The sequence below is a fragment of the Aethalodelphis obliquidens genome, unplaced genomic scaffold (genome assembly GCF_003676395.1).
Source record: "Aethalodelphis obliquidens isolate GAN/ISIS:26980383/991018 unplaced genomic scaffold, ASM367639v1 scaffold110, whole genome shotgun sequence".
Classification (NCBI taxonomy): Eukaryota; Metazoa; Chordata; class Mammalia; order Artiodactyla; family Delphinidae; genus Aethalodelphis; species Aethalodelphis obliquidens.
Window position 1 is genome coordinate 2,413,691 of NW_020838054.1, and position 72,089 is coordinate 2,485,779.

A 72,089-nucleotide genomic window follows, 5' to 3' on the forward strand; every position below is an offset into this window, starting at 1 on the left:
TGCATCCCCTCCCTTCCCTGATTAGCAACTGTTTGAACCTGCCCTTTGGAACACAGTGAGGGTCATGGAGGCTGAAGGCTATTCCCTACAAACAAGAAATGGGGACACAGAGGCTTTCACGCCCAGGAGTCCCACAGGGTCCTGCTCAGCTTCAGTGATAGCAACAAATGCCTGGGAAGGAAAGTGGGGCCTCAGTAAGTTACTTAACCCCCCTCAGACTCAATTACTTTGGTTTTTCTTTTTGCAGAATCTCTCCAAACTTTATTGAAATGTCCCAAAGGTCTTGGTTAGGGTTATTTTAAAAATTATGAATTTGGAAACTGCTTACTAACAAATGAAAGCAATTGAGATAAAATATTATAGCAATAATGATCATATAAACACTAAATTGTTTTATAGGTTGAATCACAAATTGGATTATTATTTCATTTTTTAAGTCAGTGTAAAGTAAAATTGACTCTGGGGGTGTAGAGTTCTGTGAATCTTAACACACGTGTGAATTCATGTAACTACCACCACAATCAGGATACAGAACAATTCTATCGCTCCGTAAAATCCACCCCATCCCTGCTATCCCTTTATAATGACACTCTCCCCCCACCCTAGCCCCTGGCAAACACTAATCCGTTCTCTACTACTACAGTTTTATCTTTTCAAGACTGTCATATAAGTGGAATCACACAGTATATAACCTTTTGAGATTGGCTTCCCTCACTCAGCATGCCCTTGCCATTCATCCAAGTCGTGTATATCAATAGATCTTCCCTTTTTATGGCTTTGTGATATTCCACTGTATAAATGTACCACAGTTTTGTCAAGTACCCACTGAAGGACATTTGGGTTGTTTCCAGTTTATGTTTCCAGTTGACTACTCAGGTGATTATAAACAGACTCAAACATTCATGTGCAGGTTTTTGCATGAACATAACTTTTCATTTCTCTAGGAAAGGGTGACTGCTGAATCATATGGAAAGTATATGCTTAACTTCATAAGAAATTGCCTGTTTTGCAGAGTTGACTCTACAATTTTGCATTCCCACCGGCAATGCCTAAGAGTTCCAGTGGCTCTGCATTCTCGTCAGCATTTCATATTGTCAATATTTTTTATTTTAGCCGTTTAATAGGTTTGTCATGGAATTTCATCATTGTTTACATTTTACTAATGTCTGCTGATGTTGATCATATTTTCATGTTCTTATTTTCTATCTGTATGTCTTCACTGATGACGTGTCTGCTGAAGTATTTTGCCCACTTTTTGTTTTCAGTTGGGTTGTTTCCTTAATGTTGAGTTTTGAGAATTCAATATGTATTCTGCATACAAATCCTTAGTCAGATATGTGGTTTAAAAATATTTTCTCCCAGTCTGTGATTGCCTCTTTATTATCTTGACAGTGGCTTTGGCAATGTTTAATTTTAATGAAGTCTGATTTATCTTTTTTTTTCTTTTATGGATCATGTCTTTGGTGTCGTGTCTAAGAATTCTTTGCCTAAACTCGGTTCAATTTTTCTTTGTTTTCAAAGGTTTTGCTGTTTTAGGTTTTACATTTAGATCTAGGATACATTTCAGTTAATTTTTGTATAAAGTAGAAAGTTTAGGTCAAAGTTTATTGTTTTACCCATGGATGTGCAATTGCTCCAGCACCATTTGTCAAAAAGGCTGCCCTTCCTCCATTTAATTGTTTTGCACCTTTGTCAAAAATAAATTGGCAACATCATCTCTTGCCTAGACTGGAGATCAACAAACTATGGCCTATGGACCAAATCTGGCCCACCACCTATTTCTGTATATACAGTTGTATTGGAACACAGACAGTCATTTGTTTATGTGCTGTATTGTTTACATATTGTTGATGGCTACTTTCATGCTGCAAGAGCAGAATTATATAGTTGTGACAGAGGCCATATGGCTTACAAAGCCAAAACTCTTTTCTATTTTGCCCTTTAAAGAAAAAATTTGCCAACCCCTGGTCTAGGCCACTGTGGTAGCCCCCGCAGTGCAATGAGCAGGATTATCAAACTATGACCTTAATAGTTCGTTCTGGGTTGCCAGGAGAATGAGCCAGCTGGGGCTGAGGGCTCCCCCTTCTCCTAGCAGGGAAGGGGCTGTACCTGAACTAGGTTCCCATGAGACTGGTATCTTCTTCACTCCAGCAGTGGAGATCGTAACATTCCTCGGGCAGCAGGCAGTCCCAGACAACCCCTGTAAGCCACTGGCACCCCAAATCTAGTCTGCCTGTTGCTCGGAGGCTTGTGTAGTCTCCCGTTGACAAGACTGTTCCTCCACGCCTGCCCTATAAAAAGGGGGACTGTCCGGGGGTACGTTCTCCTTGCTGAGACCCAGTAGTGCTCTGGCCTTTAGCTCACTTCTCCACGGGATGACAGGAGAATGGAGGGTCTGTGCCTTTTTTGTTTCGTTCTGGCTCTCTCGGCCCTGTAAATTTCAATGACCTTCAATAAAGCCCATTCCCTAATTTACACTATGCGGTTTTGTGAAATTTACCCCGAAGGCTGGTGCATCATAGCTGTCAACCCTGACTAGACTCATCTTGCTCGCCAGTGGGGACCCCAAAGGCACCCACCTAGCACAGTGGCCTCCTCACTGACCTCCCGTATCTACATTGACTCTCCTCCAATTTATTTTTCACACTGCGCCTGGGTCTTTCTAAACAAACCTATTGTTTCACCCACCTTCCCTCCACAGCCCAATTTAAAACACTGCAGTGACTTCTTATTGGTCTTAAAGTAGACCGAAATCTTTAACAAGGCTTAATACAACACAACGCCATCTAGCCCCGGCCTTTCTTCCAGCCTAATCTCCTATTATTCTTCTTCCCTCTCTGAACTCCAGCCGAAGAAACCAGAATTTAGTCTATCTCTGTGAATGTTCCAGATGCACTTGGAAAGAATATTTATGCTGCCACTGTTGACTGGAGTATTCCATAAATGTCAGTGAAGTCCTCTTGGTTGATGGGGTTATTCAGTTTTTCTATATCCTACATTGTTTTTGTCTATTAATTCTATACATTACTGAGAGAGAAGTGTAGAAATCTCCAAGTATACTGTGGGTTTGTCTACTTTTCTGTTCTGTCAGGTTTTGCCTCGTATATTATAAATATCTGCTGTTGGTGCATGCACATTTTATTTGATTTTTTAAATTGAAGTATAGTTAATTTACAATGTTGTGTTCATTTCAAGTGTACAACAAAGTGATTCAGTTATACATGTGTGTGTGTGTATATATGTATATATGTATTCTTTTTCAGATTCTTTTCCCTTATAGGTTATTATAGGATACTGAACGTAGTTCCCCGTGCTACACAGTAGGTCCTTGTTGGTTATATCTATTTTATACATAGTAGTGTGTGTATCTGTTAATCCCAAACTCCTAATTTTTCCCTCCATCCCCTTTCTTCTTTGGTAACCATAAGTTTGTTTTCTCTGTTTGTGAGTCTTTTTCTGTTTTGGAAATAAGTCCATTTGTTTTGTTTTGTGTTTTAGATTCCACATGGAAGTGATATCATATGATATTTGTCTTTCTCTGGCTTACTTCATTTAGTATGATAATCTCTAGGTCCATCCGTGTTGCTGCAAATGGCATGATTTCATTCTTTTTTATGGCTGAGTAGTATTCCATTGTGTGTATATACCACATCTTCTTTATCCATTCACCTGTCGATGGACATTTAGGTTGTAATTGTGTTATGTATTATATTTTGGTACACCAAAACCCAATCAGACAATGTAATAACTTCTGATTTCAAGTCTCAAATATATTTTAAGAACTCAAGACGGGATGAATCGTCTATTATACTTACCCATTTATGTTGCTCTTCTTCCATTTCCTGATGTTCCAAGCTTCCTTCTGGCATCATATCCCCCACTAAGTGGAGAACTACCTTTAGCAAATCTTCAGAGAAATTATATTGGCAATGAACTCTCTTAGTTTTCCTTCATCTGAGAATGTCTTTATTTTACCTTCCTTCCTGAAGGATATTTCTAGCCAGAATTCTTGGTTGACAGTTCTTTTCTTTTAGCACTTTAAAAATGTTTTGCATTTTCTTTCTGGCCTCAATAATCTCTGATGAGCGTCAAGCACTCACTGAACAGCAGTATGGTACAGCTGCTAGGTTGGCACACCACACTTCCATAGGTTTGGCTGGTAAGGAGACAGCAAATCCAGATGGAGTAAGACAGTTGATTACTTAGAGTAAGCAAGATCAGCATAGTGTCAGCTCTCTGTATCCCTAGCCCTACAGAATGGCACTGAACCTGATGAACCAAATGATTAATGGCACGAGCAGACGTCACTCATGGAAGAGCCAGTTCTGGACTGTAGCTAAATAGCTTTATTGCCTGCAGTTTTTTCTTAAGGGGAGGAGGCAAGGTGGACAGTCCAGGAAGGTAGATGAGGACCTGGCTTGTGGCAGCCTCTTACAAGATAGGGAGGCAAGTGATACCTCCTTACAAGTTTGCCTATTTCACCATGTTTTGGGAGAATCACAGGATGGTCTTCCAAGGCTTATGTCAAATTATGGTTTAGCTTTGCCTACGTGGTCTATGTGCATACAAGCAAGGTGGCCAGATCGCCATGATGGAGCTGTTCTACTACCATGAAAACTCATCATTCAAGTCATTGATTATAAGTAATGTGTTGTTAATTTTCTGGCTGCATTCAAGACTTTAGTTTTAGTAGTTTTATTATGATGTGTCTGGGCATGGATTTCTTTGGGTTTAACCTGTTTGGATTTCACTAAACTTCTCAGATCTAGAGGCTTATGTCTTTTGCCAAATTTGGGGATATTTCAGTCGTTGTCTCTTCAAATTTTACCTGCACTTAATTCTTTCTCCACCATCTGTGGGACTCCTATGACCCCAGCCCCCCTGATCGAAGAAGAAGGTCCCCCTTTCTCAGAGTTTTAGGCTCTAGGAGCCCTGCTGCCTTCATTGCTGTTGTCACCACCACAGCCCCTATGGTATGGTCTGGGGTTGAGATGAAAAAGAATGTTGGAAAGAAAAAAGGTAAAATTGGAGATTTCTCCTGCTCTCTTTGAAGTGTCAGTTATCCACTTTCCTGCTTCTCGAGCCAGAACTTGAAGTTTTCTCCTGGAGCTCTCTTTGGGTTCCAGGCTACCTGGGGCCCAGGACTGGAGATCCAGGAGGAAAAAATGGGAAACTCACCACCAGTTTGGTAGTACTTAAAATTCTGGTTTTCCTCCTCAATCTGTCCTCTACTATTTACTTTAAAGCCCTCAAAGAGCTGCTCCATGCATTCTGTCTAAATTTCATAGCTACAGTCAATAGGAGAGACAGGGTGGAGTGTGGTGACTCTGTCTTACCTGAAACCAGAACTCTCAGCCTCAATTCTGTCACTGGAGAACTGAAGCTACCTACAGGCACACAGCTTAACTGGATTAAGGACACGATAGTACTTCCCATGAAATTCTTATCCAGGAAAATGAAATTAAACATAACTTTTTGATTGTTTCAGGGACTGAAACTTCATTTATTTGAACAAATGAATAGTCAAGTAATCCTCAACGGAGTAATAATTCCCTTCTCAAAATGATAGATCATTCAATGGGTTTTTTTTTTTTTTCTTCTGCGGTGTGTGGGCCTCTCACTGTTGTGGCCTCTCCCGTTGCGGAGCACAGGCTCCGGACACGCAGGCTCAGCGGCCATGGCTCACGGGCCCAGCCGCTCCGCAGCATGTGGGATCTTCCTGGACCGGGGCACGAACCCGTGTCCCCTGCATCGGCAGGCGGACTCTCAACCACTGCGCCACCAGGGAAGCCCTCAATGGGCTTTTGATATGATTGTTATTCTTCAAGACTTGCTTCAAAACCCACACCTCACTGTGTCCACCAATTCCAAACTATTAATATATCACAAACTATGTCCAATCTAAATCATGCCCCGACACTGAGTTATCTACCTTAAATCAGACTGCTTGATCAACAGATTATTATGGTGGTGGGTTTTTAATTTTGTTTGTTTTTTTGAGGTTGGTGGTTGACAGACGTTACCCAAAAATAGTCTCAAGGAACCAAAGTAGCAATGAAAAACCCTTAACAATGCTTTCTACTTTCACGAAAATAAAGCAGTTAAGACAGATCACTAAATATAAATATCTCAACAAGAGTTTATACATCACAAATGAGAGACATGAAAACCGCCCAACTCATTTACACATACCAACCTTTACTAACTAGAATGTTCCCTGGATCTCACTCTCCCAGCATTGCCAATGAGAGTTTTCTACATTTGTTTTGCTTTGTTACACGTGATATGGAGAAGAAGACAATTTTAGTTTTTATATGTCCGGTTCTCCATTCAAGAACTTTCCTATATTAAAGTCATGTGGTTTACTTTCACCGCTTGGGTCTCTCCCAAGCTCCCAGACACCCACCTCAAAGCACATGTTAACTTCTGTTCCCTTTCTCATAAAACCAATGTTCCTTGTTTTTATGTGTGCGAACCCATCACCTGTTTTGTAGCGAACCAAGCCATAATTATTTTATGCTTGCGTTGTAAATGCCACACACTAGTGTTTTAACATAGGCATGTGTGTAATTAAATACATGTGTCTAAGCTAAAGGAAGGAAAATAACCCATTCAAACCTTACTCCAGTTTATTTATAGGTAATTGTGCTCGTCTGTCCTGCTTATTTTGCCTAATTCCCCAGAGGTTCTTTTCTTCCCTTTCTGCTTTTTATTTTAAAGATGACAAACACTTTAGAAAAATGATCATGTAAATATCACATTAGGCATGGTGTCCTCAAGATGTGAGGTGTTGTGACTTTGAAATCTTCGTCTTTAAAATTTTGCTTCACGTTTTAGAGACGTTTGCCCTAGTTTTAACTGTCCTGTTGCAGAGTTTCCTTCCACTCTCCAGTTTCACTTCCCTACCCCAAAGTCTCCACTCCTGCTCTACTCCCCTCTCATTCCCCACCTCTATCAGGAACGACTCACATCTACTCACGTGGAGATTTGTTTCTGGGTAAGTATACAGAGATAAAGCTAGGTACAGTAGAATTTTGCTTGAAGGGAACTCACAGTGGGGAAAGGATTTATATAATTCCCTTTTTTTTGGGGGGGGACTTTGTTCTCTGGGCTTCTTATCAAACAAATTCACAGGACTCTTCTGTATAATATTCTCATTCCCCTGTTTAAAAATCACTTCGATATGCATTTGATCCTCACGAAGACTGCCTGAGACAGGGAACATCATTGCTCTTCTTGAACAAATTAGGACACTGAGACTCACCCAAGAAAGAGGGCTCCATGAGCTATGTGCTAAACAGGCAGCTTGCTCATCATTGCTTTTGAATTTATTCACACATTTATTCATTCGCCAGATATTTTCTACACTCTGAGAATGTGCTAGTTTCTGAGCTAGGTGGGAGGCCCAGCTCCTGTGTTGCTCCCAGACTCCTGAAGCAGACAGATGAGACACCTCCCTTTATAATTTGGGCAACAAGACTCTTTAGCTTAACTGACTTTTTCTTTCCAGATCAAGCCCAGCCCAAGTTGAATTGGAAATTAATGAAAGGAGGCAGAAATAGCAAATTGGGGCTCAAGAGCTATTATGTACTAAATCTGACTCAGCCTTTAACTTTTTTTGAATAGATCTTTATTGGAGTATAATTGCTTCACAATACTGTGTTGCACAACTAAGCAACTCAGCCATATGCATACACATGTCCCCACATCCCCTCCCTCTTGAGCCTCCCTCCCACCCTCCCTATCCCACCCCTCTAGGTCATCGCAAAGCACCGATCTGATCTCCCTGTGCTATGCTGCTGCTTCCCACCAGCCAACTATTTTACATTCGGTAGTGTCTATATGTCGATGCTACTCTCGCTTCGCCCCAGCTTCACCCTCCCGCCCCATGTCCTCAAGTCCATTCTCTATGTCTACCTCTTTCCTGCCCTGCAACTAGGTTCATCAGTCTGACCTTAGACAATACCATTGCCCTCTCTGGGCCTCAGTTTCTCCATCTTTAAAGAGAAATATTAGACTAAGGGTATTGATAACTCTAAGAATCTGTCTTTAAAGATTCCTGTTAATTGGCTCTTATGATCTAGTCAAAGATACACTAGGTCAGTGACTCTCAGTGGGGAGTAGGGGCTACATCCCCCGAGGTGAGGGTGTGTCAGAATCTGGGAGTCGCGGAATTTGAAAAGGCACTCTAAATATTATAACTGAATATTTTTAAAAAGCAGGGGAAAGGGGGAACCTATGGGTTTTATATTGCGAACGGCAGAATGCAGAGTTAACGGCGCGTCCTGGACTGATGAGAACATATATGCAACTTTAGAGCTGATATGGGGGTGGGAGGGACAGCAGACTATCTGTTGACCTAAAGCGTCCTGGGTTTTAAAAAGCAGAAGATGCTCTGCTTGACTGCAGACCCCTTGACCATCCCTTTACCTCCCGGAGCCCCTGGTGGGGAGTGTGCTGGGGGTGACCCCCTCCTCCTTCCTCGAAGTCCCTGCCTGTCACGTGGGGGGAGGGGGAGGGATTTCTCCCGTAGCTGTCTCCCTGCCTCAGCCTTCCCTCCCCATTGAATTCCTGCCTGCTGCATGCCTAGCGCCTGATGACTTAACGACCATTTACCTTGTTCTGCTGTCTTCCTTTATAGACAATTTAATTTCGGTTTTGATCTCCATATTGTGCTTTTTCCTTTTGGTTCTCCCAACTTGTTGATTTCAGCGCGCACACCCTCGCTGCCCAATCCACTCTTTATTTCATCTCTCATTTCGTTTAATCCACTCACCCTCACCGTTTTTCATCTCCTCTTGGCCAACGATCACTTTGGTTCACACCCAGTCGCCCAGCCTCATCCACAGCTTTTGTCTATCTAGCACTCATCCGTCCATAGCTTTCTGTCATATTCGCCAGACCTGAAGCATCGATTTTCCCCCTTTTTGCCTGAGAAAATAGTTAGTAGCTAAATGATGGTGCTTTTCAAGACTCCCCTGTGAGAAGCCCACAAATGATCATTGATCAAGGATTTTCATTAAGGGCATCATTAAGCAAACACTATTCTTTAACACACCCGAAATCCGTCTTTCCCAGAAGGAGCGGGGGTGACGACCAGGGCGATTCTGGTGCTAAGTTCTTCATCCGAATGCGGCGTGAAGAGCAGCCCTTCATCTCTATGGGGTCCGCTCTGGTTTCCACACGAGCACATCACCGGCAGTGACATAAATCAATTTTTTACGGATTAACACAGGCTTCCGCGCAGAAGACAGGCAGGGCTCCTGGTGACTCGTGTCTGAAGAATGCTCCCGATTTCTTTTATTGCCCCCTTTAACATGAAATAAATGCCGAAGCTTGGAGTTGAAAGTCTCCCGAATGCTGCCCAAGCTCTGTTGAACGGAGCAACTCGCCACGCACTGCTGAACTCTCCTTGGTCCCAGAAATGCCCCTCGAGCCACCTTCGAAACCTCCGCCTCAGTGGCACCCCTTTGAAAAACCATTGTTTCTATTTCAACAGCTCAATATGCCCACTGACTCCTCATTTACCCCTTTGAAGCTCAGCAAAAAGGGGACGTTGGAGGGAGGAAAGCACCTGGGAAAAGCCGCCCAACAGCAAACATCAAACTGTCAGCACCCTGCCTGGGTTGAAAAAAAATCAGGGAAGCCCAGGGGCAGCCAATAGCGTGGGTTTCTTATTCCTGAAACTCCAGCAGGCTTCACTCTGCCCAGACCAACTTTTGAAATGGAAAGGAGAGAAAAGAAAGGGGGCATGATTAACAAAGAAGAAAAGCCATGCTTAGATGATGATTTCATCTCCCAGATCCGCCTTTCCTGCCTCATTAATATACCTCTGGAGTGGATGAAAGTACTTGGCATCCAAAGCAGGTAGTAATGGTCCATCAAGAGATCCCATGTCAGTTTCCTAATGCCTTATCAAAGGTTTATTGAAGAATACAGTCATCTTGCTACTCTCGCTGGTTTTAAAGAGTTACATGAAGACAAATGAAATGCCCCTGTCCTTCATGCATTTTTCCCCAACGTTTTCTGACAATATCTTTCATGTATAAATCATACTTCTCTGATAGCATTTGGCTGGGTCTATCACACTAACAGTGGAACTGAGACAAGGCCAGAGGTCTGAGGAAAAGCGTTAAGTTCGTTTAAAGATGCAGAAGCGTCGTCACAGCACATTAACCCCCAGAGAGCAGCGGCCTGTGTGCCTGCTACAGTGTTACTGGTGCTGGAGCTTGGGATTTGCAGAGTGGTAAATATATTATTGGGAACTGTCTCCATAGATGGAGTTGCGACTATGTTATTAGCAACAATAGAATGGAGAAGCTATGCTTACAGAGGTTTTCTTCAACCCCAGCTTGAGTGACCTTTTGCCTCTATGTTCCTATTGCAGTAGCAGAAGCAGTTTCACCCGGGTGCCCAGAGTGGGAGGCTCAGTGCTCCAGACACTAGCAGTGGGTCTAAAGTCTCCTGTGTACTAAAGACCACCCCACCACCCTGTCTGTTCCCCCGGCCCTAGGCACTGAGCCATCTTTGGCGCCTTCCTATTCTTTGTTCTCTGCTTCTCATCCATTGCTATGGCTTATTGTTTCTATGTCTTACAGACCCTTCTCGCTGCTCCATCCTCTGTGGCTACACCACCCAGCATCACCTCTTGTTGGGATACTGTACACACCTCCCTGAGGGTCTCCGCACCCCCGCCCTTCTACACAATGAATGCCTCTGGGCCGTCACCCACCACTGTGGCTGAGTGCCTATCCTGAAACACAGTTCTAATCACAGACCTCCTTACTCACCGCTTCCACGGTAAAACCTTGAAAGGTTTCAATTAGTTTGCAATTTAAAAAATCCTACTGCCTTGTCCTGGCATTCAAAATCATCCTCCAGGGACTTCCGTGGTGGTCCGGTGGTTAAGACTTTGCCTTCCAATGCAGGGCGTGCGGGTTCGATCCGTGGTCGGGGAACTAAGATCCCACATGCCTCGCGGCCAAAAAAGCAAAACATGAAACAGAAGGAATATTGTAACAAATTCAATAAAGACTTTAAAAATGGTCCACATCAAAAAAAATCTTTAAAAACCCCCCAAAACAAAAAAACCCAAATCATCTTCCATGGGAGTCCAGATGACTCACGAATACCACCTTTCTGTATTAATACTTTGCTACTACCCACCCCCTCATGTATCATCTCTTCCATGCAAACTCAGCTACGTGCTGTTCCCCATACACGTAACGGGGTTTCCAAGCCTTGGCTGGCTGCTTAAGGTAGTCCTTCCCTCTTTCACATTGTGCCTCACCCCACGCCTGCATATTCACATCTCTCTCATCCTTCAAGACTCAGTTCAAAGGGCGATTTCCCCATGCAGTCTTCTGCGTCCCACAGCCAGAGGTGATTGCTCCCTCTTCTGACCCCCCCCAAATATTTGTTCTTTGCCCCTCTTGTGTTCTGTCACTGCTTAGCTTATATGCGAATGATTCCTCCTTACACATGCAACAGCATTTGTTTTTCAAAAACTGTCTTACGTCTCAGTTCATATGATCTTCTTAACAACGCTGTGACATAGGTAGGCTTTACTATCCCTATTTTACAGATAAAGAAACTGAGGCTTAAAATGATAAAAGGACTTATCCAAGGTTCCACAGTGTGTGGCAAAGTCAGGAGCCGAATCCAGGTTTGCTCCTCCATTTCCAAGTCTTTATAACTCCTGCTTGTCAATATGAAAAACACAATGGGGTTGAAGTTTCTTTTTGACAAGAGAGACAGATTTTTTTCTTTTTCTTTTTTTTTAAATTGAAGTATAGTTGATTGACAATGTTGTGTTAATTCCTGCTGTACAACAAAGTGATTCTGTTACACATATATATATTCTTTTCCATTATGGTTTATCACAGGATATTGAATATAGTTCCCTGTGCTACACAGTAGGTCCTAGTTGGTTATCTATTTTATATATAGTAATGTGTATATGTTAACCCCAAACTCCTAATTTATCCCACCCCCCATCCTCTTTGGTAACCATAAGTTTGTTTTCTCTGTCTGTGAGTCTGCTTCTGTTTTGTACATAGATTCATCTGCATTATTTTTTTAGATTCCACATATAGATGATATCATACAGTATTTGTCTTGCTCTTTCTGACTTACTTCACTCAGTATGATAATCTCTAGGTCCATCATGTTACTGCAAATTGCATTATTTCATTCTTTCTAATGGCTGAGCAGTATTCCATTGTAGACATATACCACATCTTTATCCATTCATCTGTTGATGGACATTTAGGTTGTTTCCACGTCTTGGCTATTTTGAATACTGCTGCAATGAACATAGGGGTGCATGTATCTTTTTTTTTAATAAATCTTTATTGGAGTATAATTGCTTCACAATACTGTGTGAGTTTCTGTTGCACAACAAAGTGAATGAGCCATATGCATACACATGTCCCCATATCCCCTCCCTCTTGAGCTTCCCTCCCACCCTCCCTATCCTACCCCTCTAGGTCATCACAAAGCAGCGAGCTGATCTCCCTGTGCTATACTGTTGCTTCCAACTAGCTATTTTACATTCGGTAGTGTATATATGTTGATGCTACTCTCACTTTGCCCCAGCTTCTCCCTCCCTCCCTGTGTCTTAAGTCCATTCTCTATGTCTACATTTTTTTTCCTGCCCTGCCACTAGGTTCATCAGTACCATTTTTTTTCTTTTTGGATTCCATACATATGTGTTAGCATATGGTATTTGTCTTTCTCTTTCTGACTTACTTCACTCTGTATGATAGACTCTAGGTCCATCCATCTCACTACAAATAGCTCAATTTCATTTCTTTTTATAGCTGAGTAATATTCCATTGTATATATGTGCCACATCTTCTTTATCCATTCATCTGTCGATGGACACTTAGGTTGCTTCCATGTCCTGGCTATTGTAAATAGTGCTGCAATGAACATTTGGGTACATGTCTTTTTTGAATTATGGTTTTCTCAGGATATATGACCAGTAATGGGATTGCTGGGTCATATGGTAGTTCTATTTTTAGTTTTTTAAGGAATCTTCATACTGTTCTCCGTAGTGGTTGTATCAGTTTACATTCCCGCCAACAGTGCAAGAGGGTTCCTTTTTCACCACACCCTTTGCAGCATTTGCTGTTTCTAGATTTTTTGATGACGACCATTCTGACCATTGTGAAGTGATACCTCACTGCAGTTTTGATTGGCATTTCTCTAATGACTAGTGATGTTGAGCATCTTTTCCTGTGCCTCTTGGTCATCGGTTTGTCTTCTTTGGTGAAATGTCTATTTAGGTCTTCCACCCAGTTTTTTTTTTTTTTTTTTTTTTGCGGTACGCAGGCCTCTCACTGCTCTGGCCCCTCCTGCCGCGGAGCACAGGCTCCAGACGCGCAGGCTCAACGGCCATGGCTCATGGACCCAGACGCTCCGCGGCATGTGGGATCCTCCCGGACCGGGGCACGAACCCGCGTCCCCTGCATCAGCAGGCAGACTCCCAACCACTGCGCAACCAGGGAAGCCCCACCCAGTTTTTTAATTAAATTGTTGTTTTTTTTTTATATTGTGCTCCATGAGCTGTTTGTATATTTTGGAGATTAATCCTTTGTCTGTTGTTTAATTTGCAAATATTTTCTCCTGTTCTGAGGGTTGTCTTGTCATCTTGTTTATGGCTTCCTTTGCTGTGCAAGAGCCTTGAGGTTTAATTAGGTCCCATTTGTTTATTTTTGTTTTTATTTCCATTACTCTAGGGGGTGGGTCAAAAAAGATCTTGCTGTGGTTTATGTCAAAGTGTGTTTTTCCTATGTTTTCCTCTAACAGTTTTATAGTGTTTCATCTTACATTTAGGTCTTTAATCCATTTGGAATTTCCTTTTGTGTATGGTGTTACGTAGCGTTCTAATTTCATTCTTTTACAGGTAGCTGTCCAGTTTCCCCAGCACCACTTATTGAAGAGGCTGTCTTTTCTCCATTGTATATTCTTGCCTCCTTTATCAAAGATAAGGTGACCATATGTGCATGGGTTTATCTCTGGGCTTTCTATCCTGTACCATTGATCTATCTTTCTGTTTTTGTGCCAGTACCATACTGTCTTGATTACTGTAACTTTGTAGTACAGTTCGAAATCAAGGAGCCTGATTCCTCCAGCTCCATTTTTCTTTCTCAAGATTGCTTTGGCTATTCGGGGTCTTTTGTGCTTCCATAAAATTGTAAAATTTTTTGTTCTAATTCTGTGAAGAATGCCATTGGTAGTTTGATAGGGATTGCATTGAATCTGTAGATTGCTCTGGGTAGTATAGGCATTTTCACAATATTGATTCTTCCAATCCAAGAACATGGTATATTTCTCCATCTGTTTATGTCATCTTTGATTTCTTTCATCAGTGATTTATAGTTTTCTGAGTACAAGTCTTTCACCTCCTTAGGTAGGTTTATTCCTAGGTATTTTATTCTTTTTGTTGCGATGGTAAATGGGATTGTTTCCTTAATTTCTTTTCCTGGTTTTTCGTTGTTAGTGTATAGGAATGTCAGAGATTTCTCTGCATTAATTCTGTACCCTGCAACTGTACCAAATTCATTGATTAGTTCTCATAGTTTTCTGGTGGCATCTTTAGGATTCTCTACGTGTAGTATCATGTGATCTGCAAACAGTTACAGTTTTACTTCTTCTTTTCCAATTTGGATTCCTTTTATTTCTTTTTCTTCTCTGATTGCTGTGGCTAGGACTTCCAAAACTATGTTGAATAAGAGTGGTGAGAGTGGACATCCTTGTTCCTGATCTTAGTGGAAATGCTTTCAGTTTTTCACCATTGAGGACGATGTTGGCTGTGGGTTTGTCATATATGGCCTTTATTATGTTGAGGTAGGTTCCCTCTATGCCTGCTTTCTGGAGAGTTTTTATCATAAATGGGTGTTGAATTTTGTCAAAAGCTTTTTCTGCATCTATTGAGATGACCATAAGTTTTTTATTCCCTAATTTGTTGATATGGTGTATCACATTGATTGATTTGTGTATATTGAAGAATCCTTGCATTCCTGGGATAAATCCCACTTGATCATGGTGTATGATCCTTTTAATATGTTGTTGGATTCTGTTTGCTAGTTTTTTGTTGAGGATTTTTGCCTCTATGTTCACCAGTGATATTAGCCTGTAGTCTTCTTTCTTTGTGACATCTTTGTCTGGTTTTGGTATCAGGGTGATGGTGGCCTCGTAGAATGAGTTTGGGAGTGTTTCTCCCTCTGCTATATTTGGAAGAGTTTGAGAAGGATCAGTGTTAGCTCTTCTCTACATGTTTGATAGAATTTGCCTGTGAATCCATCTGGTCGTGGGCTTTTGTCTGTTGGAAGATTTTTAATTACAGTTTCAATTTCATTACTTGTGATAGGTCTATTCATATTTTCTAATTCTTTCCATCTTGGAAAATTGTGCCTTTCCAAGAATTTGTCCATTTCTTCGTGGTTTTCCATTTTATTGGCATATAGTTTTTTGTAGTAGTCTCTTATAATCCTTTGTATTTCTGTGGGGTCAGTTGTGATTTCTTCTTTTTCATTTCAAATTTTATTGATTTGTGTCCTCTCCTTTTTTTTCTTGATGAGTCTGGCTAAGGGTTTATCAATTTTGTTTATCTTCTCAAAGAACCAGCTTTTAGTTTTATTGATCTTTGCTACTGTTTTCTTCGTTTCTATTTCATTTATTTCTGCTCTGATCTCTATGATTTCTTTCCTTCTACTGACTTTGGGTTTTCTTTGTTGTTCTTTCTCTAGTTGCTTTAGGTGTAGGGTTAGATAGTTTACTTGAGATTTTTCTTGTTTATTGAGGTGAGATTGAATTGATATAAACTTCCCTCTTAAAACAGCTTTTGCTGCATCCCATAGGTTTTGGGTCGTTGTGTTTTCATTGTCATTTGTTTCTATGTATTTTTTTAATGTCTTCTTTGATTTCTTCACTGATCTCTTGGTTATTTAGTAACATGCTGTTTAGCCTCCATGTATTTGTGGTTTTTACAGTTTTTTTTTCCCGTAATTGATTTCCAATCTCATAACGTTGTGGTCAGAAAAGATGCTTGATATGATTTCAATTTTCTTAAATTTTCCGAGGCTTGATATGTGACCCAAGATGTGTTCTATCCTAGAGAATGTTCTGTGTGCACTTGAGAAGAAAGTGTATTCTGCCACGTTCAGGTGGAATGTTCTATAAATATCAATTAAATCTCTGGTCTATTAGGCCATTGAAAGCTTGTGTTTCCTTATTTATTTTCTGTTTGGATGATCTGTCCATTGGTGTAAGTGGGGTGTAAAAGTCCCCTACTATGAATGTGTTACTGTCGATTTCCCCTTTCATGGTTGTTAGCATTTGCCTTATGTATTGAGGTGCTCCTATGTTGGGTGCATAAACATTTATAATGCTTATATCTTCTTCTTGGATTGATCCCTTGGCCATTATGTAGTGTCCTTCCTTATCTCTTGTAAAGTCTGTTTTATCTGATATGAGTATTGCTACTCCAGCTTTCTTTTGATTTCCATTTGCATGGAATAGCTTTTTCCATCCCTTCACTTTCAGTCTGTTTGTATCCCTAGGTCTGAAGTGGGTCTCTTGTAGACAGCATATATATGGGTCTTGTTTTTGTATCCATTCAGCCACTCTGTGTCTTTTGCTTGGGGCATTTAATCCATTTACATTCAAGGTTATTATCTATATGTATGTTCCTATTACCATTTTCTGAATTGTTTTGGGTTTGTTTTTGTGGGTCTTTTTCTTCTCTTGTGTTTCCTGCCTAGGGAAGTTTCTTTAGCATTTGTTGTAAAGCTGGTTTGGTGGTGCTGAATTCTCTTAGCTTTCGCTTGTCTGAAAAGCTTTTGATTTCTCTGTCGAATCTGAGTGAGATCCTTGCTGCATAATCTTGGTTGTAGGTTTTTCTCTTTCATCACTTTAAGTATATCCTGCCACTCCCTTCTGGCCTGCAGAGTTTCTGCTGAAATCAGCTGATAACCTTATGGGGATTCCTTTGTATGTTATTTTTTGTTTTTCCTTTGCTACTTTTAATATTTTTTCTTTGAATTTAATTTTTGTTAGTTTGATTAATGTGTCTTGGTGTGTTTTTCCTAGGATTTATCCTGTATGGGACTCTCTGTGTTTCCTGGTCTTGGGTGACTATTTCTTTTCCCATGTTAGGGAAGTTTTCCACTAGAATCTCTTCAAATATTTTCTCAAACACTTTCTTTTTCTGTTCTTCTTCTGGGATCCCTATAATTCGAATGTTGGTGTGATTAGTGTGGTCCCAGAGGTCTCTGAGATTGTCTTCAATTCTTTTCATTCTTTTTTCTTTATTCTCCTCAGTAGTTATTTCCACCATTTTATCTTCCAGGTCACTTATCCGTTCTTCTGCCTCAGTTATTCTGCTATTGATTCCTTCTAGTGTATTTTTCATTTCAGTTATTGTATTGTTCATCTTTGTTTGTTTGCTCTTTAGTTCTTCTAGATCTTTGTTAAACATTTCTTGTATTTTCTCAACCCGTGCCTCCATTCTATTTCTGAGATTCTGGATCATCTTTACTATCATTACTCTGAATTCTTTTTTAGGAGGATTGCCTATTTCCTCTTCATTTATTTGGTCTTATAAGTTTTTACCTTGCTCCTTCATTGGTGACATATTTTTTTGCTGTCTCATTTTTTTTTTCCTTTTTTTTAATGATTGGGATTGTGTTTTTGTGTTACTGGCTGTTTGGCCTGAGGCTTCCAACACTGCAGTTTGTAGCGTGTTGGGTAGAGCTGGGTCTTGGTGCTGAGATGAGGACCTCTGGGAGACCTCACTCCAATGAATATTCCCTGGGGTCTGCGGTTCTCTGTTAGTCCGGTGGTTCGGACTTGGAACTCCCACTGCAGGAGCTTTGGCCTGACCCCTGGCTTGTGAACCAAGATCCTGCAAGCTGCCTGAGGCAGCAAAAAAAAAAAAAAAAAAAAGGAGAATAACAAAGTAAAAAATAAAATTAGACTAGGAAACTAACAGCTATGTTAGAAAAAAATAAAAATATAGATGAAACAATAACCAGAGGGTAAAACAGAACCACAATAGTAAAAAAGAGGAGAAAAAAAAAAAAAAGATGGAAAAGGTCTTGGCTGTGGAGGGCGGGGCCTAAGCAGGGGTAAGGTTTGGGTAGTGGGCGGGGCCTATGCTTAGTACCCACAGAGCTGGAATGGGGAGGGTGGGGGGCGCTTAGGCTCAACAGAACAGAAGTGGCCCTGGCGTTCCTCCTGCTCTGGTCTCAGAGGTTGGAGGGCCCCACTTGGGAGCCCAGCAGGCTTCCTGGGCTTGAGTGGGCAGGGCAAACGCCCTCCACTCCTCTCCTGCTCCTCCCATCCTGGAGGAACCCTCCTGCCTGCCTCTCCTGATCTCCCCGGCCTCCCTTCTACACCCACAGCACCAACCCAACCCAGAGGGGACCTCTGAGGGCATAGGACCTGGCCCAAGAGCTGGGCAGACTTCCCTGGCCTACTGGGCAGGGGAAACGCTGGGCCTACTCCCCCCTGATCTGAGCCCCTGAGGGTCCCTCCAGGCTTGGGAACCCCTTCCTCCTCTCAGCCACCCCTCAGGGGCACCAGTCCTGTCTGGCTTCCACTTCTCTCTCCTCAGTTCCTCCATGTCCTACCGGTTTGCATGGGGGTTCTTTCCATCTCCTTGGGCATCGGGGTCCCCCATCAGCATCTGGCAGGTGCCCTAGTTGTGGGGAGACGCGAACTCTGTGTCTTCCCACACCACCATCTTGACTCCTCCCCTCGCATGTATCTTTTTGAATTGTAGTTTTGTCCAGATATATGCCCAGGAGCAGGATTGCTGGGTCATATTGTAGCTCTATTTTTAGATTTTTTAGGAACTTCATACTGTTTTCCATAGTGGCTGCACTAACTTATGTTCCCACCAACAATGTAGGAGGGTTCCCTTTTCTCCACACCCTCTCCAGTATTTGTTATTTGTAGACTTTTTAGTGATGGCCATTCTGACTGGTGTGAGGTGGTACCTCACTGTAATCTTGATTTGCATTGAGAGACAAATTTTAATTTGGATGGTAATTTCTTATTTGACTCAATTCATCTACCTAGCTCCTCCCTCTAAGTGATTGGGTGAGTAATACTATAGGGTAAATTTTAAACTATGTTCTGCCACTTTCAACTTATATGTTCTTGGCAAACTACTTTCTTGCTCTGGTCTTCACTTTCCTGACCTGTGAAATGGACATAACTGTGCTAACTTAGTCAGGACCAAGAGGAGAATATATTTGCTATGCACATATGTGGTATTCACAAACATCAGTCACTACCATACTTTTGATTATGTGCCCTGGGTGTTCCCTAGGGCCAGAAGAATTCATTGCAGTGCTTCATCCCCTTTGGGAAATGGGGAGTGAGGAGAGAAACACCCTTCCCCCTGCCACCAACTTTTACCTGACTTCTGGCCTGGGGTAAATCAATGAAACAGATTGCTTTCTGACCTTTTCTAAATGAGATGTGCTCAGAAGTATCATGAAGAGCCAATTTTCTTTTTTAGAAGCAACTTCGTGCAAATGATAAGGCTTTGCTCCTAGGTCTGACCAGAGCACACCCAGAGTTGGGAGCCAATCATTTGTATTTGATGCAAAAGACCAATCTGTGATAGGGCCACGCTGTGGGCACTGGCTAATTTATCTCAACCATCTAAAGAGCACAGTGCTCAAGAGAACCAGGGTTCCAGATTGATCTACGTGTGGGCTGCTTGGCCATGTAACATGCTATCCTCTTAATCCTATCCAGTCTCCTGCTACTTTGTCATAGGACCTTTCTCTTGGCCGGTTAGCAGGACACTGAATGATTGATTCAAAATGAGAATAAATGATAAAGACAGAGATCAGGGGAAAATAAGGTAGAATTTTTTAAAGTACAGTATACATACAAAAATATAAGAAACAATGAATTTTCAAAGCGAACATACCCACAGAACTCCGTCCAGGTCAAGAAATAGAATACTACCTGGATTCCTAAAGTCTTCCTCATGTCCCCTTTTAACCACTACTCTCTCCTCTAGGGAGGATTAATTTTGCAAAAAGCCACATCAGGAAGGGGTGAAACGTCTAGAAGGCCATCAGTATAGAAGGCAAGACGCAAAGCAGTGAGTAGGATGTGAACATATGGTTCTTAACTGTTAGGCCAGTCTCTCTCTAGTCACACACAGTGACAAGAACACAAGTCAATGGCAGCCTGGGATAGTGCAGTGAGACCTGGACCCGCTGGCAGTGTGACTGCAAACAAGTTACTTCCCTTTTCTCATTTCCCCCCTTTGTAAAAAGGAAAAATAGAATGTCTACCTTGAAGGCTGCTGAGACAATTAAGTAAAATCATGCATTTATATTTCACAATATAAACTTAGTAGGTGCTCAGTGAATAGGAACTGCTGTTTTGCCATCATTATTATTGGTGAGTTACATTATACAGCATCATCCCCAACCCAAGACCTGTGTGTGCTGCTGGAGGCATCACCTCTGGTTCCCTTCATCTACTACAAAGAGCATGTTATTTGAGCAACGTATTTTTTTTTACAGTTTATTTAAACCCTATCAAGTGTCTTAAGTGGAGAGTGCCAAGTTCAATTCGGAAGTTGATGCTGCACTCTACCAACTGGTTTGTATATTTTATTTAGCAAGCAATTATCCTTATTAATTGTCGGGAAAAAAAGTTTTCATTCCATTTCACAAACATTGTTATTTGAGGACCATGTCTTCGGGGTGACACCTGTAAAAACAGCCAGTGACCCTTCTACACACTTGGGCTTGTTTGACATCTTGGAGATTACCTCCCTTTATTTCAACAGGCCTCAGCCCCAACTCCTGAGAGTCCCCTTCACTAGAGCTTTAATTGCCACCCCAGCTTTAATCTATGTCATTAGCACGGACTGCAAGAGGTGAAGCCTTGTGTCTGTGCTCACCGACAGATACAAGGCTGATTCCTACAAACATCCCTGAGGACCAGGCTACGGATACCCAAGAGTTAATTCGACCTGTTTCATCAAATAACCGAATTGTTTCTGGGCAATCAAGGCCCAATCTCAGCTCTGCCACTAGCAATTAGTTAGGACTGCTGACAAACAATGAGCAGAGATCGATGGCTATTCCCCATGGGGAGGGCTGCACGAGCCCGGCAGGAGTGTCGGGAAAAGAGAACACAGAGGGTCCAAGAGCTATGATAGGTAAACTGAAAAAAGTAGGGTGTCGTGTTTAGAATGTCTTCCTCAAACCATTTTTGTGAGTTGTTCAAATCTTGTTATGGCCACTCTTTTTAGTCATATGTATTGTGGTGGGTTGAGAAACGTGTTCCCTATTCTGTTCTTCTAAAAGACACAGAAGCAGGTGAGGGTAGTGATTGGTTCAACTTCTTCTTAACAATTAATGACAATTTTCATGGCCTCATTTTTCAACAAATGGTGCTGGGAAAACTGACTATCCACATGCAGAAGAATGAGATTGGACCCTTACCTAAAACATATACAAAAATTAACTCAAAATGGACGAGGACCTAAATATGACCTAAAACAATAAAACTCTTAGAAGAAAACTGGACGAAACCTTCACAACATTGGCTTTGGCAATGGTTTCTTGGATATGATACCAAAAGCACAGGTGACAACCACAAAAACAACAAAATAGACAAATTGGACTTCGTGAAAATTTTTATGCATCAAAAAACATTATCCACAGAGTAAAGAGGCCACCCACAGAATAGGGGAGAGTATTTTCAAATCATATATATTATAAAAGACTAGTATCCAGGCTATGTAGAGAACTCCTAAAACTCAACAACAAAAAACCAAACAACCTGATTCAAAAATGGACAAAGGACTGGAATAGACATTTCTCCTAAGAAGATACCCAAATAGCCAATAACGTGAAAAGCTGCTCAACATCACTCATCATCAGGGAAATGAAAATCAAAACTACAGTGAGCTACCACCTCATACCCATTAGGACGGCTACTATCAAAAAAGCATAAAACGACATGTTGGCGACGATGTGGAGAAATTAGAACCCCTGTGCACTGTTGGTGGGAATGTAAGATGGTGCAACTGCTATGGAAAACAGTATAGTGGTTCCTCAAAATATTAAAAATAGAATTACCATATGATCCAGCTATTCCACTTTGGGGTATATACTCAAAAGAATCGAAAATAGTCTTGAGAAGATGTTCGTACAACCAGGCTCATAGCAGTATCATTCACAATAGCTAAAATGTGGAAGTAACCTGTGTCCATTGACCAATGAATGGATAAGCAAAATGTGGTCTATCCATACAATGGAATATTATTCAGCCTTAAAAAGGAAGGAAATTCTGATACATGCTACAAGACAGACAAACCTTGAGGACATCATGCTAGGTGAAATAAGCCAGTCCCAAAAGACAAATACTGTATGATCCCACTTGTATGAGCTACTTAGAGTAGTCAAAATCCTAAAGAAAGCAGAATGGTGGTTGCCAGGGGCTTGGGGTAGGAGAGAATTGGGAATTATTGTTTAATGGGTATAGAGTTTCAATTTTACAAGATGAAAAGAGTTACAGGGATAGATGGTGGTGATGGTTGCACAACAATGTGAATGAATTGAATACCACCAAACTGTACATTTCAAATAGTTAAGATGGCAAATTTTATGTTATGTGTATTTTACCACAACGAGAAAAAAATTTTTAAACAACCATGGCTTCCATGATCCCTTGCTCTAAGCCTTCAGAAAGCATTTGGTAATACCTGGTCAGATGCTTCTTGCCCTCAGAAGAAAGAAAAGATATATTATTTGCTCTCTTGCTTCCTTTTTACAATGCCCATCCTCTCCTCCCCATCCAATTCCATCTCGTCTTGGGGCTCATCCCACCTCGAGGCTCCTACAGGTGGCAGCCCCCATCCTCCCCCTACTACCTACGGTCCTGACTCTGCAGGGCCGGACATGCTGCGCTTTTCAGCCAGGGCTGCTTGAAGTCTTCTCTTTGTAAACACTGGGATCCCTGGCAAACCTTTGCTTTTCAGAGACAAGATCCAGCTCGTGCTTCTGCCCCTGTGAGAAGCTTTCCGGACCTACGTGAGAAAACTTGATCTCTGCCCTCCTTGCTGCCACCTTTACAGGACGTGGAGCCCAGCACTGACCCATCTGCATGGGAATGGATTGTTCGTGTTTTGGTCTCACACTCTGTGACCCCCTGAAGGCTCTGAGCTCAGTGCCTGGCACATACCAGGCACATGAGCATCCCCTAGACTGACGGATGGATGAGTCTCTGTGCTGACCCTTCACCATAAAAAATGTCAGTTACCTGCTTCTTTTGTCTAAATTTTTCTCTACTGAACATATATCTGAGTAAAACAGTAATTGGAAAAGATACATGTACCCCAATGTTCACAGCAGTGCTGTTTACAATAGCCAACATATGGAAACAACCTAAATGTCCATCAACTGAGGGATTGTAGTACATATATACAACGAAATATTACTCAGCCATAAAAAGCCCCAAAATAATGCCATCTGCAGCAACATGGGTGGACCTAGAGATTATCATATTAAGTGAAGTCAGTCAGACAGAGAAAGGCAAATATCTTATGATATCACTTATATGTGGAATCTAAAATATGACACAAATGGAGTTATTTACAAAACAGAAATAGACTCACAGACATAGAAAACAAATGTATAGTTACCAAAGGGGAAAGGGGGGTAGGATAAATTAGGAGGTTGGGATTAACATATACACACCACTATATATAAAATAGGTAACCAGTAAGGACCTACTGTATAGCACAGGGAACTATACTCAGTAGTTTGTAATAACCTAGAAGGGAAAAGAATCGGAAAAAGAATATATATATAATCACTTTGCTATACACCTGAAACTAATGCAACATTGTAAATTGACCTACTTCAATAAACAAAAAATCCCAAACCAAGTTACATTTCCAGTAGCCCCCCTGCCAGCCTCCCTTCTCTCTTGGCAACCTTACTTCCCTCTTCCCTTCCAGCTCCCCCGATGGAAAACCTAGGGCCTAGTCTTCTAGGCCCATCACACTCCTTGACTTTGGGTTTGACTATTCGACTGTATGCTTGTGGGGATGGAATAGTAACGTTCAACTCTCACGTTAGCTGGGCATTCAACATTGTCCTACAACTGGCCCCCAAACTACTTATCCAGCCTCATAGCACAGCACCCTCTTTTATTACATATATCATCAATTTTCATGCCTTCATACTTTTGTTCAAACTGGTAACTCCTGTAACTTCCATCCCTGTCCTTTTGGCATCCTGCCATCTTATCCAGGTTCATACCAACCTTTAATGTTACCTCCATTGTCAAATGAGCTGCCTCCTTCTCTATGCGCCCCTAACACTTTGCATACACTTCCTGGATTGCATGTACCCTTTGTATCTTACAACACTGCTATTCGTGTGCCCGCCTGCTGCCTGCGCTAGTCTCCATAATTCTGTCTTCTCCATGTCAGCATCTCTAGTACTGGTCCCGAGTGGGCACCCAGTAAATGCTTGCTAAACCAAAAAGACCCATAATTTGTCCTCCAAATGTCATTTTATTTAACATAGATTTTAGGAAACTTAAGATGTGCTTAGATAAAATCAACAGAGTGTAATTTTGAAAGGATTTCTCTATTAACTTTTTGTGACAACAGTTTTACTTATCAAGAGAAAGCAAGCCCATCGTCATTAGCTGGGAATTCTTTTGTAAGATTTTTTCAAATTAGTAAAGATGTCACTAGCTGAATCACACAGCCCTCATTACTTGATCATATGTGATGATGATTCAACTGTCATTAAATAAGAATTAAAATATTCTTCTGATGACCTTGATTTTAACATGCATTTTAATATGTATTGATGGTGCTCTAATGAGTTACCACAGATTAGAAATCATTTTTTCCCTAATGCCAATTATTAAGGGTCAATTGACATTTTCATCTTGTGATTTTCAGGTACAAATGGCCCAGAGATGCCAGTTGAATGTGAAATACTTGATTCTGTAATGCAAGTCACAGAAACCGTGCCGTTTTGGGAGATTAAAAATTGTTGCTTTCTTTGGGCTCTGCCATGAAAGGAAATAGCCACGTATGGAATGCCTTTGCTTTGGAGGAATTGCTTTGTTTTTTAGTAGGTAAACCGGATTTATCTTCAGAAATGAAACGCTTCTCTGGATAATGTCTGATGGACGCACTGTGATTGAAACTTGCCCCTTCGGCAATCAGTTTGCCCTTTCACAGCACGCCACGCTCACTCACAACCTTCCCATAAACCAAGTACTGTGACCAGGAGTCTCTTGCCAGTAAGAAGAGATGGAGAATGTACTGATGACTTCTCCCGACAAGGTCTCTGGTTCAGAAACTCCCCCACCCAAGTCGAGGGGAAAGCCTGTTTGAGGTTCCTGAGCTGTTTGCTATCCATTTAGGTCACTTACCACCTTATCAAGCCAAGTCATTGAGAGAGCATTAAAATTAATGTCCAAGAACATTAAATGTAAGTGAACATATCCGGGAGATTTAATCACTCTGTCTAATCAACCCAAACGCTCTAAAAGCTAGACAAGCAGAGTCCATGCCAGGAGTTCCAGCAGAAAGATCAACGGATGCCAACATCCCTAACACCAGATCGCAAGCTTCAAAGCAAGGGCCAGTCAAAAGTGACAGACTCCAACCGTGATGATGTATGGAGACCTTCTCGGGTGACCTGAGGTGGCAACCCGCAATGTAATGACTCATCAGTGAGGAAGAAACAGTGGAGAGGGATCAGGAAAACAGTAATCTGGTTCTGACATGTAATGCATGCCTAGAAACGAGTGTCAATTTCACCAAGACGGCCTTTTTAGCCTTGAAAAATTGGATCAACACAAATGAATGGAGTTCTGAAAGTTCAAAAGGTTTTCTTTGAGGGAAAAAAAAAAAAGGAAAAAGAAAGAAGAAAAGATTGCTTCCTTAAAATCAAGCAATCACTCAGGAGGCCTACAATGCTATTTCTTCCAAATGTCTCTCATTACCACTCCGAATATTTTTGTCTCAGATTTATAGCAGTTTCGGTTTGTTTTCCCTCAAATCTTTTTTTATCCAAAGAACCCCCTTTTAATTTGCAACTCGGAAAAAAATAAATTCCCCACAGACACTCAAAGGCAGCTGGTACCTAGTGTTGCAAATTTTACTTTCAAATGGATTCAATTTTTGCTCATTTTCAACCTGAATCCTTTTGTTCTGTGCAGCAGAAACATGTACTCCTATTTCCACTGCCTTTTGTACTTCTCTTGTTAAGACTTCTAGGCCCTGACTAAGAAATTCAAGCTTTTGAATGCAGATTAATAAAAATTAGAAACAAGAACAGATTTCTGTTCTCAAGAACACACACAGCTATACTGAAGTCACTGGGAGCACTGGGTATCAGAGACTGGAGTCTGACTTGGCAGACAAATGTATTTATTGCATCTACATCTTAGTCACTTGGATCGAAGAGGCAAACTCACTTAACGATTCACTTATCGCACCAAAACCCCAAGGCTTGTTTCATCTTGGAAGATGTTCATGTGCCTTCTAGATGCCGACAACATGAGTAACCATGAAGCTTGTTGTATGTCTGGGGGTTGGGGAGTGTGGGAGGTAGCAGAGGGTGTCCCTCAGGAAATTCCTCATTGGAGTGGCTTTCGCGTGGCAGTGATGTCCTCTTTGTGTTGGTTGGAAGGCTTTTAAAATGCAGAGTTTGCAGAGAGAAGATGATAAGACAGAGTGGCCCCAGCCCATCCACTGTGTAATTAGCTTCTGGTGAAATTAAAGGCTCTTCAGTGATACGTTATCTTGTTGTCAACTTGAACACAATTGCGAGAGATTTAACGCAAATCGCACCATCCCCCCGACATCCGCTCACACCTCACCCCCAACACACACACACACACACACAAAGGATCTGCAGTTTGCATTTAGACTAGGGCTGCCCTTCCTCCATCCTGCAGAGTAACATTTGCTACTTTTCCAAGGTGGATTGTCCTTAGATCAATCCAGATGAAAGCCATACACCGAAGAAGCCCACACGGAAAATTTTCCTTTGAGTTGTAACTAATGTTATTCTCTGTATATTTAGGTCTAGCTCCAAGCCAGTTTGAGCTAGCTCAGTTTTTAGGAGTATTAGAAATATCCCACTTTTTTTGGTGGGGGAAGGGTTATGGTACTTTAGTTACACTTAGGATCTGAGACTTTGAAATGATTCCCTGGGTTCATTTCCAGGTTGGGCGTGGGGTGAGGTGGAGATGGGAGATCACAGGCTGCTTTCCAATCCAGTCCTGTTTGCAAGAGCAACCTGATCTCACATACACAGGGCTCCACAGAACAGACCTTTGCTCTTCGAGGTAGGGGTCTCCAATTTCAATTATTTTTGAAAAGGGAAAACCTGGACTCAATCCATCTAAGTGAAGGGCAGGTTTTTTAGTTTATTTAACTCTCAAAGGAAAAAAATCCCCCTTAGACACATCTCTTTGGTTACAAATCTATTTTAACCTTTTCCAGGCACGACATATTTCCCTTCCCAGTTTCCAATCTGTAAACCTAAGGGGTGCACAGGAACAGCCCTTCCAGATTGTTAAAGCATAAAGTTAGTTGTTCCTCTATCACGTGTTGACCAAGAAGGCATCCTCACCACACGCGCGTGCGCACACACACACACACACACAGTGCTAACTCCTAATGGATTGCTGTCCTTGAACGTAACCACCTGACTCGTCTGTGGGATTATTTGCCGCTCCTTAGGGCATATATTACTCGAATTCTCAAGAATTAAGTGTCCAGACAGAAGGGAACCTTCCACAAAGCAAAGGGAAAATGAATTAGCAGAAAATCAACAAGCAGCGAAGGTAAATCTAAATTGCATTCCATAGATATATGTGTACTTGGCTGAAACATGGCAAAATGGAGCCAAAACATGGAATGTTTTTCATCTAAATACTGCATCAATCCATTAGTTTAATATAATACCTCACTCCTTATAAATATGGTTAAAAGTGATGAGCACAACCCTGAAAAAATGATCACAGCCAACAATGAATGCCTAAGAAATGGGCTGCTGGGTTTAAGGCACTGAGTCCGTCAGGCAGGAAGGAGAAAGCTCCTCTGGGAGAAGAGAGACCGTTACATCATTTGTAAATTGGTCCTGCTCAATTTATGAGGTGTATGACAGAGTTAAAAAATCGTTTCTGCACAAATGTGTGGTCCATACATCAACAGACAGAGGTATCATATCATGTCTAAAGGACAGTGCAACACAGATTCAATGAATTTTCCTTACTAATAATATTAACTTCAGAAATTGTTTCCATCCATTCCAGATTTTTTTTTTCATTCCAGATTTTTATGAGGAGGATTTACAGCCAGATCTACATAATACTTCATGCAAGACGTCTTCGCTGGAGGGAACACTGCATCGGGCCAGAGTGCGTTGTCTCAGATCTGACTCGGTGTCTTGACTTCTTGGAATCAGCTAATAGAACACCAGGGTGAGCACCTCCAAGCCATGCCCCAAGAGACTCTGGAATCAAGGTCAGTGATCCACACGCAGGCTTCAAGACATTTTAAAAGATCAAGTGGAGAAAGGGCACCAAAAGTTATCTGACATGGAGGTAGCGTGATAGAGCGGTCCACATGTGGACCTTGGAATCCAACTGCCTGGGTTCAAATCCTGGCTCTACTACCACTAGCCATGTGAACGTGGACAACTTAATGCCCCCGAGCTCCAGTGTTCTCATCTGTAAACTGGAGAGCACCATAGAGCCTGCCTCAGAGGGTTGTTGTAAAGATAAAATGAGGTTATACATATAAAGCACTTCTGGCATCCATATAAGAGCAGGAAAGGATGTAAATCAACTATACTTCAATAAAATAAATTTTAAAAAAGAAAAAAAAAGACTACTTCCATGTTATAAAGCAGAAACCAACACAACGTTGTAAAGCAATTATACTCCAGTAATGATGTTAAAAAAAAAGAAATCAATTGACCATTTTTAAAAAGGAGCAGGAAAGGAGAAGCGTGAAGGCATAACTGATGCTTTCTTGCTGAGCATCAACTGCTTTTTAATATATATAGATAGATAGATAGATAGATAGATAGATATAGATATACATATATCCCCATATCCCCTCCCTCTTGCGTCTCCCTCCCACCCTCCCTATCCCACCCCTCTAGGTGGTCACAAAGCACCGAGCTGATCTCCCTGTGCTATGCAGTTGCTTCCCACTAGCTATCTATTTTACGTTTGGTAGTGTATATATGTCCATGCCACTCTCTCACTTCATCCCAGCTTACCCTTCCCCCTCTCCACATCCTCAAGTCCATTCTCTAGTAGGTCTGTGTCTCCATTCCCGTCTTACCCCTAGGTTCTTCATGACCTTTTTTTCCCCTTAGATTCCATATATATGTGTTAGCATATGGTATTTGTTTTTCTCTTTCTGACTTACTTCACTCTGTATAACAGACTCTAGGTCCGTCCACCTCACTACAAAGAACTCAATTTCATTTCTTTTTATGGCTCAGTAATATTCCATTGTATATATGTGCCACATCTTCTTTATCCATTCATCTGTCGATGGACATTTAGGTTGCTTCCATGTCCTGGCTATTGTTAATAGAGCTGCAATGAACATTTTGGTACATGACTCTTTTTGAATTTTGGTTTTCTCAGGGTATATGCCCAGTAGTGGGATTGCTGGGTAATATGGTAGTTCTGTTTTTAGTTTTTTAAGGAACCTCCATACTGTTCTCCATAGTGACTGTATCAATTTACATTCCCACCAACAGTGTATATTAGTCCATGCCATTCTCGAAGGAACAACTGCTTTTTTCCATTCATTTACTGAGCAACAGACATGGCTCAAGGACAAGTAATAGACCAATGAAACAAATAGATGTCGTCCCTTGACGGGTGAGTCTTATAGTCTACCTCTTCCTCCCACTTGTAGGCCTGAGGAATCTGAACTAATCTGCCATGCAGAGATCACCACAGTCCTCCTTGGAGCCCCTGTGGTTTAGGACACAAGCCCCCAAACTGTCTGTGGTATAACACATGAATAGTCACTTTCAGAATTTCAGGGGTTTGTGGTAAATACTGGTATGAAAATGAACAGGTAATATCTTGATAATTTCTACGCTGTTTAGTCATGTTTATGTATTTGTTCTTTTTAACCTGCTTAGTTCTCCAAAGGTCGTGAGCCAACATAAATTGTATCCTCTACAATAAGACAAAAATTAAGTGGAGGCTTGGCTCAAGATAGCAGATTAAGAACATACATCTTCAACCCTTTCTGCCTAACATCATTAGAAAATACATAAGAATATGTTTTATAGGAAAGCAATAAGTGAAAAGCAGTGCTGATAAACAAGAAAGATTCCCATCAGGAGACAAGAAATGTTCAGGAATCTCTGGAAGATAGAAAACAGATTGGACTGAAATTAAAGCCAATATACACACAAGACATCACTCCAGGCTCACAGACAATAGAGAGAAGTAGCTGGAGAGGCTCCAGGATAACTCTAGGGGTAACTAACTGGGCAACTGTATCCAAAAAGATTCCTAGAAAAAGAGATGACAGAGGGAAAAGAATAAAGAAATAATAGAAGAAATTTTCGCAGAGCGAAAGAAAGACATGACACTTCAGTGATGCAAGGGACTACCAAGTGTCAAAGAGAATGAAAGAAAAAGACAGATGCGTCCTGGTGAAATTTCAGAACGCCAAAGATAAAGGAAAAACCCTAAAAGCTGTCAGAAAGTACATACAAAAGAACAAGAATCAGATTCACATCAGACTTCTCATCAATAATGCTGGCTATTAAAGGATAATGAGATACTGAAAAAGAAAATGATTTTGAATCTTGAATCCTATCCCTAGCTAAATAAGCTTTGATGCAGAAAGGTAAAATAATTTTCAGGCATATTTGGACTCAAAAAGATTACAATCCACAGTCACTTTTGAAATTCTTGATGCTGTAGTTCAGCAAAATAAATAATACAGCATAAGGAATGTAGTCAATAATACTGAAATAATTTTGTGTGGTGACAGATGGTTTCTAGATTTATCCGGGTGATCGTTTCATAACATATCTAAATGGCGAATCACTATTGTATACCTCCAACTAACATAACATTGTATGTCAACTATACTTTGATTTAAAATATAAATAAATGACTATAATAATAAATAATAAAATAAATAATAAATACTAGAACAAAAGATGATATGGGATGCAAGAAAGAGAAGTGAACAAAGGAATCTGTGAAAGTTAGATTTGAGTCCAAGAAATGGTTAATGGATAATATTTTTAGAAAGAAAAAGAAGAATAACAGTAAGAAATTAAATATCAAATGACTTAAAAATGGAAGAAGGGAAGGGCAGTCAGTGAATACACGTTAAAATTCTTGTTATGGTCCAAAGGTCATCAATACAAAATCAATCACTACAGAGAAGCAGGAGCATGGTGGCGGTGTAGAACCTGGGGTGCAGAATCAGACTGGCTGAGTCAAATCCTTAACCTCTGTTATTTGCTCACCGTATGACTTTGGGAAATTTACTTTCTTCTTTTTGCCTCAGATTTTTTTATCCGTAAAATGGAGCTAATAATTCAAACTACCTCACTGAAGTGCTGTGAAACTGAATTTAGTTAATATTTGTAGAGCACTCAGAAAAGTGTCTGGCACCCAATAAACATCAGCTATTATTATAATCACTGTTAGCATTAACTTGAGACGTTGACTTTAGAACTATAAGATGAAATATGTGGAAAGAATTTAAGGGTTAGCACAACATGAATAGAAGTAGGGATGCATAACTTCCAAACCACTACAGGAAAAAAACCCCAAAAAACATAGAAGTAGGAAAACGAGAGCCAGACAAGAAAAGGCCAGAGAGAGAAACAAGAACAACAATAACAAAACAAATTAAGATAGCATGAACCAGGAGCCATAATAATTGTGAAGAAATCCCTTTATTAAAGACAGAAATGCCTTCAGGAATTCCCTGGCGGTCCAGTGGTTAAGACTTCACGCTTCAGCTGCAGGCGCCTGGGTTCAATCCCTGGTCAGGGAACTAAGATCCTGCAAACAGTGCAGCAGGGCCAAAAATAAAAAATTTTAAAAATAAAAGAGAAATGCCCAGATTGGGTGTAAAAAATCTAATTACATCCCGTTTCTAAGAGATGCACAAAACAAAATGACACGCAAAGGTAGAAAATGAAAAAACAGAAAAGATATTCCATGCAAATGTTCACAAGAACAAAACGTACGTGGTGGTATTAATATTGGACAAGACAGAATTCAATATGAAAAACAATAAAAGTGAGAAAATGCATATTTTGTACTGACAAAAGGAGTGATACTCAATAAAGACACAAAGATGAATTTCCCACACACTTCACAACATACCTTTGAAATATATAGTATAAAAATTATTATAAATGGGAAGAGAAACTGAAAATTTGTCATCCACAATCATAGTGGGAGACTTTAACTTAGCTGTCTAAGAAATCAATAGACTGAGTCAACAAAAATATAATTAATCATCTATTAAACCACACATACACACAAAATCTCAACAAATTCTCAAAATAGAGACTGCATAGGTCACATTCTTTAACTTATTTCAATAAAATTAGAAATCGATCACCAAAGGGTGGACAAAAATACTTTAATGCTTTTCTAAATAATTGTTGGATTAAAGCAAAACATGATGACTAAAATTTATAAACTGTTTAGAAATAAACAATAATGAGAACACTATATACCAAAACCTGTGGGATGCATCCAATGTAGAATTCAGAGGGAAATAAATGTCTTCTATCACTTATTAGAAAACAGGAAATAATCAAAATAAATAGCCCAAGTTTTTCACAAGATCATAGAAAAAGCACAGCAAACATAATGTCAGAGAAAGTGATACAAGTAATTAAGACTAAGCACACATTAATAAAATATAAAAGTTAGGCTTGGTCAATAAAACTAAAAGCTGGTTCTTTGAAAACATACATAAAAGAGACAAATCTTTACAACTGTGTCAAGGAAAGAAGAAAGAAGACACATCTAAACAAATTAGGAATGAGGAAGCACATATAAGTACAGTTATTGAGGAGATTTTGTACACTGCAAGAGAATAGACAGGCTTATTCCAATAATTCTGAACATCAAAAAGTTCCCACGTGATGCGGTTTCCAAGCCACATAAGATGGACAGTTTACTTTCGTGTTCTACAAGGCTACATTACCTTAATATCCATAAAAGACAAGTTTAGCATGAAAGGACAAACTCTAGCCAATTTCACCTTGGAAATAGATCTAAAATTATCCATCTCCTCTTCTTCCTTTGTAATAGAATCTTGATTTCATTTGGTGGGGAATGTGCTCAGCTGAAAATGTTTTAAAAAAACAAAAACCAGAAACTGAAACAGAAAAACAACTACACTGCCCAATCTCACCTACAGATGGATGGGGTCATGTAACTCAGTACTGTGAAGGAGAAGGAGGTGTATGTGGAATTTCTGGGTGGGGATTCCACAGAAGCCCTTCAAGTGGGGCCAGCTGGCCCCATCCCCCTCATCCTCCCCCTCCCTCGTGCTGTCTATTCTGCATCTGTTCCTCCAGAGCTGCTCTCCACCTTTCTCTCTCTGCTCTGGGTCCAGGAGGCTGACCTGTATGGAACCCATCAGCAAGTACCCTTGCCCTCTGAATTTCAGCAAGAGATGGAGCCTGGAAGGGCAGAGAAATCAAAATTTTTTCTCTGGGCTCCCTCTCTGTCAGGCCACACGTGGACAGTGGCTGCTTCCCTCTGTCAAAGGCCACAGCTCTAGTCAGGCAGACATCTCTGACCACTACAGCTGCAGCTCACGCTGGATTCCTGCAACTATTCCCTGCCCTTACCCCGTCACACTTAGGAGTGGTAATGCCTCCCTGCTGTTGCTAACCCCTGGGTTCCTTATAATTCCTTGTTCATTTCCCTTCACCTTACCCACACCTTTGTGAAGAATCCATCTGTTAAAATCAACCAGTTACTCCATCTGTTTCTTGCCAGGACCCGGACTGATACACTCATCCTGTCTCTTGTCTGGAATACACATGTGTTAGCTGGAGTACCTGCAGCCCTCTCAGATACTGAGGCAAACTGGAGAATGGAACAGCAAGCTAAGGATGGAGAGGAAGAAGACGGGAGTCTGGGTCCTTGATAACTTCCTATAGCTCCAGATTAGCTCTGGACTACCTTTATGTGAGAGAATTAACTCCTAATTTATTTAAGCCACTCTTATATTTATCCTGAGCAGCCACAAGTAGTTCCTAATTAATACATAGGATTTATCTAAAGAATGAAATATTAGTTTAACATTAAGAAATGTATTAATCCAGTGATCCCACTACTGGACATATACCCAGAGAAAACCATAATTCAAAAAGAGTCATGTACCACAATGTTCATTGCAGCTCTATTTACAATAACCAGGACATGGAAGCAACCTAAATGTCCACCGACAGATGAATGGATAAAGAAGATGTGGCACATACATATAATGGAATATTACTCAGCCATAAAAAGAAATGAAATTGAGTTATTTGTGGTGAGGTGGATGGACCTAGAGACTGTCATACAGAGTGAAGTAAGTCAGAAAGAGAAAACAAATACCATATGCTAACACATATATATGGAATCTAAAAAAAAAACAAAACAAGGTTCTGAAGAACCTAGGGGCAGGACAGGAATAAAGATGCAGACGTAGAGAATGGACTTGAGGACACAGGGAGGGGGAAGGTTAAGCTGGGATGAAATGAAAGAGTGGCACTGACATATATACACTACCAAATGTAAAATAGATAGCTAGTGGGAAGCAGCTGCATAGCACAGGGAGATCAACTCAGTGCTTTGCGTCCACCTAGAGCGGTGGGATAGGGTGGGTGGGAGGGAGACGCAAGAGGGAGGGAATATGGGAATATATGTATATGTATAGCTGATTCATTTTGTTAAACAGCAGAAACTAACACAACATTGTAAAGCAATTATACTCCAATAAAGATGTTAAAAAAATAATCCATGTGAAAGATGACAGTAGCTTATACTGGGGTACAGTAGTGGAGGTGAAGATGAATGGTAAGTTGATGGATATATTTTGCAAGTAGAGCCCATAGGATTTGTTGATGGACTAGATATAGGAAAGAGAGAGGAGTCAGGAAGGACTCCAAGATTTTTTGGGCAGAGCAACTGGAAGATTGAAATTGACATCTATTGAGATAAGGAAGATTGCAAGTATTATAAGGACTGAGATTGACTATTGCATATGATAATATGGAAGTCATGTGTGACTGTGAAAGAGCAATTTCAGTGTAGTGGGGTCAAAGCCTGCCTGAAGTGGGTGCAAGAGAGAATAGGAGGGGAACAGTGGAGACAGTGAAAGAAGACAGCTCTTTGTAGGAGTTTTGCATAAAGGGAAATGGAGAAATGGGACAGAAGTTTTACAGAAATGTGAGGTCAAGGAAACCAAGGTCTTAGTTCTTTTGGGCTGCTGTAACAAAATACCACAGACCAGGTAGCTTATAAAAAACAGACATCTATTTCTCACAGTTTTGGAGGCTAGAAGTCTAAGATCAGCATGGTCAGATGAGGGCCCTCTTCTGGGTTGCAGGCTGCCAACCTCTTGCTTTGTCCTCACATGGTGGAGAGGATGAGGGAGCTCTGTGGGATCTCTTTTATAAGGGCACTAATTCCATTCATGAGACCTCCACCCTCTTGACCTAATTCCCTCACAATGGTCCTACCTACTAATACCATTACCTTTGGGGGTTAGGATTTCAACATATGAATTGAGGGTGGGGAGGGTCACGAATATTCAGTCCATAGCAAAGGCATTGCTTTAAGATGGGATGTGTTCACATGCAGAACATAGCAGGTATATTTGTTGATGCAACTGATCCAATTGAAAGCAGAAAACTACTGATGCATCTCTTTCTCATCTACACTTTGGGCCTTCTCCGGGGGTGTGGGTATGAGTACAAGAACCTATGAATTCCCTCTCCTGCGATTCTGAGTCATAGAGACTAAACTTGGTCTTCTCACTCTTAGACAGAGTGCTCTTCCATTTGCATTCAAGGGTCTGATCTCTAAACTTGAAAGGGGTTATGTCATGCCTATCGTGGGCCTTGGATTGGTGGAGGAGGTCATGGGATACACGTGGGGCTCCTGTAAAAAATATACTCTACTGCTTCCTCTCCAAACTCTCTCCCAGATCTTTCTTCCCAGAAAGCTTATGCCTCCTTTCCTTCCATATAAGTGTAGAACTAGCTAGAAGCTCGGAAGTTAGGATTTATGGCAGAGATTGTGGTGATGGTTTCATGGGTATATACTTATCTCTAAACTCATCAAGTCGTATACATTAAATATGTAAGGTTTTCTGTATGTCAATCGTACCTCAATAAAGTGGGGTTTTTTAAGGGAAAAAATTAACTTACTTTGTTTTTCTAATTCAATTGTGACATGTTTTCCCTGAGTCTGTGGAGGCCAGAGTCTAGTTTGAGCAGGGAAGTGCGATGTGACAAATAAAGGGATTGCAGGGACAGAAAATATGTAAAATGTCATTATTTCACATATCATCCCACCACATCCAATGATCTGTCATACATGCCTTCTTCCACAAGTGAAGATAACAAATAAGTAATGAGAAAGAAAGAATCCAACTCTTGGAGATCAAGCTACTTGAACCAGTTTGTTTTTAAGGGCTCCCTGGAACTTAGCCTTCACACAAAACATCATGCCAGCTTCACCCTGAAGGGGTCAATTCAGACTCTTCTAGTTAAAGAACCTATCACTGAAATGCCCCACTTGAACAGGTCTCTCAAAGTCAGAATGGTCTTTACTGGCTTTGTTTTGGTGTCTCGAGATCTCATTCTTTGTTGCAAAAACACATGTAGCATCTTCTTTAATTAATTTTTTAAAATCGAAGCATAGTTGATTTACAAGGTTGTGTTAATTTCTGCTGTACAGCAAAGTGACTCAGTTATACACATATATACATTCTTTGACACATGAAGCATCTTGTCCCTTGACAGCCACCATACTTTACCATAGAAAAGCAAAGCTTTGAATTCACTGCTTGATTCTTCTCACAGTAGCCAGGAAAGAAGTGAAAGCAGAGGCCATGTTTGATCGTATTTCTGATTGTCACCCTTCCTTTAAAAACTGAGACACGATCAGGAGATGGGTTGTTGACCATCAATAGTTTTCCATGAATAAATCTGCTTGGGCATTCAAGTACAAACTCTATTTTTTTTATCTTTTACAACACCCTTCCCTGCTGTACACATCACAGATTCTCTGTCAGTACTCAGCCAGATACACTGTTTTCCCCAGTTAAAATCATCACTCACAAAATAATCATTAACTAAACGAAGGAAAAAACCCCTCTCCTTCTGTACTCTGGGTTGTCAGTGATAAACAGAACAATAATAAAAGTCACTGAATGCAATAGTCATATATGCCCCACTCATATGCCAAGAGCCGATTTATACTCTACACATCAGTGGTTTCATTTACCTATAGTGGGAAATAGCTGCTTTCATGCACACATGATAGTAATTGCTCTCCCTTTTGTTTGTCATTGATGTCTTGTAACATCCAACAGTGTCATTTAACACCTTTTTATTCTTTCTCTCTAAATATAATATTTGTCATTAAATGTGCAGCTGTGATCACAACCTTCTCAGCAATCCAGTAGCTTATACCTGGGTATTAAGTCTGAGTATGTGTTTAACTGCATGAAATAGAGAACAAAATTAACAGAGGCTTCAACAGAGTAGAAGTTGATTTCCATCTCATGTAACAGTCTGGAGTTAGAAGGTTCAAGATTGCCTTGGAGGCTCTGCAAGTCATCCAGAGATCGGACTCCTTCTAGCTTACGAACCTGCCTTCTCTCAAGTGTTGGTCTCGCCTGTATGGTCCAAGATGGCTCACCATCGCATCCACATCCCAGGCAGGAGATGGAGGGTGTCCCTTTAAAGACACGCTCCAAGAGTTGCACACATCACTATCCCTCGAATCCCACTGGGTAAAGTTCAGTCACATGGCACACGGCTGCAAAGAAGCTGAGCAACTCTCTATTTATGCTGAACGTCCATGTACCCAACTAACACATCTGTTTCTCTTTCTGCAAAAAAGTGGGGAACGTGGATCTGCATGAACTCTAGGAGCCTCTGTGTCACACCCTGATTTTGCTACAAGGAGCAAATTAGTGAAAAAATTATTAATTTATTACTGGAAAGCATTATCATGTACTTGCATTGGAAATAATCAATGTTGTGTGCCTTCTTAGAAAAGGACACGAAAGCTGTGATACCTTTATGCAAACTTTTAACAAAGTTTTATTTTTAAACACAGTCATCAGCATATTTCTTAGTCACACTTTTCTTCTTTTTTCTCTTTTTTGGCTGCTTATGTGAAATCAAAATCACACATTCACTTGTTATAGAACACACAGATACACAGTCTATATTTGTAATTGAGTTCTACTCACTAAGTTTACACTATTTTGAGTTGGATGTATGTTCCCATTTTCTTGAGTGCTTTTATACCTCATTGGACCATTTAGAGTCATTGATCTGCTTCTTTTGAAGTGAGGATATATGAGCGTAATAAACAATAGGAACAACAAAAAATATAACATCCACAAAAAATCACATGAAAATGAGACAGTGAACAGCCATCTTGTAACTGGATTATTAGATAAGACAAGCTGATAAATTCCGTCCTTTTAGACTGTAATGATTATTAGGGACATTAAGGAATTTCTGAGACCATCCTAATTGACCTTACATTTTGAATATCAGGAGCATATGTGAATGAATTAATTTCATTGCCTTTTCCACTAAAACTATGGAACTCGTTTGGAATCACTTGAAGGAGACCATCAGGGATCCATTAGTGGTCTGAGGCCTGCACTTTGAGAAACACTATTTCCTTAAGCTGGCCCTAGTGTGGTTTGCAAATTCATTTGCAGGGCTCAGCGAATCAGTTTCAGTCTGCTTGAGGCAGAAGGGTGTGTGTCCCTGTTTGGGGTGGAGGTGGGGTGTGAGGGGAGGTTGGGAACAAGGGATGGAGACAATCAATAATATTTAACTCCTATATAAATAAAAATCCTATTAACAGAGCTTTTAATATCTCTGAAAATTAGCTTTAGCCAGTCAGTGGTATAGTGGATTACGAAGTCACCCTTGTTACCCAGTTGTTGCGCTTTTCCATCTTTACAAAGTTTTGGAGAGATGCTTTAGATATATACATGCAACCTAGATTTCAGTGATCCTTGAGTTTTTTAAACCTATGACAGCATCACTAATAGACTGACATTCCAAGACCAAAGTCCTTATGAAAAATAGAGATCAAAATAAATGTCCACCTACCATTCCTCCCATGTGGATTTCCTAGGGTGGGGAATTTATGTGGGTAGAATATAATCTGCTAAAGGAAGAACATGTCCCTGGCATGTGTTAAGGTTGAGGAAGGCATGGCTAGTGGGCGGCTTCCCTCTGAGACCTGGAGAGCTGACTGGGTCACTTTGCTCAGCTTCCTTCTCTTGACCTTCACTGAACCATAGCTCCAGTGCCTTTGGAGGTGATGAAGTTGATCTAGAGCAGCAGCATTAGATACTTTCCAACCTGTAAGAAGTCTGAAAGATTTTGAAGAGCTGGAGTGATATGGATATCTACTTTAATTCATTGGACTCAATGGAGTGTTTTTCTGATTGAACTAGAATTGTGAAAATTGATGGACCAAAAGCCATTTGCTCACTTCAGAAATTGGAGAATCTCAGGGCTATAAGAGACCTTAGGTGGATGTATAATCAAACTTCTCTTCTACTCTACTCCATCTGGTACTAATGATTATAATATGGTACTGGTACTATGTTGCACCTAAGTGATCACTGTCTGTATTAGTTAGCTATTATCACAATAATACTGCATAAAAAATCCTTCTCCCCAAATTCAGCACAGTACAATAATAGGCATTTGCTTTGCATTCATGTGTCCATGGATTGGGGTTCAGTTCATCTAGGTTAGACTCAGCTGGGCTTGGCTCTGGGCTGGATACAGGTTTGCTCTATGGGTCTCTCATTCTCCTTGGGTCAGGAGCTACATGAGCACGTTCCCATGGTGAAATGTAGGAGTACAAGAGGGTAACCAAACTTTAAGCTCTGTTTGCGTCACATACTATCATTGGCCAAGACCAAAGTCAAGGAGCAGGAAAGTATACTCTGCTCATCACAAGACTATGGCAAGGATGTGGATGTATTATGACATTGCAGAGGAGTGGAGAATTGGGAGCAACAATTTAGTTCCTTCAACTGTTCTTCACATAACATAGTTCTGAGACCCCTCCTCATTCTGATAACTCACCTCTGAGCATGGTCATGTTTCTCCTTATTCTCCTGTTGAAGCACTGGGCCCATGGTTATATCACATTCCAGGTGGGGTTGACAATCAGCAGATACATACCAGGGATCATCTTTTTATATTTATTTTGGTGTCTATTAGTCCTGGTTCTCTGTATTCCCGAACTGTACCCAGTAGACCAGACTTATCACCTCTCTACTTCTGAAAATTCTACTGTATGTAACATGAGATTTCATTAATTTTTTGGTAGTAATACATTGCTAACAAGTTATTAGCCACAATACTCTTCAATTAACCATCTCAATGATAAAGTTTCTACTTCCATTTTCACATTGCAGTCACTCAATGCTCCATTTAGGAAGAACATATCTGATAGAATATTTTGTAGGATCTATGGAAGTAGCATGATTTTTAATGAATCAATCAGAATATATGTGAGTGTTCATATGTGTGTGTGCATATTCCCCACATGAAAAAGGTCTCATTTATAGCAGGAGGTCATAAACTTATTTAAAACATTTGTGAACACTACTTTGCACATTACCTTATGAGTCTACAGAACATGCCATAATGGTATAAAAGCTATGGGCATCGACAGTAGATTTTTTTTTTTGCGGTACGCAGGCCTCTCACTGTTGTGGCCTCTCCCGTTGCGGAGCACAGGCTCCGGACGCGCAGGCTCAGTGGCCATGGCTCATGGGCTCAGCCGCTCCGTGGCATGTGGGATCTTCCCGGACCGGGGCACGAACCCGTGTCCCCTGCATCGGCAGGCGGACTCTCAACCACTGCACCACCAGGGAAGCCCAACAGTAGATTTTGATGCAGCTCCTTAAAGAATGTAACTCTGCTTGTGCAGAAACAGTAGTCAAGTTCCCTCTCTTTGACGTTCAGATGGGTATATTGTTCGATCTTATGGAGGAAAATGAGGAAATCAGATTAGCACTGCCATTCTGTAATACTAACACCACACACCTTTTTCTTTTTAGAGTTCTGGAAAAGTAAGTAAGTAGGCTCCCAATCCCAAAATAGGAAGTAGCTCTCAGAGACTGGTGCTGTGATGAGTGATCTCAAGATAATTTCGCAATATTTCTGGACTATATGCTCTTGCGGGACGTTGCTATTTCCCTATCAAAAGGTGGAGTGTATTTTCCCTTCTTTTGAAGCTGGTCAGGCTTTTGTTACTGCCTTCACAACGTAGGAGAAGTAACACTGTGAGGCCAGGTCCTAAAAGGCAATATGACTTCTACCTGCCCAATCCATCCATTTCTTGGGATGCCTGACCTTGGAACCCAGCCACCATGATGCGAGAAAGCCATGGGGTCACATGGAAAGGCTACTTGTAGGCAACTACAAGACATTGTGAGTGAGTGAATGAGCCCTCAGACAACTCCAGCCTCCAGCTTTTGAGACAATTGGTTGAGGCCGAATAGAGCAGAACCCTACTCAAACTGCATATTCACGAGCAAAATAAATGTTGTTATGTTAAGCCACCATCTTGAGATATTTGTTACACAGCAGTAGATAACTGGAACAGAAGAGTAGCAGAGAAATTTGACAGAAGCTTGAGGGATTGTGAGGAAAAGGGAGAGTGGAGATGGAAGATAACAGAGGGTGTTTAGGGAGGCACAGAATGGTAATAAGAAGTTTGGTTTTAGGTGTGCTGTGTTCGAACTGCCTGAGAGGAGTATCCGAGCAGAGATGTCTGATAAGCATTTGGATGAATAGGTCAGAGAAGTAATGTATAACAGGTAAGAGAAGTCACCTCTCTGAAAAGAATACTAGCCTGGGAGGCGAGAGACCTTGGTTCATTTCTGACTCATCTCCTAACTTTCTGAATGTCCATGGGCAAACTCTTCTTCCTCTCTCAGAATCAATATCTCTTGTGTACACTAAGAGATGTGGAATTTTAAGGGCCTTTTCTTCTCTAACAAACCTAACTTGGATTTCTCAAAGTAACGTCTCCAATGATCACATAAGAGGCTCTTATGTATTCAGAGAATGTAATTTACCCTCAAAAAATCAACCTTAGGAAGTTCCCATGTTATAATGTGCCGACCCAGCCACAAATAGGAATGACATGCTGCTTCTACTTTTCTAACCAGTCCTAACCTAGACAGGTTGGAACATATTGTAACCATTACTCTCAAACTGATTATACTAAATAGTTTCCAAAGTTGGCTTCCTGCCTTTATCCATGGAGCTATTTCCAATATCATGAGTTCAATGTGATTCTTAACCTTTTGGGACTTTTTACGAAAGCTAGGTGGATTCTCTCCAGAAAAATGAGCAGATATCTTTACATGACTTTTCAAAAAACCTTGATTAGTTTACATACCCCTCTCCCCATGTTGAAGCCAGAACACAGACCAGCAAGCTAAGAGCCTACATGAATTAAGACCACTCCATTCTCTTTACCATTAGAATGACTTCTAAACAATACTTACTGTGTAATCATGGGGAGGTTTCTTAAATTCCCTTCCTTGCTCTCTCATTTACTGTTTCATTATCATCTTTTTTGAATTTATTTTTTAGAGCAGTTTTAGGTTCACAGCAAAATCGAATGGAAAGCACAGAGTTCTCATGTACTCCCTGCCCCCATACGCTCACAACTCCCTACACTATCAAACTCCCACACCATGTGGCACATTTGTTACAATCAGTGAACCTACACTGACACAGCACTGTTACCCAAAGCCCATACTTTCCATTAGTGTTCACTGTTGGTGGTGTACATTCTATGCATTTTGACAAATGTATAATGACACGTATCCACTATCATATGCATCATACAGAAGAGTTTCACTGCCTATAAATCTTCCGTGCTCTTCCTACTCATCCCTCTCTCCCTCCTAAGTCTTGACACCACTTATCTCATAGTTTTATCTTTTCCAGATGTCATACAGTCAGAATCACACAGTATGTAGCCTCTTCAGACCGGCTTATTTCACTTAGCAATATGCATTTAAGTTTCCTCCATGTCTTTTCATGGCTTGGTAGCTCATTTCTTTTTAGCACTGAATAGTATTCCATTGTCTGGATGTACCACAGTTTATCCATTCACTTACTGAAGGACATCTTGTTTGCTTCCAAGTTTTGGCAATTATGAATAAAGCAGCCATAAACATCCCCGTGCAGATTTTCATGTGGACGTAAGCTTCCAACTCATTTGGGTAAACACCCAAGAAGCATGACTGTTGGATTGTATGGTAAGATCATGTTTACTTTTGTAAGAAACTGCCAAACTGTCTTGCAATGAACAAGAGTTCCTATTGCTCCACATGCTCGCCAGCATTTGGTATTGTCAAATGTTTTAGATTTTAGCCATTCTAATAGGTGTATAGTGGTATCTCATTGTTTTAATGTGCAATTCCCTAATGACATATGATGTTGAACATCTTATCATATGCTTATTTGCCATCTGTGGTGAGATGTTGATTAAGGTCTTTGGACCAGTTTTTAATCATATTGCTCATCCTCTTATTTTGAGCTTTAAGAGTTTTTTGTATATTTTAGATAACAGTCCTTTATCAGGTGTGTCCTTTGCAAATATTTTCTCCCAGTCTGTGATTTGTCTTCTCATTCTGTTGACATTGTCTTTCACAGAGCACAGGTTTTAAATTTTAAAGAAGTCCAGCTTATCAATTATTTCTTTCACAGATTATGCCTTTGGTGGTATCTAAAACGTCACCACCGTACCCAAGGTCATTTTCATTTTATGTTATCTTCTGGGAATTTTATATTTTGTGTTTTACATCTAGGTCTATGATCCATTTTGAGTTAATTTTTGTGAAGGGTATAAGGTCTATGTCTAGATTCTTTTTTTTTTTTTTGCATTTGGATGTCTAGTTGTCCCAGCACCATTTGTTGAAAGACTGTATTTTCTCTATTGTGTTGCCTTTGATCCTTTGTTAAGGATCAGTTGACTATATTTATGGAGGGGAAGTCTATTTATGGGCTCTTTATTCTATTCCACTGATGCATTTGTCTATTCTTTCACTGATACCACACTGTGTTGATAACTGTAGCTTTATAATAAGACTTGAATTTGGGTAGTGTCAGTCCTCAACTTTGTTCTTCTCCTTCAGTACTGAGTTGGTTATTCTGGGTCTTTTGCATTTTCATATAAACTTTAAAATCAGTGTGTCAATATCCACAAAATAACTTGGAATTTTGATTGGTATTGTGTTGAATCTGTAGATCAAGTTGGGAAAAACTGACATCTTGACAATATTGAGTCTTTCTATCCATGAACATGGAATATCTCCCCATTCACAAATGAAATATCTTAAGTATTTTATTTCTGGAGGTGCTAATGTAAATGGTAATGCATTTTAAAAAATTAATTTATTTATTTTATTTACTTATTTTTTGGCTGTGTTGGGTCTTCCTTGCTGTGCACGTGCTCTCTCTAGTTGTGGCAAGCGGAGGCTACTCTTCATTGCTGTGCGCAGGCTTCTCATTGCGGTGGCTTCTCTTGTTGCAGAGCATGGGCTCTAGTCATGCGGGCTTCAGCAGTTGTGGCTCGCGGGCTCTAGAGTGCAGGCTCAGTAGTTGTGGTGCCCGGGCTTCATTGCTCCGTGGCATGTGGGAACTTCCTGGACCAGGGCTCGAACCCAGTCCCCTGCATTGGCAGGCAGATTCTTAACCACTGCGCCACCAGGGAAGCCCAGTAATGCATTTTTAATTCAAATTCCACTTGTTAATTACTGGTATATAGGAAAGTGAATGACTTTTGTAAATTAAATTTGTATCCTATAAACTTGCTATAATTGTTTATTATTTCCAGGATTTTTTTGTCAATTCTTTTAGATTTTCTATGTAGACGATCATGTCATCTGTAAACAAATACAGTTTTATTCTCTCTTCCCAACCTGTATACATTTTATTTCCCTTTCTTCCCTTATTGAATTAGCTAGGATTTCTATTACAATGTTGAAAAGAAGTGCTGAGAGAGAAACACTCTTCCTTTTTTCCTGATCTTTGAAGGAAAGCTTCAAGTTTCCCACAATTATGTATGATGTTAGTTGTAAGGTTTTTGTAGATGTTCTTTTTCAAGTTGAAGGAGTTCTCCTTTAGTCTTAGTTTGCAGTGAGTTTTTTATTTTTTTTATCATGAATGGGTGTTGGATTCTGTGAAATATTTTTCTATATCTTCTGATATGATTATCAATGATACACCAATATCATTTTTTAAAATTTAGCTGTTGTTCCATACTACCCAAAGCAACCTACAGATTTAATCACCCAAATTACCCATGACATTTTTCACAGAACTAGAACAAATAATCCTAAAATTTATATAGAACTATAAAAGACCCAGAATTGCCAAAGTAATACTGAGGAAAAAGAACAAAGGTGGAGGCATAACCCTCCCAGACTCCAGACAATGCTACAAAGCTACAATAATCAAAACAGCATGATACTGGCACTAAAACAGACATATGGGTCAATGGAACAGAATAGAGAGCCCAGAAATAAACCCACACACCTATGGTCAATTAATCTTCGACAAAGGAGGCAAGAATATACAATGGAGAAAAGACAGTCTCTTCAGCAAGTGGTGTTGGGAAAGCTGGACAGCCACATGTAAATCAATGAAGTTAGAACACTCCCTAACACCAAACACAAAAATAAACTCAAAATAGCTTAAAAACTTAAATATAAGACTTGACACCTTAAAACCCTTAGAAGAGAATATAGGCAAAAATTCTCTGACATAAATTGAAGCAGTGTTTTTCTTTGGTCAGTCTCCCAAGGCAATAGAAATGAAAGCAAAAATAAACAAATGGAACCTAATCAAACTTATAAGCCTTTTCACAGCAAAGGAAACCATAAACAAAATGAAAAGACAACAAATGGAATGGGAGAAAATATTTGCAAATGATGTGACTGACAAGGGCTTAATTTCCAAAATATACAAACAGCTCATACAAATCAATAACAATAAAACAAACAACCCAATAAAAAAATGGGCAGGAGACCTAAACAGACATTTCTCCAAAGAAGACATGGATGGCCAACAGGCACATGAAAAGATGCTCAACATCACTAAGTATTAGAGAAATGTAAATGAAAACCACAATGAGATATCACCTCACACCAGTCAGAATGGCCAGCATTAAAAATTCTACAAATAAATGCTGGAGAGGGTATGGAGAAAAGGGGACTCTCCTACACTGTTGGTAGGAATGTAAATTGGTGTAGCCATTATGGAAAACAGTATGGAAGTTCCTTAAAAAACTAAAAATAGAGTTGCCATATGACCCAGCAATCCCACTCCTGGGGATATATCTGGACAAAGCTATAATTTGAAAAGATACATGCACTCCAATGTTCATAGCAGCACTATTTGCAATAGCCAAGACATGGAAACAACCTAAATGTCTATTGACAGATGAATGGATAAAGAAGATGTGGTATATACATACAATGGAATACTACTCAGCCATAAAAAGAATTAAATAATGCCATTTACAGAAACATGGATGGACCTAGAGATTATCATACTAAGTGAAGTAAATCAGGCAGAGAAATACAAATATCATATGATATCACTTATATGTGGAATCTAAAATATGATACAAATGAACTTATTTACAAAACAGAAACAGACTCACAGACATAGAAAACAAACGTATGGTTACCAAAGGGGAAAGAGAGTAGGGAGTGATAAATTATGAGTTTGGGATTAGCAGATACAAACTACTATTTATAAAATAGATAAACAGTAAAGTCCTACTATATAGCACAGGAACAAGATATTCAATATCTTGTCATAAACTATAATGGAAAAGAATATATACACACACACACACACATAAAACTGAATCACTTTGCTGTACACCAGCAACTAACACAACATTGTAAATCAACTATATTTCGATTAAAAATTAACTAAAAGCAAAAAAACAATAAATTTAGCCCGTTGTTGTGATGGGTTATCATTTGTTTTAAAAGTGGTACATAAACAAGAAAAATAATATCTACCTTGCAGTGGTAATGTAAGGTCTAAAGTGAATAATACATGTAAAGGACCTAGCCTTGTGCCTGGTATGTAATAGGAGTTCAGTAACTGGGAGTTTCTTTCTTTTGAACCCCTTCCACAAAGGTGGAAACAACTGACACTCAAGCCCCAATCCCCAGTCTGCTCCCAGAGAGGCTCTGAATCCCTTGCCAGAGGAGCATGCTGGCACTTGGGAAGAAGCTACCGTCATATCGCAACCCTAGCCTTCTGATTCTTGAAAACTTATCAAAGAACAGGTCTCATGGTATAGTCTTTCTACTATGTATTCAAAACAATTATTGTCAATACATCTTTAATATCGAACACAAAAGGAGTAAAATCTGCCTGAAAATCCTTAGTTTGCATAAGTATGAAGTTCACTTTTTTGGAACACTAATTTCTCCCCTGACTACATCATCACACATAGAGTTTTCTTATGCTTACTAGTACAAGTGTCTGCCAAACTAATTAGACATCAGCTTATAAATGGATTTGACCTCATAATCTGTGAAATATCACCCTGGCACAGTGGAGCAAAATGTCCATGGCTTAGAGTCCACCAATGTTTAATTCATCCCAGAGAATGTTTGCAGGGAACCAGATCCAGGGCCGTGACTCAATGCAGCTTTCAAACGTGTTGGCCAGAAAAAGGATAGACTCCAATAGGAGTATTGCCAGTGATTAATCACATGCAAACTTTGAGAATCAGGGTGAGAAAGGGTAAACATTATCCTGGGCTAGTTGTCACGGCATTCTGAAACAGGCGCACTTGAAAGAATAGGGCTTGTCTGCTCTGTCTTTGGTACCCTGACGTTGTGTATAACATGGAACCAGGGGTGTCATGGGGAGTGGGTTCAAGCCAGAATCTACCAAAAGAATATCCTAAGGCAGACTTGGATCTTCCCCGTGTCCCAGAGCCAGGCCTGCACTCTGAGGAGCCCTGCCGGATGGAGGCCTATGCCTATGAGTGTGTGTTGCGGTCTGCTGAGTCATCGCTCTTTATTATAATTGCAACTCGTGAGGCTATGCTTTATAGGCAATTTTGTGAGCCTTCCTTCAGTTTCCTTAGTTAGGAAGTAACTTGTAACTCTAGGAGAGTCTGCCTTCTTCCTGAATTCATGGGCCTAGGGAAAGGCATTGACCTATGTCAGAGGCACCAAAGAAACTGTCACAGCGAAAGTCAGTTCCCATTCCATGCAGTAAACATCCACTGGCAGCCCCCGTGGGGTTAGGCCTTGGGGTATGGGTGGCAGGTTCCAGGGGCTGCAGCCATGAAGTTGGCACAATCCCTGTCCTCGAAGAGCTTGCATGGAAGTATCAACGATGAAAACAACAAGTTCAAAAACGAAGGGGACCTGGAAAATCTCCTAAAAGCCCTGGATGAAAATATCTTCAACCCCAGGCGAAAGGCCAACTCTTCTTATGCCATTTCTCCAATAATATTTTGCCATGGCTCTGAGCTACTTCAAGAAAACAATTCAAACTCTAATCGTTACTCTCCATAAGTTGGTCCCATTCTACTTTCTTCCCAGCTTTATCGAAATATAATTGACATAGAACGTGCAAATGTAAGGTGTACGATGTGATGATCTGATACATGTGTATATTGCAAAATGATACCACAATAAGGTCTGTTAACACCTCCATCACCTCATATAATTACCACGTTTTGGGTTTGTTTCATTTTTGGTGAGAACGTTTAAGAGCTACTCAAGTACACAATACGCTACTGTGAACTACAGTCACCATGCTGCACATTAGATCCCCAGAACTTATTCAGGGAACATGAATGAGTGTTTTGTATGGCTGACGGCACTTTGACACTCTTCTAGGCCAATCTAACTTCCGCTGTGGCTTAGGCTGTGGAAGTAGATGAAGCAGCTGTCCCGAAGGCATCATGGTTAAAGCATGGACTCCAAAGCCACATTGTCTGACTTCAAGTTTTGGCTCTGCTACTTACTAGCTGTGTTACCTTAGGTAAGTTATTTCAGGAATCTGTGCCTTAATCTGTAGAATGGAGGGGATTATAGTACTTATCTCAGGGTGTGAGCAACACTGTGAGCGAAATTCTGTCTGAAAGGTGCACTTCTTTTTATTATTATTGAAGTATAGTTGATTTACAATGTTGTGTTAGTTTCTGGTGTACAGAAACTATATAAACTATATATACTATATATATTCTTATAATTATATAAACTATATATATATTCTTTTCCATATTCCTTTCCATTATGGTTTATTACAGGATTTTTTTTTTTTTTGGCGGTATGCGGGCCTCTCACTGTTGTGGCCTCTCCCGTCACGGAGCACAGGCTCCAGACGCGCAGGCTCAGTGGCCATGGCTCACGGGCCCAGCCGCTCCGCGGCATGTGGGATCTTCCCGGACCGGGGCACGAACCCGTGTCCCCTGCATCGGCAGGCGGACTCTCAACCACTGCGCCACCAGGGATGACCCAGGATCTTTTTTTAACATCTTTATTGGAGTATAATTGCTTTACAATGGTGTGTTAGTTTCTGCTTCATAACAAAGTGAATCAGTTATACATATACATATGTTCCCATATCTCTTCCCTCTTGCGTCTCCCTCCCTCCCACCCTCCCTATCCCACCCCTCCAGGTGGTCACGAAGCACCGAGCTGATCTCCCTGTGCTATGCGGCTGCTTCCCACTAGCTATCTATTTTACGTTTGGTAGTGTATATACGTCCATGCCACTCTCTCACTTTGTCACAGCTTACCCTTCCCCCTCCCCATATCCTCAAGTCCATTCTCTAGTAGGTCTGTGTCTTTATTCCCATCTTACTCCTAGGTTCTTCATGACCTTTTTTTTCCCTTAGATTCCATATATATGTGTTAGCATATGGTATTTGTTTTTCTCTTTCTGACTTACTTCACTCTGTATGACAGACTCTAATCATTAGAGAAATGCAAATCAAAACTACAATGAGGTATCACCTCACACCGGTCAGAATGGCCATCATCAAAAAATCTAGAAACAATAAATGCTGGAGAGGGTGTGGAGAAAAGGGAACACTCTTGCACTGCTGGTGGGAATGTAAATTGATACAGCCACTGTGGAGAACAGTATGGAGGTTCCTTAAAAAACTACAAGTATTACAGGATATTGAATATAGTTCCCTGTGCTATACAGTAGGTCCTTGTTATCTACTTTATGTATAGTAGTTTGTATCTGCTAATCCCAAACTCCTAATTTATCTCTCCCTCACCCTAAAAGGTGAAGTTTTATCTGGGTAAAAATACTGGTCTGTAAAGTCAGCTTTAATAGCATTACCAATTTGTCTATAAGCTAAATTATATCAGTCTTACTTTAATCAACTAAACAGAATACAGAAGAGATTACAGAGCCACAATCTTGAACTGTATCTAGTAAAACTCTAGCAAAGAAAGTATGAAACATAAAAAGGAAACATATGAAACATGCTACTCATAGACACCTCTAAGTATCATAAACTCTTAACTTTATTAATTTGGATTTCTGGAAAGTTCTATGCTTGGTCTCATTTATCTTGCTGTAGAAACACTTTCATTGAGTCATGCTTTATTGTTTTGTCCTTGGCCTTTATCTAGATGACTGCACAAACTAAATGCCACAGTATTTCTTAAAAGAATGGCTAGAGGGCTTCTCTGGTGGCACAGTGGCTGGGAGTCCGCCTGCCAATGCAGCGGACGTGGGTTCGTGCCCCGGTCTGGGAGGATCCCACATGCTGCGGAGCGGCTGGGCCCGTGAGCCATGGCCGCTGAGCCTGCGCGTCCGGAGCCTGCGCTCCGCAACGGGAGAGACCACAACAGTGAGAGGCCCGCGTCCCGTTAAAAAAAAAAAAAAAAGTAGCTAGAAAGATGGATGGATTGATTAGTTGCTGTTCTTACTGCAAAATTATCATGTAAGATATTGTCGATTATGTTTTTCAGTGTCCTCAGTGTAAAAACCACACCACACTTCTTTTTTTTTTTATAAAAAAAAAAGTTTGATTTCCTTGAGGAATTGATAGGCTTCCTTCTGTCAGAAAATAACTCTAACGCAAGTTTTCTCAGGTTGCCTAGAAACTCAGTAAAGTTTAACGCCCAATCACTGTAACTCAGAGCCCTCACTGTTAGCTTATTTTTGCTTCTCCTTTGCATACATTTGACTTTCCAGTTTTATCCTAATGAGTTCAGTGTGTATTTTTATAACTATAATAACAACAAACATTTATTGACTTCTTACTATTTTCCAGATAATGTTCTACGAGCTTTGAATAGATTATCTCATTGTAAGCTGCTGCAAACCTCTTTGGCAAGTATGGGGATATAAATCAATAAAGGTGTGGTACATTTATACAATGGAATATTACTCGGCCATAAAATGGGACGAAATTGGGTCATTTGTAGAGACGTGGATGGACCTAGAGACTGTTATACAGAGTGAAGTAAGCCAGAAAGAGAAAAAAATATGGTATATTAATGCATATATGTGGAATCTAGAAAAATGGTACAGATGAACCTATTTGCAAAGTAGAAATAGAGACACAGATGTAGAGAACAAATGTGTGGACACCGGGGAGGGGGAAGGGGGGGATGGGAAGAACTGGGAGATTGGGACTAACATATATACACTGCTGGGTATGAAACAGATAACTAGTGAGGACCTGCTGTATAGCACAGGGAACTCTACTCGGTGCTCTGTGGTGACCTGGATGGGAGGGAAATCCGAAAGGGAGAGGATATGTGTACACATATGGCCAGTTCACTTCGCTGTGCAGCAGGAGCTGCCACAACATTGTAAAGCAACTATACTCCAATTAGAAAAAAAAAGATTCACATACTGGTCAGTGTGAATTGATTATTAAATGAGAATGAAATTTTACGGTGAGAAATAAGAATACTCAATATTGATATACTCAATATTGTACCAGCTGACTACTTTTGTTTAAAGAAGAGTTAGAGAACTTCAGTTTCCAGCAGAACTGTACATTAGATATTCTGGACAACACTCCTAACGAATATAACTAAAATACTGGATAACACACGTCTCTCCCTTAATGACTTTAATTTGTTCCTGAAAACCCTACTGCTAAGTGAAAAGCTGTTACATGAAAATTTTTTCCATTAATTTTAATGGGAAAAATTACTATGCATTCATCCCAACCTAAGATACCCAAACAATTATCACCTATATTGAACAGTGAATTGAATAATTCGACAATAAAAAAAGTATATATAAGTAATAAACAACAATGTGAAAATAAATGTAGTTTGAACATAAAGTGTTAAAGGTCTATTATACTCATTTTTTTTCTTTGTACATCATTTTCTTGATCTATTTTTCAATATTTGGGGCAGGGGAGGTTCTCAAGGTCATCTTGTACTGATGCTGAACCTTTAGAAGAAAATAAAGGCAAAATACTAGACCGTGTTGAAATATGTGGAATAGCTCATGTACACAACAGAACGAAGAGTAGTAGAAGAAGGTACCTCTTTATCCCTCGGACTTGATATATGTACACCAAGTAAAATGTTTGGGGTACATTTAAACTTAACGCACAGTTCAACTTTGTTCCTTATCATATTTTCTGACTAAAAACTGTTGTGTTGACTATACTCATGAGGATGTCTTTGTCTGAAATTGTAATTTTGAAATATCACTTTTTATAGCAATTTATTTAGTGCGATTATAGTGAATTAAGACAGTGGCAAAAAACTGTACTAGTAGCCATTGTATCCTTCACTGTCACATACTTGCAATAAAATTGAAAAAGCCAATTTCACGTAAGAATGTCCTTGATGAATCATTAAAAAATTAATTATATTAAATCTTGATCTTTGCCTTTCTAAAATATTCTGTGTGATGAAGTAAGTACATATAAAAGGGTTTCTTCTGTTTTATAAATAAGTTCATTAACATAACATTGTAAAACAACTATACTTCAATTTTAAAAAATTGTGTTGCATAGTTAAAAAAAATTTTTTTAAGCTCTGCTTCTGCATACCAAAGTCTAATGAGTTGTGAACTGAACTAACTGCTTTTCTTATGGGATAACAATTTTACTTGAAAGAACAAATCAGAGATAAACTGTGGTCATTCAACTTTGGGTATTTAGGAGACATTTCCTTGAAAGTGAACAAAGTGAGTATCACTTCAAGAGAAACAACTGACAGTATTTTTTGCCCGTGATAAAATTCCAACTTCAAAATGGAAATTAGAATTTTGGAAAACTTGAATCTGCCACCTTGAATTTAATAGCTTCCAGGTGCTTATGGATTTTTCTAATAAGTTGGGCAGTGATATTAATGAATGTGAATTTCTGATATTATATAATGGAATGCATCAACATTTGGAAGATCTGCATAATCCAGTGAACCAGTATTTTAGAAAAATATCCCTAATGTATAATGTTACAAACTTAGGCATGGGTAAAAGGTCCACTCAAAGTGTACCTAAGGATAGACCTAGAGTCTGTCATACAGAGTGAAGTAAGTCAGAAAGAGAAAGACAAATACCATATGCTAACACATATATATGGAATTTAAGGGAAAAAATGTCATGAAGAACCTAGGGGTAAGACAGGAATAAAGACACAGACCTACTAGAGAATGGACTTGAGGATATGGGGAGCGGGAAGGGTGAGCTGTGACAAAGCGAGAGAGAGGCATGGACATATATACACTACCAAACGTAAGGTAGATAGCTAGTGGGAAGCAGCCGCATAGCACAGGGAGATCAGCTCGGTGCTTTGTGACCACCTGGAGGGGTGGGATAGGGAGGGTGGGAGGGAGGGAGACGCAAGAGGGAAGAGATATGGGAACATATGTATATGTATAACTGATTCACTTTGTTATGAAGCAGAAGCTAACACACCACTGTAAAGCAATTATACTCCAATAAAGATGTAAAAAAAAAAAGTGTACCTAAGATCAATGTATTTTAATTTAATTCAATTTATTTTTAAATTGAAGTATAATTGACTTATAATATTATATTAGTTTCAGGTATACAACACAATGATTTGTTATTTTTATACATTACAAAATGATCACCATGAAGTCTAGTTACCATCTGTCACCATACAGAGTTAGTACAATATTATCAACTATATTTCCTATACCGTACATTATACCACTGTGATTTATTTTATAACTGGAAGTTTGTACCTCTTAAAGTCCTTTCCTAATTTTGTCCATCCCCCCACCCCTGCCCCTCTAGCAACCACCAGTTTTTTCTCTGTATTTATGAGTCTGTTTCTATTTTGTTATGTTTGTTTGGATTCCACATATAAGTAAAATCATACGGTATTTGTCTTTTTCCGTCTGACTTCTTTCACTTGTCATAACACCCTCTAGGTCCATCCATGTTGTTGCAAAAGGCAAGATTTCATTCTTTTTTATGTCTGAGTAATATTCTATTGTATTCCATGTACATACTCCACATGTACTCCATGTGATAGATACCACATTTTCTTTATCCATTCATCTATCGATGGACACTTAAGTTGCTCCCACATCTGACCTATGGAAAATAGCACTGCCAAGAACACAGGGGTGCATATATCTTTTTAAATTAGTGTTTTCATTTTCTTCAGGTAAATATCCAGAAGTTGGATTTGCTGGATCATATGGTAGTTCTATTTTCAATTTTTTAAGGAAACTCCATGTTTCCATAATGGCTGTACCAATTTACAGTCCAATCAACAGTGCACAGTGAAGGAAACCATCAACAAAACAAAGAGTCAGCCTACTGAATGGGAGAAGATATTTGCAACTGATATGTCGATAAGTGGTTAATATTCAAAATACATAAAGAACTCATACAACTCAATGTCAACAAAACAAACAATCTGATTAAAAAATGGGCAGAGGATCTGAATAGACATTTTTCCAAAGAAGACACACAGATGGCCAACAGGCACGTGAAAAGATGCTCAACATCACTAATCATCAGGGATATTCAAATCAAAACCAAAATGAGATATCACCGCACACCTGTCTAAATGGCTATTGCCAAGAAGACCACAAATAACGGGTATAAGCGAGGAAGTGGAGAAAAGGGAACCCTTGTGCACTGTTGGTAAGATCAATGGATTTTAACATAATCGAGTATGAAAGATTCATTAATATGGTTTCAGAATACACATTTTAAATTTTAAGAAACTACCACTTGTTGAGTTTGGTAAAATGTAGAAGAATATCCAGAACTATATACAAAGGCTATTAGAATATACCTCAGTTTTCCAACTGTGTATCCGTGTGAGGCCAGATTTCTTTTATATACTTCAGCCAAAGCAATATAATGCAACACATTGAATACAAAAGTGGTTATGACAAACCCACTATCTGTTATTAAACCAGACATTAAAGAGATTTGCAAAGAACTTAATGCAGTTCTGACTAAATGTGTACAGATTCAAAGTGATTCCAATAAAAATTCCTATTTTTTCCCAGGGGAAGTTAAACTGATTCTACATTTTATATGAAAAGAGCAAATATCTTAAAATAGTCAATATACTCCTAAAAAAGAACAAGGTAGGGAGACTTACCCTACTTGATATCAAGACCTAATTTTAAGCTGCACTATATAAGGTAGTGTAGGATTGGCACCAGGATAAGCAAATATACTAGTGGAACAAAGTAGATATCCCGGAAACCAACCCACACACATGTTGAAATGATATATGACAGAAATGACATTGCAGACTATTGGAAGAAATAGCAGCGGGGAAAGGGGGGAAGGATAAATTGGGTGATTGGGATTGACATATACACACTACTATATATAAAATAGATAACTAATAAGGACCTACTGTATTGCACAAGGAACTCAATACTCTAATGACCTATGTGGGAAAAGAATCTAAAAAGGAATAGATATATGTATATGTATAACTGATTCCCTTCACCGTACACCTGAAACTAACACAACATTGTAAATCAACTATACTCCAATAATTTTTTTAAAAAAGAAATAGCATTAAATATATATTACTGAGACAATTAGCTATTCAAATAAAGAAAAATGTAAAATTGGATCCCTATCTCAGCATACTAAAAAATCAATTCCAAGTGGAATAAATAAAGACTTGAATGTAAACTTGAAAACTGTAAACTTTTAGAAAACAATATTGGTAGATATCTTTTTTTTTTTTTGCGGTATGCGGGCCTCTCACTGTTGTGGCCTCTCCCGTTGCGGAGCACAGGCTCCAGATGCTCAGGCTCAGCGGCCATGGCTCACGGGCCCAGCCGCTCCGCGGCATGTGGGATCTTCCTGCACCAGGGCACGAACCCATGTCCCCCGCATCGGCAGGCGGACTCTCAACCACTGCACCACCAGGGCGCACCACCAGGGAAGCCCGGTAGATATCTTTATAACTTCAGAGTAGAGAAATTTTAAAACAAGTTACCAAGTTACCAAAAGCATAAATTATAAAGAAACTAACTAATAAATACATGAAAATTAAGATCTTTGGTTCATCAAAAGATACAATAAAGAGGGTAGAAAAACAAGCCACAAATATCTAAAGATATTTGTAACACCTATTACCTAAAGTAATTCATATCCAAAATATATAAAAGACTCTTACAAACCAATCAGAAAAAATATACATAACCCAATAGGTTAAAAATGGGCAAAAGAACTGAATAAGCAGTTCCCAGAAGATGAAATATAAATGGCCCATACTCTTACGGAGAGATGCTTATTCTCATTAGCAATCAGAGAAATGCAACTTGAGAGCACAAGGACATATCATTTCACACACAAGATATTGGTAAATATTAGAAAGTCTGACAATACTAAGTCTCAGCAAGGATGTAGAGAAACAGGAATTCTTGTCCACTGGTGGGAGTGTAAATTGGTACAACCAATGACTGTGGTAGCCACAGAAGTGTGCCACTCAACTTCCTTCAGGAGAGCCTGCTGCAGAGAGCATGGCTGACTGACAGCCCCAGCTGCCAACCTTCTGGATCTACCACCATGTTTGCCCCAAAGCCACACTTCCCCCGGGTTGCTCCCAGCCGATGACTGAGCACTGCAGGGGTACTAGCGGTGGACCATTCCTGGGGGATGCAGGACTCCTCTAACAGTGGAGTTTGGCACAGAAACACTTCATCAGCCTGTCTGAGATCCTTCTTAGTCAATTTTGCTTCCTTCTTTCTCTCCTTTCAGAGTCCAGACCAACACTGAGGTCTGAAGGCTCTCTCTGCCTACACCTCTCTGCTCTTTCCCATCTACCTTTCATGGGCATTCCCTCAGTAGGTCCTTCACACACTTAGTTCCAGCTTGGTAATTCTGCTTCTTCATGGACCTAAGCTGACACAACCACTCTGGAAAATATGTTGAGACTACATGGTAAAGTTGAATATGGCATATTCTATGATCCCACAATTTTACTTTCAACGGTGTACCCTAGAAAAACCCATACCATGATACACGTACAAAAATGTTCACAACAGCATGGTATTAAATAGCCCCAAACTGGATAACTGTCCAATTATTGGTCAGTGGTAGAATGGGTAAATGAATTGTGGTTTATTCATACAATGGTTACATTCCAGCCCGAGCTGCTGTGTATTGATTCATGGGCTGCGTACAGCAGAACTCTGGAGAAGAGGGCAGTCACACAGACTAAGAACAAACTACAGTTAGCTGCAATGACATGGGAAATCTTGAAAATGGCAGTGAGTAAAAGAAGCGGGCAACAGAAAATTCCCTAGAGTAGGATTTCATTTAAAGTTCAAAACCAGGGAAAACTGAGCAATATACTGGTCAGGATTTGCGACAAAAGGGATGGGCTTCGAAGGTATTACGCTAAGTGAAGTAAGTCAGATGGAGAAAGACAAATACCACACGATCTCACTCATATGTGAAATATAAAAAACAAGCAAACAAACATAAATGAACAAAGCAAACGAAAACAAACACGTAGATACAGAGAACAGAGAAGTGGTTACCAGAGGGGAAGAGGCGGCGGGGGAGGGTGAAATGGGTAAAGGGGATCAACTGTAGGGCAATGGATGGAAACTAAATGTTGGTTGATGAGCACACTGTAAGGTCTATAGAAGCAGAAATATAATGTTGCACACATGAAACTTGTATAATGTTATAAACTAATGTTACCTCAATTAAAAATACATCTAAAATTAAAAAATACACTGGTTAGAGATGTACGTATAAGCTCAAAAAGCAAAGGAATGATAGATACAAAATTTAGGAGAAAGGTTACCCCTGGGGTGGGGATGGAGGGGCAGAGAATACAGGGGGCTTCTAAGTTGCAGGTAATGTTCCATTGCATAAGGCGGGGGGTGGGTTCTAGTTATTAATTGTTATTATTTTGTGTGCATATTTCACAATATTTTGAAGGCATTGGAAGCCCCAGGTCATAACGATTTAAAACAACCTATTTTCTAGTCCCTTTTAAAAACCAAATCCTTTCCTAGGTTGACGGGCTAGACCTGATTTGGGGAAAGGAAGCGATAAGCAGTCACTCATGCCAACTTCCACATTTCTCTTCACACACAGTGAACACATTCTCTGGGGAGCAGAGATCACCACAACAGATGAAACAGGTGTGCTGCCTGATACTTCCCTCAAGTCCCAGTTAGTCATGCAGCAAAAGCAACTCAAAATAAAGCAGGCACATGCTTTGTTATTATTAAATAGCTCTAAAGGCATTTTTTAAAGTATCATGTGTAAATGTTTCCCTTTCAGAGTTAGAGAATTTGAGGAGGTGGGTTAGTTAGGGAGATCTCTCATAAGAAATCACTGGCAGAAATGACCCCTCCCTTCATTTCCACAGACAGAGCTGTTTGCAGGCTGAAGCCCTCCTTAACCAATGGCCTTCACTCTGGGTATGGCCAGATGCTGGACTCCCCTCCCAAGACCATTAACATCCTCCATAGCCCTGGGGTGAAGATGCTCCAGGAAGGTCTCCCACAGGGATAGGAATAACCCCCACCATTGAGTGAGAACCTTCCAGAGTGATCCTGTGAAGATGGAAGATGTAGTTTCAAGCGGTCCAAGACCTGCAACTGCTGCAGTCATTGACTGCCACTAACTTCACTGTCCTGGTAATAATATCAACACACTTTTTACAAAATTATCACATCAAAAGTTAAGAAAACAGAATGGTGTTTCATCAAATCTAACTTTCACAGCAATCTTATGCAGTTACCTATTGTCCCCATTTTGCAGATATGAAAACTGAGGCACCAGAGGGGAAGTGACATGCCCAAGGGCACCCAGCTGACCAGAGGTATAGATCTTGTAGCATTGGATCCTAGAGCTGAATCCTAGGCTCGAGCCCCTCCAGCATGATACTTAATATGTCCTGTGGATTCTGTAGCTCAAACCTCTCCTACCTATCATCCCCTTTCCATTCCTACCTGCACTCACTTCCCTAAGTCTCTCAATATTTTTTGACTTGACTATTGCAAGAGCCTTCTGAAAGCCTCCTGTCCCCTCTTTCTGGCCTATTCTGTTCATCCACAAGCTTGTACAATGACCGCCCTCTCTATGTAGCCTCCATGAATTCCTGCACACCACGCTCCTTCCTTTGAGTTCCCATGGCACTATGCTTGAACAATTTTTGAGGACTTATTTCACCAGCTTTGTACATAGCTCTCTCTCCTAAATCCGATACTTCATATACCATTAATGCAAATTCACTTGTGGCTTTTTAGCATCAGTGTTAGTTTTAGTTCCAGTGCATCTGAATCAAGGGTCATTCTTATTGACAATAATTTTAAAAAAATAAAAGAAAGAAAAGAGGAAACCAGAGAAAGGGACAGGAAAAGGGAGGTAAAGAGAAAGTCAAAAGAATTGAGAGTCTCACAATGAAGCTTGGGAGAAAGAAAAGAAGCTAAGGAAGGGTTAAACAAGGACAAGCCAGTCAAAGCTCTGTATTATGGAGGCATGGGCAACACCTCTATCACTGTGGAGATTAGGGCAAATAGAAGTTGTCTAATGGGGGAAAGGACCCACTGGTGGGAGTCTCTACAGCCTTAGATCAACCCGGAGAGGACCTGAACGTGATTCATGACCTCAGTCCCCTTAACCGGTTTTTTCCCCATGAGGTCTAAAATTCTTCAGGAATGAAGAATTTTGTGTAAGTAAACATAATAATGGAAGCTTCAATGCATTTAATAGTGTGCAGACACTAGATGAAATGCTTGTGAACATTATCTCACAAGTCAGGCACTATCATTTTCTTCACTTAATAACAGAAGGAGCTGAAGTTTGACAGATGCAGTGCCTTGCCCAAGGTCACACAGCGCATGAAGGGAAGTTCTGGAATTCAAACCCAGAGCACTGGGACTCTGACAACCATTAGGCTCCGGTGTCTCACAGAATATACTCCAGGGCGAATGAGACTAGAGTGATAATGGGGTACACTGCAGCAGTGCCCTGGGAGGGCAGGGAGAGACTGTTTCCAACTGGGTAAATCCAGGAAGACTTTGAGGAGGCGGTGGGTTTCAATGAAATACACTGTCGTTAGAGACACATCTGGACTGCTGCAGCTGGCAGGGTCAACCCTGTTAATTTCCTCTAGCAGAGACCATCAGGAGCACATCTACAGTTAAAGAAATCAGGGTTATTGACTCTTTGCAATGAGGTGATCACACACCATAGGGATCTGTGTGGTGTCACAGTAAAAGGCGGACAGACAGCACTCATTGTAAGATTTCAGATTGCATTAGGTGATTTGGGGAAGTGTTCCGGAAACGGGCTCTGCTACAGATTGGATGCTGTCAGGAAACTGGGATAATTTTATGACTAGGAATAATAATATTTATCTAGAAGGTGGGAAAAACAGAATGAGGCTAAGGCTGTAATTGTTCTGTTTTGTTTTGCTTTGTTTTGAAGAACCTAGTGTCAGGACAGGAATAAAGACGCAGACGTAGAGAATGGACTTGAGGACACGGGGAGGGCGAAGGGTAAACTGGGACGAAGTGAGAGAGTGGCATGGACATATATACACTACCAAATGTAAAATAGATAGCTAGTGGGAAGCAGCCACACAGCACAGGGAGATCAGCTCGGTGCTTTGTGACCACCTAGAGGGGTGAGAAGGAGAGGGGGAGGGAGACGCAAGAGGGAGGGGATATGGTGATATCTGTATACGTATAGCTGATTCACTTTGTTATAAAGCAGAAACTAACACACCATTGTAAAGCAATTATACTCCAATACAGATGTTAAAAAAAAAAGCAGCAGTTACTCATGTTCACCAGGATAATGAGATGTTCAGTCAGTTTAGTGGTTTGGACAATGTTCTTGCTTCTGCCTGTGCTCAGACTTGATTACAAGTAGTCTTGATCTTGTCTTGATCCATCAGAGTCACAGAATGGTCTTGTATGATGTTGATGCTCTGTGAAATTATTTCTGTTCAACACCAAGGTCTAGATGAGCGTGGCAGGCTAAGCTTCTGGCTGTCAGGGGCTGCTTTATTCTTTCTCAACATTTAACTTCTGCTCAGACTAGTTGGGTCTGAGGATTTTGGGTACTTAAAGGCAAACAGGTGCATTTAATGAGACAATACATTCCAGAAGGATGCCTACCATTTGTGGAATACCAGGTACCATCATAAGAATTTTGCATGCAGTAATTTATTTAATCCTTACACAATCAAATGATATAATGTCAAATATCTTCTCCATACTTTAAAATATTGTTGTGGTAAAAAGTACATAGCATAAAATATACCATCTTAACCATTTTTACCTTTCTCCTCTTACAAAACTGAAACCATACCTATTGAATCTCTTTTTCCCCTCCCCCCAGCCCCTGGCAACCACCATTATATTTTTTGCTTTTTAAAGTTTGACTTTTTGCTCTTAAGCGTTTTGAGTACCTTAGATAGCTCATATAATTGGAATCATGCAGTATTTGTCATTCTGTGACAGGCTTATTCACTTAGCATAATGTCTTCAAGGTTCATCCATGTTGCAGCATGTGACAGGATTTCCTTTTTTAAGGCTGAATAATATTCCACTGCATGTATATATGACATTTTCTTTATCCATTGATCCAGCAATGAATACTTGGGTTGATTCCACCTCTTGGATATTGTGAATAATGTCACAATGAACATGGGTGTACAAATATCTCTTTGAGATCCTGATTTCAAATATTTTGGACAAACACCCAAAAGTAGGATTGCTGGATCATATGGTAGTTCTATTTTTCATTTGTTGAGTGATGTCCATGTTGTTTTTCCATAGCAGCTGCACCATTTTACATTCCAACCAACACTGTACAAGAATTCCAATTTCTCCACATCCTCCTCAACACTTATTATCTCTTGTTGTTGTTTTATTCTTGATGAAAAGCCATCCTAATGGGTGTAAAGGGATACCTCATTGTGGTTTGGATTTGCGTTTCCCTGGTGATTAGTGATGTTGAGCATTTTTTCATAAACCTGTTGTCCATTTGTATATCTTCTTTGGAGAAATGTTTATTTAAGTCCTTTGCCCATTTTTAATCAGATAATATGGGGTTTTTTTGTTGTTTATAGTTCTTTATATATGCTAGACATTAATCCCTTATCAGACATATGGTTTGCAAATAGCTTCTCCCATTTTATAGGCTGCTTTTTTGCTCTGTTTATTGATTCCATTGCTGTGCAGAGTTTTTAAGTTTGATATAGCCCCATTTGTTTAATTTTGCTTTTGTTACCTGTTTTCTCAATTTTCTTCTTTTGTTGCCTGTTTGTCCCCTATTATTTTCTTCTACTAGTTTTATAGCTTCAGGTTTTATGTTTAGGTCTTTGATTCATTTTGAGTTTATTTTTGTTTATGGTGTAAGATAAGGGTCCACCTTTATTCTTTTGCATGTGGATATCCAGTTTTCTCAACATCATTTGCTAAAGAGACTATCCTTTCTCTATCATGTAGACTTGGCACTCTTGTAGAAGATCATTTGACCTTATACATGGGGATTTACTTCTGGGCTCTCTATTCTGTTCCATTTGTCTATATGTCTGCTTTAAAACAGTACCACACTGTTCTGATTACTATGGGTTTGTAATATGTTTTGAAATTGGGAAATTTGAGGTCTGCACCTTTGTCTGTATTTCTTAAGATTGTTTTGGTTACTCAGGGTCCTTTGAGATTCCATATGAATTTTAGGATTTTTTTCCATCTCTATAAATAATGACATTGGAATTTCAATAGGGATTGCCTTAAATGTGTAGATAGCTTTGGGTAATATCAACATTAACAGTATTAAATCTTCCAATCCATGAACATGGAAATCTTTCCATTTATTTCTGGCTTCTTTAATACCTTTTATCAATGTTTTGTGGGTTTTGGTGTACAAGCCTTTCCCCTCCTTTGTTAAGCTCATTCCTAAATATTTTATTTTTAATTTATTTTTTTAATTTTTCTTTTTTTGCCACACTGCGTGGCTTGTGGGATCTTAGTTCCCCAACCAGATATTGAACCTGAGCCCCGACATTAAAAGTGCAGGGTCCTGACCACTGGACCACCAGGGAATTCCCTTAAATATTTTATTATTTTTGATGTTATTATAAATGGGATTGTTTTCTTAATTTCCTTTTTGTATTGCTCATTGTTAGTGTATAAAAACATAACTGATTTTTTGTGTTAATTTTGTATACTGTGAAATTATGGAATTCCTTTACTAGTTCTAATATTGTGTGTGTGGAATCTTAAGGCTTTTCTACATATAAAATCATGTCATCCGAAGACAGAGATGTTTTTAACTTATTCCTTTCTGACCTGGATGCCTTTTACTTATTTTTTCTTGCCTAACTGTTCTGTCTAGGACTTCCAGTATGGTGTTGGACAGAGATGGTGAGAGTGGGCAACCTTGCCTTTATCTTGATCTTAGAGGAAAAGCTTTCAGTTTTTCACCATTGAGTATGATGTTAGCTGTGGGCATTTCATATATGCTCATTATTATGTTGAAGTAATTTTTTTCTATTCCTAGTTTGTTGAAATAAAATTTTATCATGAAAAAGTATTGAATTTTTTTCAAATGATTTTTCTACGTCAATGAGATTATCATGCAATTTTTGCCCTTCATTCTGTTAATGTGGTGTATTACATTAATTGATTTTCATGTGTTGAAACATTCTTGCATTCCAGGAATAACTGCCATTTGGTCATGATGTATAATCCTTTTAATGTGTTGTTGAATTCAATTTACTAGTATTTTGTTGAGAATTTTTGCATCAATATTGGTCAGGGATACTGGTCTATGGTTTTCTTTTCTTGTAGTATTTTTGTTTGATTTTTGTATCAGGGTAATGCTGACCTCATAAAATGAATTTAGTACTGTTCCCTCCACTTCATTTTTTCAGAAAACTTTGAGGAGGTTTTGCATTAATTCTTCTTTAAGTGTTTGTTAGAATTCACCAGTGAAGCCATCTGGCCCTCGGCTTTTCTTTGTTGGGAGGTTTTTGATTATTGATTCAATCTTCTTACAAGTTATAAGTCAATTCAGATTTTTTATTTCTTCATGATTCAGTCTTGATAGGTTACACGTTTCTAGGAATTTTTTTCATCTAGGTTATCCAATTTGTTGGGGTATAATTGTTCATCATAGTCTCATGATTTTTTTTTTTGTTTCTGTGGCAGTGGTTGTAATGTCTCTTTCACTTCTAATTTTAGTTATTTGAGTCTTCTCTCTTTCCTTCTTAATCTAGCTAAGGGTTTGTAAATTTTCTTAATATTTTCAAAAAAGCAACTCAGTTTTGTTGATTTTTTTCTATTGTTTTTCTCTTCTCTATTTTATTTATTTCTGTTCTAATTTTTATTCTTCCTTTCCTTCTGCTAACTTTGGGTTTTTTTGTTCTTTTTCTATTTCCTTGAGGTATAAAGTTAGGTTGTTGATTTGAGATCTTTCTACTTTTTTAATGTAGGAATTCATTGCTATAAACATCCTTCTTAGTACTGCCTTTGCTGCGTCCCATAACTTTTGGCATGTTTTATTTTTGTTTTCATTTGTCTAAAAATATTTTCTAATTTCCTTTGTGACTTCTTTTTTGACCCATTGGTTGTTCCAGATTGTGTTTAATTTCTATATATTTGTAAAATTCCCGGTTTTCCTTTTGCTATTGATTTCTAGCCTCATTCCATTATGGTACTGAAGTCTCCTACTATTATGGTGTTGCTGTCTATTTTTCCCCTCAACTCTGTTTATGTTTGTTTAATATATTTGGGTGCTCGGCTGTTAGATGCACATTTATTTATAATTGTTATATCTTCTTGGTTACACTTTTATCTGTGTATGATATCTTTTTTGGTCTCTTGTGACAGTTTTTAACATAAAGTCTATTTTGTCTAAGTGTAGCCAGCCCTGCTCTCTTTTGGTTACCATTTGCATGGAATATCTTTTTCCATCCTTTCACTTTCAGCCTACATGTGTCCTCAAATCTAAAGTGAGTCTCTTGTAGACAACACATAGTTGGATCTTCTTTTTCCATTTTTATCCATTCTGCCACTCTACGTCTTTTGATTGAGGAGTATATTAGTCTGCTCAAGCTGTCATAACAAAATACCACAAAGTATGTAGCTTAAAAAACAGACATTTATTTTCTCAAAGGAGAAAATATTTTCTCCAGTTCTGGAGCTAGAAGTCTATGGCCAAGGTGCCAGCAAATTTAGTTTCTGATGAGCACCCTTGTTCCTGGCTTGTAGATGACTATCTTTTCTCCGTGTCTTCATAAAGCCTTTCCTCTTTGCTTATATGTCAAGAAAGAGAAAGATTTCTGGTGTCTCTTCCTCTTCTTATGAGGACATCAATCCTATTGGATTAAGGTCCCATTCTTATGACCTCATTTAATCTTAATTACTTCCCTGAAGGTCCTATCTCCACATACAGTCACAACTGGGGTTAGGATATCAACATGTGAATGTGGTCAGGGGCACAATTTAATCCATAACAGGGAGTTCAGTCCATTTACATTTAAAATAATCACTGATAGTGAAGGACTTATTTTTGCCATTTTGCTAATTCTTTTTTGTATGTTTTGCAGTTATTTTGACCCTCTTGCTGCCTTTCTTTGTGTTTTGTTGATTTTTTATAGTGACATAGTTTGATTCCTTTTTAAAAAATGTTTAATTTACTTTTGGTTCTACTCATACTTTTTTTTTGTTTTTTTCTTTTAGTTGATGTACGATACTATATAAGTTTCAGGTGTACAACATAGAGATTCACAACTTTTAAAGGTTATATTCCATTTATAGCTATTATAAAATATTGGCTATATTCCCTGTGTTGTACAATATATCCCTGTAGTTTATTTTATTATTATTTTTAAATTTATTTATTTTATTTATTTATTTTTGGCTGTGTTGGGTCTTCGTTGCTGTGTGTGGGCTTTCACTAGAGGCAGCGAGCGGGGGCTACTCTTTGTTGTGGTGTGCGGGCTTCTCATTACAGTGGCTTCTCTTGTTGTGGAGCACGGGCTCTAGGCACACGGACTTCAGTAGTTGTGGTGCATGGGCTCAGTAGTTGTGGCTTGCAGGCTCTAGAGTGCAAGCTCAGTAGTTGTGGTGCACGGGCTTACTTGCTCTGTGGCATGTGGGATCTTCCCAGACCAGGGCTTGAACCCATGTGCCCTGCACTGTCAGGTGGATTCTTACCCACTGAGCCACCAGGGAAGCCCTAGTTTTTTTTCTACATACTAGTTTGTACCTCTCTCATTTCTTTCATGTATCTCCTATAGGTATTTTTCTTTGTGGTTACCATGGAGATTACATAACACACCTTATATTTATAACAATCTATTCTAAACATGACAATTTAACTTCAATTGCATACAAAACCTCTACTTTTTTACATCTCCTCACTTTGTTATTGATGTCGCAAATTACATCTTTTTGTATTTTGTAGCCATTAACGTGTTTATCCTTATAATTATTTTTATGCTTTTATAATTTAAAGTCTATACAAGGATCAAAGGGATTAAAAGTGATTTAGGCACCATTATTATACTATTACAGGTGTTTACTTGATCAGAATGAGCTGTGTCAGCTTGGGAAAGGACTACCATGGGGAAAATGCAGTGGATTTTCTCACCCATTTTAGTGTGGCCGTTCTTGGCTTTGTGCTTGCCTGAGGGTCCTGCAATTTCTTAACTGATTTCTGGAATACCCGTAAAGGCTTTTTGGATCAGATATTGTTGTTAGGTTGGCATCTCTGTATGGGAACAAGGTCTGGGGCTTTCTATTCCATCATCTTCCTCTATCGTCATGCCTTTTAAGGAACGATAAATTCGAGGCTTAGAGAGAGATTAAATGAATTGTCCAAAAATACACGGTGAGAAAGTTGCAGAACTGGATTCTGAAAGAGGGATAGTCTGAGCACCAGTCTGTGCGCTTAGCATCTGTACCCCGTTCCGCAGCTGGCAGTCAAGGAAAAGAAGAAGAATCATGCAAGCTGAGGCCATTCCGTGCAGGGGCAACAAAGGGCTATGACGCTGAGTCAAATAGGAAAAGGTCTCCTTTCCTACTGGGCGTATTGTTTACATAGGCAAACTAACAAGGAGGGTTTTTGTTTTTCTTTAACGGAATTAAACAGGTCTCCAGTTGCGAATCTAGAAAGTCTTCTTTTCATTAAAGTATATTCAATTTTATTACATGTTATTAGGTATCAGGCTGCTAAAAGGATTTATAAATTGCTGACTCATGAACTTTTTTTTTCATTGAGGTATAATTGACATAAGATTACATTAGTTTCAGGCATAAAACATGATGATTCAATATCTGTATATACAGCAAAATGATCAACACGATAACTCTAGTTAGCATCTGTCACCATGCATAGTTACAATTTTTTTCTTGTGATGAGAACTTTGAAGATCTACTCTCTTAGCAAGTTTCAAATACGTAAGACGGTATTATTAACTCTAGTTGCCATGCTGTACATTACATCCCCATGATGATAGAGATCGTTTTTGAATGGTTTACAGTAACATATATTTTATATATAAAATAGTCTTTTTTAAAGTTTGAAAAAGGGTAGTCTTTAAGGTTCTTTTTCAGATCATTTACTTGAAAGGTGCTTTCTGGCCTAGTTCCATCACTACCTCCCCATATAACCTAGAGCAAGTCACATGGCCTTAGAAGAAACACTAAAGGGAGTCCTCCAAGTTGAAACAAAGGATGCTCGCTAGAGAGCAACACAAAAGCGTACAAAAATATAAAGCTCTCTGGTAAAAGTAAATACATAGAAAAATACAGAGAAAGGAGTCAAACCGGATGCTATAACCAAAGGACAAACAGATTTTGAGGCTTGAACCTGCCGCTCCCTAGACAGGGCTGCAGAATGAGCAGAACAGGATCAACCTCCCAGGGTTGTGGGCATTAAATAAAGTAATGTGCGCAAAAGTACCTCCTAACAGTACTTCAGCGGGTACTTCGGTTATAATTATTTTTGCCTTTTATATTATCTTCCAGATCTTGTCCACAGGCACAGAACCTTTCCCAGCTATGATAGTTACACCCACAAGTTCATTGCTTGCCCCTTGATCTTGTCGTGGACTTGCATGCCTGTTTCTATATCATCACTCTCATCATTGTTGAAGGTAGTGTGCTATCTTAAGTGGATATGCCAAAATGCATCAAGCCATTTCTCCACTCTTGGGTGGCGTATCTATTTCTGAAGCTTTGCTATATAGATAACAATGAGCATCTTTTAATGGTTTGTATTTTTTGAACATCAACAGGAAACGTTAAACTCTAGTTTAGAGGTCTGTAAGGGCGAACGAAGTTCTTCTTCTGAGAACATAATTGGCCAAAGTCAGGCTTGCTGCCAGTGAGGCTTTCATGAGCCAGAGCCTCAGGACCCATCAAAGGTGCTTTGTGCCCCCGCAAAGTCAGGAGACAAAGACAGTGAGGGGCCCGGGCAGCGATTTTTCAATGTAGCTGTGGGAATTGCTGTGCATGTGGCTTACAGCACTCATTTAGAGACTGGAATAGATGTAAACACAACTGGCAAGGACCAAAAGCCAAAGTCTTGGTCCGCAGAGGTTACAATTCAAAACAGTCTAATTGGATGTGGGAACAAAGAGCAAAATGGCCCAGGCTGACGAGTCACCAGGCATCTAAAGATGGGATTGGTGCTGACAGAGGCTTGGCCAGGAGGCAGGTCTGAGACAGGCCAGACTCGGAGGGGCAGTCGGAAGGAAAGGAGGCCAGAGCTAAGCACCGTTCAAGGGCAGGAAAGGCTCAGGGAGCAGAGGCGGTGCAGCGCAGCAAGAGGAATCCAAACCCAACATAGAGTGTAAGGCCTTTTCTAAGCTGCCTCGTTAGGAAAGACCAGGGGGAGTGGAGGGAAGCGGCCTCTCCTGGGAACGGCAAGAAACTCAGATGGCGAGTGGTTTCAGGAACAGAAAGTGGGCCCAGAGGACAAGGTTTCGGACAATTGAATAAGCCCAGGGAGGGTCCATGCTCAGCCTGGCTCCCTCCACTCTGCCACCTGGAACAGATAACAGGGGCAGAAGCAATCACAGGCCAACCTGATGGTTTATCTCGCTGCATAAAACTCTTCAAAGCATCCCCTTTGCTCTTACTATAGATAAAGTCTGACTCCACCCCGTGGCTTAAAATGCGCTGTCTTCCCCCCGCCCCCACCCCGGACCCAGTGTGCCGGTTCAGAGTCTTTGAACAAGTCATGCCCTCTCTCACTTTCAAGCTTTCTTACATCTGCTCCTTCAGCTTCCAACACTCTCTTCCCACCTTCCTCACCCGGCTGATTCCTACTCATCATTCAGCTCGAACTGAAATGCCACTTTCTCCCGGCAGTGTAGACTTAGGCACTCCTCGGCATCTGGGCATATTCCATGGTGACACTTGTCAAACTCTTTGGTAACTGGTACCTTCCTGTCTCTCCCATAATCCGTGAGCTCAAATGGGGCAGGCACTACGTCTGTCTTGCTCACCACTGACTGCTGGAACAGAATAGGTACTTGATAAATGTTTTGAAAAAAATAATAAATAAAGGAAAGCAAATTGATCGATTCCTTTTAGTCTAGTTACCGCTTACTGAGTTCGTGGTCTGTAGCAAGTTTTGTTCTAAGAGTGGTGAGCAATACGGGCATGGTCCCTGTCCCCATACGTGAGTCCATTACCTGTCTAGTGGGGAAACAGAGAATTCTGTTATAGGGACTTCCCTGGTGATCCAGTGGTTTGGACGTGGCGCTTTCACTGCCAAGGGCCTGGGCTCAATCCCTGGTCGGGGAACTAAGATCCTGCAAGCTGCGAGGGGAGGCCAAAAACAAAAATTAAACAAATCAAAAAGAATTCTGGTATAAGTGCTCCAGAAGTAATGCAGAGCGCTTGGGGAAGCGAGGGTGCGAGTTGAAGAGAAAGACAGGAGAAGACTCCATGGAAAGGAAAGGATTGCAACTTAGCCTTGGAAGTCCAATAATCCTTTAGCAGACAAAAAGGGGGAGGAAGGATGTTTCTGGCAGACCGAGCAGCTAGAGCAAAGTCGTGGAACCGCAAGTAATGGAAGATGCTCAGGGGACAGCAAGCAGGCTGGGTGACCACTGTCAGAGATACCCATTTTGCTTTCAGGTGAGGATAGAAAGCAGGCAGCAGTCAGATCACAGAGGACCATCTTTTCCAAGCTAAAGAAAATGGACTTCATCTCCCAGTCAATGGGGAGATATAAGAAGAGCTATACTTTGGTTGATGGACAGATTGCCTTGGGACAATAGCCTGCATGGTTGGGAATCTTTGGTCTGTAGGCAGCAAGGATGGGAGAAAATGTTCTTAGGGAAACCTTATAGTTTGTAGTCTGAACTTGTGTAACTGTTTATGAAACTACAGAGGACGTAGAAAGGATGTTGGCTGCATCCTGGAATACTCACATGAGAGAGGCTGGTTTGGAGTCAAGTCTATGATCCACATTTCCCTGGTACAGGCCAACCACACAGAAGGACTAGAGTACAGGCACAGGTGAGAGGTAGTGAATGGGTGCAGTGGAAAGGGCAGAGGGCAGGAAGACAGGTTAGGGTTCCAACTCCAGCTCTGCTGTGCAACAGTGGGCAACTCCCTTCTCCCCTCTAGGCTTCTGTTTTTCCTGCTAAGTCCTTTTCAATCTAATGTCATATGGTTTGATGGGCAGCTTGGATACACAGTTGAGTCATGGGGGATGACCCACTGCAAGGTAGCTGCTAGCCTTTGTGCAAATATGAAAAAAGTCATACCTTTCACTAGACATTTTACTTACATAAGTTGGAAAACTACTCTAAGAAATATATAATGCTCGCTACCTACTAAAGGAAGGGCATCCTCTAGGGTGGTGCAGTATAAAATCTACACAAATGTTCAGCAACCCTGGATCCACGTGGTGCTCATGTCAGAAATCAGGGGCTGGCTATGGAGAACAGTACGGAGGTTCCTTAAAAAACTACGAATAGACCTACCATATGATCCAGCAATCCCACTCCTGGGCATATATATATATACCATAATTTGAAAAGATACATGCACCCTAATGTTCATAGCAGCACTATTTACAATAGCCAGGACATGGAAGCAACCTAAATGTCCATCGACAGATGAATAGATAAAGAAGATGTGGTATATATATATATAATGGAATATTACTCAGCCATAAAAAAACAAAATAATGCCATTTGCAGCAACATGGATGGACCCAGAGATTCTCATACTAAGTGAAGTAAGTCAGAAAAAGAATGAC